General features: G+C 40.8%; 1 protein-coding gene across 1 annotated transcript; it reads left to right on the top strand.

The window, feature by feature from the left end:
• The first annotated feature begins 43,799 nt into the window (after window positions 1-43,799).
• prss23.S (serine protease 23 S homeolog) lies at window positions 43,800-64,355 on the top strand. The gene is made up of 2 exons (XM_018250371.2): window positions 43,800-44,038; window positions 62,704-64,355. The coding sequence occupies exon 2, from the start codon at window positions 62,714-62,716 to the stop codon at window positions 63,833-63,835; it is 1,122 nt and encodes a 373-aa protein (XP_018105860.1). The 5' UTR covers window positions 43,800-44,038; window positions 62,704-62,713; the 3' UTR covers window positions 63,836-64,355.
• Window positions 64,356-72,089: the final 7,734 nt, after the last annotated feature.

Below are 72,089 nucleotides of genomic sequence, written 5' to 3'. Positions count from 1 at the left end.
TCGAAATAATTTGTCTAAATAAATTCTCAGTTAGCATCTGCTTTTATTTATTCTATGCATGTTCTTTTCATATGGGTGTGTCCATGACAGCTGGTCGGTACCTATAGTTCAGAGCCAGGCAAGTTACATGACTCAACTCTCAATGATGGTGATCTCTGTTCAACAGAACTTTTGCCAGTCAGCGATATTCTTATGTTCTCCCCCTGCTGAAGGCAAGCTGGCTGGCTTTTTGGAACATTGAGAAGCCTTCAGACATTAAGGGCAATGACTAATGAGATTAGTTGCCGCTGGGGAAAAATACGAGATGCAAAGTTGCTGTACTTCCCTCGCAATGAAAAATAGATATTGGCATATAATCCCAAATGGCAATTCACATGTTATCCACTGGGGAAGCATTTGGAGGACATTCGCCACCTGCTCTAGAGGAGACTAGAGGAGAATTGCTGCTTATTATCATTTATCATTGCCCTTATATTGCTTTGGATAATTGCCCTTAAGCTTAAATATCTGTCAGGAGCACCCATGTGTATTAAGTCACCCAGCTGGCCTAACACTGTGCTCACGCTCTTCCCTGTCCCTTATAGGAAGAAACAGAACCATGTAGAACCAGAGATGACCTATACAAACCAAACATTTCTCAGTATGCTGACCTTTAACTGGGTTGTCTTGCCCCAAGGTAAGATACCAGAAACCTGGGGTAATGTAATGTCACCTACCAGTTACCAATAAATAACCCACCAGCACACCCTGGCCTGTTGTTAAAGGAGAAGGAAAGTTTCTTGCACTTGGTGGTGCCAAATTTTAGGCACCTTCAAATGAATGTATCTACTTACCTGAAACCCCGGGCCAGTGCTCCTATCAGCAGAAAAACGCACCGGCCCGTTGGTTAATCCAGCGAGCACCACGGAGCGATCCTCTTCTGGCTTTTTCTTTCTTTAAATTTCCCGGGGAAGATGCATGTGCAGTTAAACAAAATAACCGACTTTTTAGTTAAAGTTCGGTTTTTCGCTCTACTGAGCATGTGCAGCCACGCGAAGAAAGAGGAAAACGGAAGTGGATCGCTTCGTGGTGCTCACTGGTATAACACCGAGCCGGTGCAGTTTCAGGTAAGTCAATACAATCACTTGGGGCTGCCTAACATTTGGCACCCCCAAGTGCAATAAGACTTTCCTTCTTCTTTAAGGGACAGTCCAGTGCACAGTAGAAGGGAACGGCACCCTCCGGTATACTAGCAAAGCAAAATTACCGGCACACAGGGCACAATGCAAGCGGATAGACCCCTGCGTATTTATTAGAGATGCACAGAATCCACTATTTGGGAATCAACCTAATCTCCGAAATCCTTCATGAAAGATTCAGTCGAATACTGAACTGAATTGCAAATGCAAATTAGGGTTCCGTTTGGTTCGGGATTTGGACAGGATTCAGCCTTTTTCATTGCAAGGGCCTGGTAGGAAACATGTGTGGAGGATTGTACCAGGCCAACTGTACCACATGACATCCCCCCACCCATCCTGAGTACCATGAGTTTCTTTAGGCAAGTGGTTCCCAAACTGTGCAGCTGGCCCTGCAGTGGGGACTTGGAGCAGTGATAGGGGGGATTCAGCCTGAATATCAATAGGGATGATATAATGGGGAAAATGACAATTAGGTCCACTAATTAAAGGTCAATAATGGTGAGACATGTAGATATTTCTGGAACTATGGTTATGACAGTTTTTACCTTTGCTAGGAACTAAGGGAACCCTAACCAGTATAAAAATCAATGCAACAACTGCTTTCCAAGAATGTAACACGAGGACACCCTACAGAAGTCACTGCACAATGCACTAACACACGATAATCGTATGGGTTTGTGAGCAGGGCAGCCATCAGGGGGGGACTGGGGGGGAGAGCTGTAGGGGGCCCCGAGGGTAAGGGGGGCCTCGGCCACGCCACACTTACTTGATGAGCCAGGCCCCCCATCTTTCTGACAGCTGCTTACTTCGGGAAGGCATGGACGTTTAAGGGGCCCTGGCCACCAATTTTTGCCACCAATTTTTTTTCTCATGTGGGTTCCTAGCCACCAATATTTTTTAATGGGGGGGCCCTGGCGACAAATGTTTTTTATGGTGGGCCCTGACCACCAATATCTTTTTATTTTTGTGGGAGACTAAGGGGCATGTGAGAACCCTAGCCACCAATATTTTTTTTTGTTTTTTTACTGTGTGGTGGGGGGCGGACCTGTGGGGTGGGGAGGGCGGACCTGTAGGTGGGGCTTGCAGTGGGCACAGCTCAGGGGGCCCAGGAAATTTTGTCGTATGGGGCCCTGTGATTTCTGATGGCGGTCCTGTTTGTGATAACTAGGAGAGTTTTAGCTTTGATTTGATATGTTAAAGCAGTTTGAGAAGTAACACCCCACAGACATGGGTGTAGCCTTGTTTTAGTCAGCGATTTAATTTGCTTTCAAAAACCAGAATAATGTAACTATGGAAAAATGTATGTGCATATATATATATATATATATAGTCAAATACAAGAGTCCTCTGCACTCAACCCATTATCAATATATTTAAGACAGAGACATTTTGTGCATACTGCTACTGGAAAAATGCCTTACCCTTTAAACAAAACAGGGATTGTTTGTCCATATATTGCAATATATTTAAGCTGGCCAACTACGTCAAAGTCATCCCATATCTGGCCAGTCCTACGCTCAATTTTATCTGATTCATTAAGAATTCTATTGCTTCATTATACATTTTACAAAGGGACTAGGTTTTACCTGCAACTTACTTGCTGCTTTTGTGTGGTCACAGCCTCATTGCACCCCCGCCTAATGTTTTTAAAAAATAGTGGTGAGCACAACTTTCCCTTGTTTGTTATATATATATATATATATATATATATATATATATATATATATATATATATAATATACGTTGTAACTTGCTCTTGCGGGGAATCCAGTCCAGACTAAGACAAGCAATATGAAAGTAAAGTACAAACGCTTAGAGAACCTTCATTTTATGAATAAAGGGAGAGGCCTGACACCACACTAAAAAGAGCCTTCAACTTTTTATAACCTTCCCACAATTCCCATTCCCTCCATCTGCATTGGGTTTCATCTCACCATGAAAACTCGTATCCAACACTGCAACTGCCAGTTGTTCCATTAAATTATTACAAGCATTACTTTTTTTTATAAAGAAATCTAACTTCACCGCTATCTGGAGAAGATTCAGCTGGAATTGGAAATATTTTGGCTTTGAACATGTTTTTTTCTTTTCCTATTATCCGCACGTCCGGATTTGTGTGATTGTTCCCACAAGAGCAACTGGTGGTGGGTGTGGGATTCATTAGAGAAGTCAATTAGGCAGAGGAGAGATGGATTAGACACAAAAGCTAAATACAAGAGAACGTTAGAAGTCGTGTTTGTGCAATTACAGGGAATGTTTATGAGCACAATCAGATTATACCGGTGCCAAACATTGCTCTGCAGAACAGTTCCAGGCTGCAGTGGGAACTTTGGGGTAAGGGCAAGTAAAAGGACATTTCATGAGTCTTTAGAGATTGATATCTTGTAATGCTGGTAATGCATCCCTAATGGGTAAACAACTAGAACATGTCTCTTTCCACCTCTCTAAAATACTAGAAAATAAATAAAATGCAGGAAAATACACACTACTGGAATTTTTTGAAGGCCCTTGATAAACCTGCTCCAGGGTCAGCATAGGATCTGTTTATGAGAGATAGAGCTTCTATGCAGAAATAATTTGAGGGCCCCACTGTACCTTGACTTGACTTGACCAATTGAAAAAAAATTTGTAAATAAATGGCTGCCTTGGCTAGGATCCCTGTGTTCTGTGAGCCTTAGTGCAGCCATTTTTAAGGAGAACTCAAATGTAACTAAAGAAGTAGCAAGAGATATTGTACATTATGTTTTGTGCTTCATTCTGTGCAAGAATTTAACCAAGATTGTTAAAATGAATATGTTACTTTAATTTATAACTAATGATACATGGGATAGGAATGCCCCACAGCGGAATCTATGTGTTTCTATCAAGAGAACAGGGTTAATCCCCACTGAATGTTGATTGGTTTTAAGTAAAATGGGAGGGGTTAACAGGGTTTAAATACTGCTTGGAACATGCTGTCAATAGAGACACCTATGACTAAGTGCCGGAGGGTACAAAAACGCGTAAGGTGGGCCATGTGGGGTCAGTATGTATCGTAATTTTAATGTAACCTAAATAAATACTTTGTTTTAACTAATGAAAAGCCTTGTGACTTGGATAAAGGTCTCCATGAATGACTTCAAAGAGATGAAACAACTGCATAAGAGAAATGGTTCATGATGGTGAGACTAAGGGGCAAATTTACTTACCTTCGAAGTTGCGCCAGCGTTGGCTTCTCCGCACTTCGCCAGGCGTTGATTCACCAGGGCTGCACAAATTCACGAAGATCCGAAGTTGCACACAAGTTACCAATCGTTTGCGAAGTTGCGCTAGCGATATGCATTATGTTCAGCAGTTCAAAGTTACGCTAGTGATGGCAAATTTGCATACAGTGTGCAGTTAAAATACAATGGCGTATTTGCAGCAGCAAACACATTACACTACACAAGGCCAGGGAACTTTAATAAATGTATTCTAATGCCCTATACATGTGCCCACAGTATAGTTTAGGTGCCATATGTTATCAAATGTTCTAGTACCATCATTGTGTTACAACATCCCATCTGGGGGGGGGTATTCAATAGCAGATGCAAAGTTTATTCTAGTATTGTACCCTATAGCAACCAATCAGCAGGTAGCATTTATTCTTCATCTGATTGGTCACTACGGGTAACTAAACCTGGAGTTCTGCAGTTTTTGTGAAAAAAAAAAAATACATCTGTATCCCAGCATATGAAGCAACATTTAGGGGGTTAATAACCCAAATTCGAATTTATCTCACTTTTTTTGGAAAACCACTCCGATCAAATCCGCACGGACTTCCCCCCCTCATATTTATCATTAAATGTGCCCGGAAAATTCTTGTGCAGGAAAAGTCTCGATAAAATCATATAAAAATCTAAATCCGCAACTTTTTCGGATTTTGATGCCCGAATACCGCAACTTTTTTGGATACCCGGCGCAAATCAGGATATCTTCTTGACATCTGCAATTGACTTCTGCATGAACTCGGCAGAACTAAGTTGGAGTTGGTAATTTCTGACTTTTAACACCATCGGGGTTTAATAAATCATGAAAAATTCAAATTTTTTCTATGAAAGAAGGTCGGTTTTCCCCTTTAAAAGTCCAACCAGAAAAAATCAAACTTTGATAAATAACCCCCTTAAAGTGGTGGAATTTTCTGAAACAAATGTAGCCCTTGCAGTGCCTGGGCTTAACCATTTCCAATAAAGTTAGGAGGTGCATGGCTTTATATTTATTATGCTCTGCTTGTTATAACAATACAATGCCCTGTCGTTGCTAAGTATCAGCCTTTAAAGCCAACTTCTCAATAGACCCTCTATGATTTTGACTTGAAACCCTGTGAGAGTTACTGTAAATGTGCGCAGTCTCTTGTATTTTCCTCTCCCCTTCTGAGCTGCTGCCAAAGTATTTCGCTTTTACAGACTGCAAGAAAAAAAACCTTAGAAAAGAAGCTCGATAGATTACAGTAGGTCTTTGTAACAGTCTCAGAAATACAATTAGGGGTTGGCAAGACAAAACTCGGGATCAGCAAAGCTTCTAGTCTGCAGCAGGTCAGGCCAAGCAAAGGCATTTGTGTGTTCCCTGCCAGAGCCTGGCTCTGTGGAACTGGCACAGATGGAGCCGTATGTTGGGCAAACTCACACTTATTAACCAGGTCACCCTAGCAAAGGAGTTGTGCCATCAGACCTTTGGGGTGAGCATAAAAAGCCCCCATTATTTTGCTTGTTCAAATTTTTATTGTTACTGTTCATGCCTGTATTGTGTGTTCTAAAATTTTCACACTTGCCGGCCTGCTCTGCTGATTATTAGAAAAATGTTCTCCCGGCAGCAGCGCAGAAAAACAAAAAATAGCTGACAATTAAACTAACATTTAAATAAATTTGTCATTTTCATTTGAGACAAAGGTCAATTCCTAATTTACATGTAGGGGAAAGAGCTACAGATATAAAGGGTAATTTTAGTAAAAATTAAAAGTACACACAGCATAATACAGGTATGGGACCTATTATCCAGAATGCTGGGGTTTTCCAGATAATGGATATTTCCGTGTGTAGCGCTATAGTAAATTGTGTGTATTGTACACCACTATTGAGCTCCACTCCCAATAAATGTGCCCCGGATGAGACCTGTAATCTTAGGGAGTGAGCCCTCGCATGGTGTGGAGGCAGGGTGTAGTGCAACTGTAACTGGATTCAGGGTTTAATAATTGGGCGCCAGTGGTTCTTATAATTTAACCATGAACTGATTTATTGAACATACACAATCCTCAGTGGAGTATACAATAGAGCATGACAGGATTTAGCATCACATTGAATAGGCAATACTCACAGCACCATATGGTCAGTAATAGTCCCCACAGGCAAGAGGACGTGCTCAGCAGCAGTAAAGGTACACCAAGCTTTCAGTCTTTTCCCTAAGTGGAACCTGAGGGGAATCTATCTACCCTGTTCCTATACACTTAGTCCCTACTTCTGGGCTATTTGTACCCGGGATCTTAATCCCTCTGACTCTCCTCGTTGGAGCCTTGAGCTGCTCAGCTATATAACCTGTCTATCTGTCACTCCTAGAGTGACCTATAATGGTGAGTAGCCTATTCTTACTAGACCTGACCTGTCTAGGTTCCACAGAGCTCTGCCTGCCTGTTCAGGTCAGAGCTAACACAAAATGGATGACTGAAAGCATGGCTTCAGAGCCTTTTATATCCCAGCACAGTGCCATCTGCTGGTCACTGTTAGAAGTAGCAGGGGCCTAGCTTAGAGCAGAAAAGAGCAAACAGTACCCCTCCCAACTGTATTTTAGGACCCATTTAGGTGTCCATAACATTGAGGGACTGCCTGCACATAATACTAGGGGTGGCTATTTTACACATCCCTACACGTGATTGGGATCTTCATAGCTTAAAGGATAGGCAAACCCCCTTTGCCTGTTCCCCCCCCCCCGCACAGGTGTTAATGCCTGTAAATGCCCCTAAGTCTTTAATTACACCTCGATGCAGAGTCAGCGCAGCAGAGCTTACAGGGGCCATCTTCACTGCATCGGTAGTCTTCAGTAAGTAAGCGGTGTATCAGCACATGCGCAAAAATCTGCCCCTAGTGCAAGGTTTAGAATCAGGATAATCATATGTAGATGATGGTGGGCCATGGATAGAGGAACCACCAAGCATGGTAATTAAGGAAAGCCCAACAATTCTTGTTGTGTTAGAATCCACCAAAGTGGAAAATCCACATAACCCTAACCAAAAAAATGTTTTTTTGCTAAATTATGGGAACCATGTTTTTGCAGCAATACAGCAGTTTGGTTGTGATTCCATCATAATTCAACCTGTTAAAAGTGTCACATGATTTTGCAGCAGTGAGCTCTGGCCAATGGTAGGTTTAAAGTACAGGACTGTCGGCACACAGTGGTTCTAGCTGGATGCAGCAGGGTGCATTTATAATATCTCTCTGGCAACCCTATGCATTTGGTGCCAAACCCAGGCTCTTCCTGGATCATCCTCTTTTTTGCAGATGTCCTCTGTGGCTTCCAGCCGATCGGTCACTTCAACTGCCTGTAGAGATTTGGGAGTGAAAGAACATTTTGTGCTCTAGATAGTCTTGGAAACCCTCTCACGAGTGTGTGTATGTATGTACACTAGGGTTCAATTGGAGGGTTTGAACGTAATGTCCTTTTTTAACCCAACTTAACTATGTCACCAGTTGGGCTACAGTTGAGGTACTTGTTCCCAAGACAAGGCACTGGTTTCAGTAGTGACTAGATAAAACGAGGGGGCATCCAGAGCAAAATCCAAAGATCAGGGCAGGCAGCAGAAACAAAATGTAAGATAAAGGCCAGAGGTGAGAACCGGGCAATTCACAGGAATTGGGCAAGGAAAACATAAACCAATACGCAAGGCAGGAATTAGGCAGGGACAAGGCACGGTAGATTGTCCCCTGACTTGCGTCATTCAGATTCAGGCTGCAATTGAGCACTGTCTCCTATAAGCTGCACTCTGGATTCTTTAGTATATAAATTATACACATTCTTTATATGTATGAAGTAACATTTTGAGGAAAACATTTCCTGGCTTGCTTTGGTCCTTGCCCCAGTCAAGCTTACAATCTAATCTCCCTACAACATGTACCAAAATACACGTACAATAGGGACTATTTAATCAGCATGGGAGGATGGCAATGAACTGAGAGGACTTTGTGGAGAACCTACCAATTACTTGTAGATGATGCCTAAGCCTCAGCCAATATTTCCAACCTGTTGCCTAAAGGTTGGTTAACCACAATTTACATGATTTATCCAAAACATTGGGAACCTGGGCGACGGCGTCTTACATTTTTGTAGACCCTCATCTTCTTAACACCTGCCTTGCACGTCCCTGGTAGAGAACACGTGCACACATCTCTATTGCTTTCTTGAAGTTTATAGATGTGTAATATAAAGAGCAGATTATATTTATGTCACGGCATCTGACAAACATCTAAAGTATGCCCATGTTTCCTGGTATCTATACACAAACATTCTCTGTGAACTTCCATAATAAATGATTTTTCCTGAGTTGACATTATTTTCAATGGTTGAACAGTTGCTTCCCAAACTCTTCAGTTTATGATAGAACTTCCGAGGACGTTTGAAGGTATTTGGGCTGATTTGTTTGTGTTCGATGCTGTTATGCGGGTGAGTCAGAGAGATGGGGATTTTCACTGTGTCCATCACATTAACACTGGGTTGAGATTCCATGAAATCAGTCAGGGATGTGGTGAGGAAGGTGGTTTGACTCGCCTGTGCATGTTCTGAGGACGGGCTTTGTTGATTTAATCGTTAAAGGGATCCTGTCATCGGAAGTTTAAACATATCAGTTAATAGTGCTACTCCAGCAGAATTCTGCACTGAAATTCATTTCTCAAAAGAGCAAACAGATTTTTTTATATTCAATTTTGAAATCTGATATGGGGCTAGACATTTTGTCAATTTCCCAGCTGCCCCTGGTCATGTGACTTGTTCCTGCACTTTAGAAGAGAAATGCTTTCTGGCAGGCTGCTGTTTTTCCTTCTCAATGTAACTGAATGTTTTTACTATTGAGTGTTGTTCTTAGATCTACCAGGCAGCTGTTATCTTGTGTTAAGGTGGCCATACACGGGCCGATAAAAGCTGCCGACAGACCGTGTCGGCAGCTTATTGGCCCGTGTATGGGGCCGCCCGACGGGCTTCACCGATCAAGATCTGGCCAAAAGTCGGCCAGATCTCGATCGAATGTGACAAAAAATCCCGTCGGATCGCGGCCGCATCTATTCGTCGAAGGGACGTAACTACGCTAATTCACTAAGTTGTGGATTTTTGTGAACATTACCTCTATCGCCAGACTTTACTTCACCACCTCAGACCAGGCGAAGTGCAATAGAGTAGATAGGGATGGTACAAAAAAAGTTGCATTTTTTTCTAAGTCCCAAAAAAATGCTGGTGTCTTTTACTTTATATAGGGAAATAGGCTGAAAAAGAACAATTTTTTTTCCTTCCCCCCTACATTTGATAACATCCTATTTAGGTAAACGACTGTGGGAACCCTGGAGCTACTGCCACATCCAGAGTGGTAGTAACTCCAGAGAGCATTAACGCCAGGATTCCCCAGCATGAACAGATGCAGTTTTACACAATTAAGGAGTCTGCATGCTTGAACCCATGTGCAATTGTGCTCTCTGTTATGTCCATATTACAGCTCTTTTTGGCTCATGGTTTTACCTGCAGGAATAGTAGATGAGAACAATAGAGTCAGCCGATAACACATGGATGCTGACTTTAAGTATATATATATATATATTTTTTATTTTATTTTTCATGAATACAATAAAAATATACTTTTTACCATTATTTATTGGTGGCTTCATAACCATGAACAGGCTTTAATCGGATAGGTTTAATAGAGTGGGACACAAAAGACAAAGCTGGCACGAGCAGACACAGTAAAGAGTATTTTGTTTGTTCTTGATCATTCACAGTAAGCAGATTCAATTGCTATTATTAATTCATTTTTAAACTCAATGACTGCCGCTACTGTTGTCTCACGGAGCAACTTGGAAGATTCCGGAACATTCCAGCATCTCTTGGCACGGCCTCACTCTACCACACTGCTAAACTCCTCAATTCTCAGTAACATTAATCCTCTGCCATTTGCTGTTGGCAGGACACGTGAATCCTGCAGCTTTTGATTCCCATGGAGTTTCTATTTGGCCCGAGATACTCAGATCTATAAGATATAGGGCTTATTGGAGATCTCCTCTGAATTGAAGTATAAGAAACAACAGTAAAATATTCACAATGCAGTACAGAAGGTGTTCTCACCGTTATATTTAAAACCATTAAGTGGGGTTGCAATGAGGCTTTGACCACAAAAACCCATAGAAAGACAAGAGCTCCTCTGCACTCAACCCATTATCAATATATTAAAGGAGAACTAAAGCTTAACTAAAGAAGTAGCTACAAATGTTGTACATTATGTTTTGAGACCAAGGCAACCACAGCCCTTTAGCAGTAAAGATCCTAGTCTCCAAAGATGCCCCAGTAGCTCCCCATCTTCTTTTCTGCTGATTCACTGCACATGCTCTGTGCTGCTGTCACTTACTGAGCTTAGGGACCCACTCACAATACACAGTACACATAGAATAGAAATGATTAGTAATTAATACAGATAATTACTACATGGCAGCACAGAAACCGGCAAAGAAGCCGGGTGATGTTGTGATGCTAATTATGTTAATGCCTTTAATAGTGGTTTGGGTGATTTCTTGAACAAGGATACTATCTATCAAGGCTATTGTGATACTAAAATCTATAGTTAGTGTATGAGTATATATAGTTTATGTGAGTGTATGGAGGGGTCAGTGTCTGTATGTATGGATATGTAAAAGTACCTGGTTTGCTGCTCCTGGGTTTGTTCAGGTAAACTCGTGCCCTATTACCATTGCCCAATGTAAAGGTCCTTTCCTAAGTTCCAGGGTGCAATTTCTAGTTCTGCTATCCGGTTTTGATCCTTGCCTGGCCCCGATTTGTCTATCTGCTGCCTGAAACTGACCCCTGCCGGCTTTGACTATTCTTCGGAGCCTGATTTGGTGCTGCGCTAACACTCTGAGTTTTGACCTCCATCTGTGACCCCGATTTTGCTTCTGTTATATCATTTGGTACCGCATTGCCCATTGGTATTGACCCTGCCTGCTCACTCCTCTCTTACTGCTCCCCCATCCTTTCCACATACGTTCGGTTGCCCAGCCTGCTCAGAACTATCTCCTTGGTCTTCTCACTTTAAGTCCTGGTAGCGGAGAGCTCCTCCCAAAGCCAAAGGTGGCTGCTATAGGCAGAAGAGTGAGCCGTGAATGGGTTCTTGGAGTTAGTTCTGAGTTTGGGATACCGTATGTTACAGGATGCTGGGTTTCATTTGGATGGATTGAACTTGATCGACTTTGGTCTTTATTATGACTAGGAAGATTTTTATTCATCCAGGTCATGGTATATCTAGTATAAGTAAATCTAACATGTATACCTACTACAGAGGCAATTGAGACTGTAAGAAATCGGCTGCAACAAGATAACACCCTCAGCAGCAGAATGAAGCTCAGTCCCAACCAAGTATGTTTGTTGCTAGATTTGTGCCTTAACACCAAATACTTCAAGTACAAGAACCTTTTTTATAGACAGAAACATGGCTGTGCAATGGGTTCTCCAGTCTATCCTATTGTAGCAAACTTGTACATGGAGGAAGTGGAAAGGAGGGCCTTACTTACTTTCCAGGGAACTACATTGAATCGCTGGTTCAGGTATGTGGATGACACTTGGGTTAAAATCAGATCCAATGAAGTGGCGGCCTTTACAGAACATATTAACTCAGTGGACAATAACATCAAGTTCACAAGGGAAGATGTCCATGAGAACAAACTTGCCTTTTTGGACTGTTTGATATGTATCCAAGAGGGGGGTAACTTGAAGACGGAAGTATACAGGAAACCCACTCATACGGATCAATATCTGTTGTTTGATTCCCACCATCCGCTGGAACACAAACTGGGTGTCATTAGAACTCTGCACCACATGGAGGAATGTGTGACAACTGATACAGAGTCCAAAGACAAAGAGTAAAAACATCTCAGAGGAGCTTTGAAAGCGTGGGGCTCCCCAGACTGGGCCTTTGTCAAAACAGCAGCAACCAAGCCCAACAGGAACACCAATAGAAATAACCACCCGCAGCGCCGGATTTCACTTTTGGGCGCCCCTAGGCCGCGCGGTCCGACCAGGCGGCCGCGCGGTCCTAGCGCGCGCCTTCCCAGCGCGCCGGCGAAAAAACGCCGGCGCAGCTGGTGCAGTTGAACGGCGGCTGGGCGGCATGCCGCCCCTATTTCTTTGCCGCCCTAGGCCCGGGCCTATGCGGCCTTGCCGCAAATCCGGGCCTGACCACCCGGAGACACATAGTAGGCGAAACATAGTCATCCCATATGTAGCTGGAGTGTCAGAGAAACTCAGGAGGATTTTCAACAAACACCACGTCCCTGTGTTTTTCAAACCTAGCAACACACTGAGACAAAAACTGGTACACCCAAAGGATCCAACACCAAAAGAAAAACAAAGCAATGTGGTATATGTAGTCCAGTGTAGTGAGGAATGCACAGATCTATATATTGGGGAGACAAAACCAAGCGAATGGCTCAGCACAGGAGGGCGAACTCTACAAGGCAAGACTCAGCTGTCTTTCTACATCTAAAAGACAAGGGACACTCCTTTGAAGACAGCAAGGTCCAAATCTTGGATAAAGAAGACCGCTGGTTTCAACGAGGCGTGAAAAAGGCGATTCATGTCAAGGTGGAGAAACCATCCCTGAACAGAGTCTGCTACATACAATGCTGTTCTAACATCTGTACCCCGGCGGATTCAGAACACTTCACACGTCCATTCATGCAACTCTCACAAGTAACACCTGTATCTAGGAGTCACATGACACATTGAATAATCCTATCACAGTAACTACCGTATATACTCGCGTATAAGCCGAGTTTTTCAGCATCCAAAATGTGCTGAAAAAGTCTACCTCCGCTTATACTCGGGTCAGCGGGCAGTAGCAGAGATTGCAGTCACTTTTAATCATTCCTATACCAACAGTTCACTTGGGGAGAGACTGCAATATCCCACAATGCCCTCTGTTGGTTTTATGAAAGAATAACAGTGCGCCCTCTGTTGGTTGTATCAAAGAATAACAGTGACTGCAATATCACACAGCGCCATCTGTTGGTTGTATCAAAGAATAACAGTGACTGCAATATCACACAGCGCCATCTGTTGGTTATATCAAAGAATAACAGTAACTGCAATATCACACAGCGCCATCTGTTGGTTGTATCAAAGAATAACAGTAACTGCAATATCACATAGCGCCCTCTGTTGGTTGTATAAAGGATTAACAGTGATGGCAATATCACACAGCACCCTCTGTTGGTTATACGAAAGATTAACAGTGATGGCAATATCACACAGCACTCTCTGCACAATTCTCTGTCACCATCAACTTTGCAAAGAAGTCCGGTTGATCGCTGGGGGAGTCTCTTTGGTGGAAGGTCTGCTGGGAGACAGGGCTATAGTTGTGTCTAGGCTTATACTAGAGTCAATAAGTTTTCCCAGTTTTCGTAGGTAAAATTAGGTACCTCGGCTTATACTCGGATCGGTTTATACTCGAGTATATACGGTACACAGAATCAACACCTCTGTGAGTTTCTTCAGATGTCACCTCTTTGAAGAGTTACAATGTGCCATTGTGTTTGGATTAGTGGAAGAGTTTAATTTCCCATACCAGTCAGTTGAACTGAAGAAGCTGCTCGGATGAGTAGTGTAACGACTTCAATGATTTCTCAGCAAGTCCAGTTGATTTTAGATTTACCTATACTAAATATTTGGTCTTTATTCAACACGATTTAACTATGTAACTATGTAACTATGAATGATTTATTACCTGGGATCAACCACAAGGTACTGTTTTATTATTACAAAGAAAAGGGAAATAATTTTCAACAATATGAATTATTTGCTTAAAATGGAGTCTATGGGAGACGACCTTCCCATAATTTGGAGCTTCCCAGATAATGGGTTTCTTCATAACAGATACTATGTCTATATAAATGGGTTATACCACCCCATACACACTATAAGCCTTCTTTTTATCTTCCCATAGGATCATAAAACCCTCCAGGAAAATGTATGGCCAAGTGAGCAAGTGGGTGCAGATGCAGATGTCCAGTTATATAAGGAATACTTTTGTTTGCTCCTAGCCTGGTCACTCTGAGTTCTCTGCACAATTCTGCAATACAATTTTAGATTAATGAACTTTTTATGATTTACCATTAATGGCCCTGAATTAAATACACATTTAACAGAGTGGATTTTTCTGGAGAGCGTCCTTAGCACGTGAGCATGTATTGTGTTAATTCAGCGATGGAATAATGATAATATTATGCATGCATCCTATGAATGTATGTGTTTCGAAGAGGAAATTTGCTAAAATAAACCTTTCCGCGCTTGGTTTATTATTGATACGACAATAGTTTTGCCAGGCAGCCTGGCATTATTCTGATACTGCAAATCATTTTACCAATCGCCACATTTCACCGCCACGAGAAATGTTTTTTCTCTGCTTCATGCTATTGATGCAATGTTTATTTAGCTGTGAACTGGCTGTTTAGTAGGAAACACTGAGTCATATGAAAATATTGAGGCCTGCTAAATGTCATCATTAATATGACATTCTGGAGTCGGGCCATTGGCTGCAATTAACAAACCTTCTACTGTTGTAGCCTTGTGACCCCGGAGAAGCTCACCAGCCCAAGATGCTTCATGGTTTCCTATATTTTAGGAATCATTTATTGTATGTGTCAAATATTATCATCATTAATTTACTCTGGCTACTAAGCTATCCACATGGACTTAAATAGCAGTGTGTATTCTTCCATTTATTAAGGGTAATACAGTAGCACATAGTGATTTTCTGTGATGATGAATGAGAAAAAAGGTCACTCAGTAAATCAAAGTCTATTTATTCTACGGGTTAGCACATCTGAGGTCTTCAAATACTTAATTTAAGGCTCCTTTATTCTTTCAATAAATCAAAGTCTATTTATTCTACGCGTTAGTGCATCTGAGGTCTTCAAATACTTAAAGGGATACTGTCATGGGAAAAAAAAAGTTTTTTTCAAAATGAATCCGTTAATAGTGCTGCTCCGGCAGAATTCTGTTCTGAAATCCATTTCTCAAAAGAGCAAGCAGTTTTTTTTATATTCAATTTTGAAATCTGACATGGGGCTAGACATATTGTCAATTTCCCAGCTGCCCCAAGTCATGTGACTTGTGCTCTGATAAACTTCAATCACTCTTTACTGCTGTACTGCAAGTTGGAGTGATATCAGCCAAACAAAAGAACAATGGGAAGGTAACCAGATAGCAGTTCCCTAACACAAGATAACAGCTGCCTGGTAGATCTAAGAACAACACTCAATAGTAAAAACCCATGTCCCACTGAAACACATTCAGTTACATTGAGAAGGAAAAACAGCAGCCTGCCAGAAAGCATTTCTCTTCTAAAGTGCAGGCACAAGTCACATGACCAGGGGCAGCTGGGAAATTGACAAAATGTCTAGCCCCATGTCAGATTTCAAAATTGAATATAAAAAAAATCTGTTTGTTCTTTTGAAAAATGGATTTCAGTGCACAATTCTGCTGGATCAGCACTGTTAACTGATTCATTTTGAAACATTTTTTTTTCCCATGACAGTATCCCTTTAATTTAAGGCTCCTTTATTCTTCAAAAGAGCCCCTTCTCTTCATGACTTCATGTTCCACCCTGGAAATCCAATCTTCCGGACTCTGACCTGACCTCCTCTGTCATTAAAAGAGCTATCCTAAATACATTTCAGCAGGTGTGCCTCCCTACTCCTATTATGCAAAACTCATTATAGCACCTGTCCATTGCCTTCTAGATATCAGTTCCCTGTGTCCTTTATCTGATTCCAGAGCCTTTTATTCTACAAATTTCTACAAGAAAACATTCTTTGTTTTGTTTGCCTTTATTATCCAAGCTCAAATCCTCAAGATTCTTCATATTTAATGAGATTTATATTATTATATGGTTATTAGTTTTACTATGATTTCAGAAACAATGCCTCTAAGGACCTACTGCTGGGTAAGGTGCAAGGGAGTTTAATTCTCCTTGAGCAATTTGATATAGTGGACCAGTAGCTTGTCTGACATTTTGCTTTATCTCCTGGCATAATGGCCATAGATCTTTATTGGATCATCCTTAATATCTTCTTGAGCAAACTCAGCATGGTTAGACCATGACATCATATCCCTTTACCCATGAGCCACATTCAAATGTAAAATGAGTTGTGGAGCAACTCTGGCTCTGGGGTGCCAAATAAGGGCTGTGATTGGCTATTGGTAGCCCCTATGTGTACTGGCAGCCTACAGAAGGCTCTGTTTAGCAGGACACCTGGTTATATGCAACTAACACTTGCCTCCAAGTCTGGAATTAATACAAATAAGCACCTACTTTGAGGCCACTGGGGCAACATACAAGGGCTTAGTGAATAACATGTTGCTCGCTAGCCACTGGTTGTAGATCACTGAACTACACCAACACATTCCCCACTCTCTAAAAGAATTGTCTTTGATTCTATGTTTTCTTTCACACCCTGCATTTAATCACCCGCAAACTTTTGCTAAATCCATAATGATGCAATATTAAATGTTTCACTTAAAATACCAACAGAATACTTGCCAACTCAATTGTTACTTCACTATTAGACAATTGCAATCTCCTACTTACCTCTCCATAGTAGGATCAAAATGCTGTTTCTGGACTTATCTCTACTACTTTATCCATTGATCCTAAGCCAGAGGTCCCCAACCTTTTTACCCGTGAGCATAAGCATGTAAAAAGTTCCAGTGTTTGCCAAATAAGGGCTGTGATTGGCTATTTGGTAGCCCCTATGTGGACTGGCAGCCCACAGGAGACTTTGTTTGGCAGTACACCTGTTTTTTTATGCAAGCAAAACTCAACTCAAAAAATAAGCTGCTTTAAGGCCACTGGGAGCAACAGCCAGTAGATTGGAGAGCAACATATTGCTTGCAAGCCACTGGTTGGGGATCACTGTTGTGGCCCAAATTTTAGATGCATCCAAATAATTCTCTACTTGCTTGGAAATGATGTAGTAGCTGATAGACCCAGAAGAGACTAGATATCTAGATATAACTAGATATCAACAACAACAACATCAACAGCTTCTATAGTAAGGCTGGAAAGTGTTATAGGTTCTGGTGCTCACTTTGGGGAAGTGATATATCAAAACCTATCTTATTAACCCATAAACTTGAGATAATTTTTTTCCCATTGAAAAGAATCTGGCCCAAAGTTTTCTCAGGATCAGATTCAATATTGTGAGAAATATCTATGTCCTTATCCAGTATATTTCCCAAAAGGCAATTACATTAGAAAAAGGGTATCTCATGGCCCCATCTAGAATATGCCGTACAGTTTTGGTCTCCATCACTCAAACAGGACATTATTGTAGTAGAGAAGGGACAGAGAAGGGCAACTAAGCTGGTAAAGGGAAAATCTTAGCTATGAGGAAAGACTGGCCAAATAGGGGATGTTCACGCTGGAGAAGAGGCGCTTAAGGGGTGATATGATAACTATGTATAAATATATAAGGGGATCATATAACAATCTCTCTAATGCTTTATTTACCAGTAGGTCTTTCCAGCTGACACAAGGTCACCCATTCCGATTAAAAGAAAAGAGGTTCCGGCTAAATATTGGGAAGGGGTTTGTTACAGTGAGAGCCGTGAAGATGTGGAATTGTCTCCCTGAATCAGTGGTACAGGCTGATACATTAGATAGGTATAAGAAGGGGTTGGATGGTGTTTAGCAAGTGAGGGAATACAGGGATATGGGAGAAGCTCATAGTACAAGTTGATCCAGGGACTGGTCCCATTGCCATTTTGGAGTCAGGAAGGAATTTTTCCCCCTCTAAGGCAAATTGGAGAGGCTTCAGATGGGGTTTTGCCTTCCTCTCGGATCAACTGGCAGATAGGTAGTTAATATAAAAAAAAAAGGTTGAACTCGATGGACATGTGTCTTTTTTCAACCTTACTTACTATGTATTAATTGATAACTCAATTTAAGACAATGGAGAAACCCATTCTTGAATGAGGACATCATTTTTTTCCATTGAATTGAATCCAGCACAGAGTTGCCAACAATGCCACAAGGCTGACTTATTTAAAGGCCACAAAATACTTTATATATGTGTACACTCCTTTCCCACTCTCCCCTCTACACAACCAAGTTCATAGAGCTGTGCCCATCCACCCTGTTGGTGATGTCATAAAAGGGGCGGGGCAGGCACGTTCCTATAAAACCAGAAGCCGGCATTGTATTGGGCTGGCCGCACATCATTAGTGGGCGAGTCCTAATAATCCTTGCTGGATGCACAGCAGGAGGTGGGTAGCCAATAACAGTAAATATAGTATAGTGGTATAGTATTCACATGACCACAGGAATATAAATCTTGATTGAAATTCTTTTTGCTGTATTTTTCACAATTTTGTGGTAAAACGAGATTGTGATTCATGTTAAATCTGCCCCTTAATGTTGAACCAGGAGAATTACATAACTCTGAAAAGCCACTTCCACAATGAAGCCACACTCTTACAACTAGGCCATGCCTCAAAGTTTTGCAACTAGGCCACGCTGTTACCTTCTTGTAAGGAGAAGGCAATGCATTTTCTACTTCAGGATGCCAAAAGTTAGGCTCCCCCAAATGATTCCATTGCTCCTATCAGGAAAAAACTGCACCGGCCCAGGGTTAGGGTTGCCACCAGGCTGGTATTTAAAAATGATGGTTGATCCCAATGTTATTAATAAGGAAAAAAGATAAATATACTGGAAGGCCGGTATTTTTTTCCAAAGAGGTGGCAACCCTAACCAGGGTTATTGCAGCCAGCACCACTGATCTATTTCTTCTTTCTTCTCACGACTGCGTAGTAGTGTGAAAAGCCAAACATTAACGAAAAAGGCCAGTATTTCGTTCTACTGCGCATGACCCGGGAAATTTGAAGAAAGAAGAAGCAGGAAGGCGATCGCTCCATGGTGCTCACTGGAATAACCCTAGACCGGTGCAGCTTTAGGAGCACCAGCCCGGGGTGTCAGGTACGTAGATACAATCACTTAGGGGTGCCTAACTTTGGCACCCTCAAGTTAAAACACCTTTCCTTCTCCTTTAAGGGAGGTGATACGAAAAGGCTGTGACCCGGCCATCCAGTGCTTAGGGAGGGCCGGATTTGTGGCCTTGCCACAAATCCACAGAAAAAAATGAAGCCGGCCTAGGGGCACCGGAAATACAAATCCGGCCCTGTGCTTAGGCAAAACTAAAACTGCAAGCTGAGCGAGTAACCCCCTTAGGGACTACAGATTTCTAGTTGGCTGTTTGAACAATGCCACTGTTTAGATGGCAACACACAACGTGGCAGATCAGAGACCCCCTCGGCCGTAAAACAGACTTAAACCAGTGTCACAAATAAAATGTCTCTTTCTCTTTCCTTCCAGACATAGGAAATAAAGTGAAAATATAACACAGATGTGAAAACACAGGCATGAACTAAAAATCTGTACCAGGAAATTATTTCTCCTGACAGCCAAAAAAACAAGAGGTTCATTAAGCCCAAACAAATCTGAATACAGATTTAAAGGGATACGTTCCTATGGTTTATTGATAATTGCCAGTAAAGGACTTCCTTGGAGGCTGTAGGTTCTGGTAGATCCTGCATTCCAGTCCTCATGTTGGTCCAATATCTGTGTGTGCAGCCTCCATGTAAGGTTGGGGGTAATGTGAGGCATTTGAAAGGATGGATTGCAAATGGAACAGTATATGGGAGACTATGGGAGCCTGGAGCACAATGCATAAAAGGAGGACCGGATTCAAGAGGTTCTGAGTTATATACAGTAAAATAGTATCATTTTTAATGTAAAAAGTGGCACAAATAGTAAACCATGAACTTATTTCAAACAGCAATTTTCCGATGCAAGTTGCAGCTATTTAACTACAATGGACGGCGGGGTTCAAAGTGCACAAAAATGGCAGATTGCACCCTGTCTTTCACTTAGCAAATGATTCCTCTTATGTCTGTGTGTCAAATTAAAAACTATTCCATTTTTCCATTCAAGTCTTTAAATGAGAAGGAGACGCCTACTAAACCAAAGAAAAATAATGGCGTGTACCCAACAAGACTTTATTCCAGCATTATACCGAATATCCAATTTGTAAATATAATTTGAGATAATATTGTTCTCCGTCAGCCAATTGGCAACGGTGCATACACAAAGCCTAACATAAAATACACTGTGATTGTTTATCTTCTGCAGGCAATATGTTGAGATATCTGCAATACAGGACACTATAGAACAAACCAAGCTGTTTAATGATCACAGTGTATTTTATCAAGGATTAACATGGCTAATTAGACTTAAAAGTAAATCCTGGAACCCACAAGGGAAATAAGGCCTAATTTATCTCTCATCAACATTTTATTTTGTTTGTTGGAAGTTTACAAAGATATATAATAAAGGAATAAAGACATAGTGTTATGCTTTGTAACTAGAGCCAAAATAAAGAGATGGATACAGGCACATCATGACAAATACAGTTTATTGACTTTATGCGACAGGACTCTGCAGGCTGTTGACTGATGGAGACATCCATGCGATATTCATGAGATATCTGTCCAAAGAGCCCTGAGAGATCTTTATAGAGAGGCCTGATATTGGGTTTGACAATACTCAAAAGTTGAATTTCTTTGCAACAATTTTAAGAAAACTAAACTCTTGCTGACCCTCCGTATCTCATACACATCCTAGAAGAAGGGTATAAAGGCCCCCATACATGGGCTGATAAAAGCTACCGATATACCTAGTCAGCAGCTTATTGGCCCATGTGGGGCCCTCCGGCAGGCTTCCCTGATCGATATCTGGCGAAAGTCGCCAAATGTCGATAGGGCAGGGTAAAAAATCCCGTTGGATCGTGACCGCATCTGTTCGTTTATGTGGTCCCGCGATCCGACCGCCCGTATGGCCACCATTCTGATCCAATCATTAGACCCTAGGGCCCACGTTCGAATCAGCCCGATATCGCCCACCTCAATGTGGGCATATCGGGGAGAGATCCCTCGTTTAGCGACATCGCCAAATGAGCGGATCACCCTGTGTATGGCCACCTTAAAAGATCATGGTTTTCTTATTGTACCAGGTTGATTTGGAGATTGATTGGAGTTAAGATGGCCATTCATGGGCAGATCTAAGCTGTTGATTTGGGTCCTATAGACCAAGTTGGCATCTTATCTGTTTGTGTATGGGCCCTCGCAAACAGATATCTGTCTAAAAATCCAAACTCGCCAAGGACCACATCAGCTCATAGATTCTTTTCTAGATGGCCTGCATTGGCTCCATTATGAACTGATTGGTGGCCCAAGGTCCAAGCCATTAGGCAGATATAACCCAGCACATTATATTGATCATATAGGGCAAAGATCATGTGTATGGTCACTTCTGCCCGAGTCACTTAAACGCCCAGTTGTTGTTTTGGTGACTGTTATCTTAATATATAATCTATACAGTATGTGTTTTGTGTGTGTTCCTAACGCCTGTTTGCTATTTGTTTTTACCACTGGATGAAATATGTTCCTTCTATGTGAGCTTATGACCTCATTTACCATCGGCATTCTTTATGTAAATGCACATTTTTTCTGCATTTGAAAAAGCGAAAACATATTTTCTCTGTAGTATGGGGAATAGCTGTGAGATCATTTTATAGTATCGCTCTGTACAGGCTGTGGCTATACCTGTGACAATAACCCTCCTTTTTTTATTCTGGCCAACTGCACAGAAGCATTTAAGCTTTCTTATAATGAAAACTCAGTTCTCATGTCTGCTTTTACTCATCATTATCATCATTATGATCATTTATACACCAGCAAGCTGCAAAGAGCTTTACAATAACAAACAAGGGTTACAGAATCTCACAAGAGCTCACAATCTAAATTGGTAACCTGTATATTGGTATAAACCACAATCATTACTATATATGTTTATAGTCCATAGAGCTGCTAGCACTCTTGAAAAAATGTAGTTACTTGCCTGGATGCAGAGCCACAGCAGCGTTATTCAATTCAAAAAGAAGTCTACAAACTCGGGTCCTAAAAGAACATAAAATATATTTAAGCTTATTACTGGGAGACGTTTCGGCCAGCAATCGTGTGCACTTCTTTTCGAATTATATATATATATATATATATATATATATATATATATATATATATATATATATATATATATATATATAACAAGGGAAAGTTGTGCTCACCACTAATTTTTAAAACCATTAGGCGGGGGTGCAATGAGGCTGTGACCACAAAATACATATAGTCAAACACAAGAGTCCTCTGCACTCAACCCATTATCAATATATTTAAGACAGAGACATTTTGTGCATACTGCTACTGAGAAATGCCTTACCCTTTAAACAACACAGGGATTGTTTGTCCATATATTGCAATATATTTAAGCTGAACAACTACGTCAATGTCATCCCATATCTGGCCAGTCCTATGCTCAATTTTCATCTGATTCATTATGAATTCTATGGTTTAATTATACATTTTACAAAGGGACTAAGTTTTACCTGCAAATTACTTGCTGCTTTCGAAGTAAAACTCCCAAACTTGGCTGCCCTTTTATTAGACACCAGTGGGATCACCTGACTATAGCTGGGAAGGGTGGGAGCTACAACATGGAGCTGGTCACTGCTCCTGTATAACTATAACAAACAAGGGAAAGTTGTGCTCACCACTAGTTTTTAAAAACATTAGTCGGGGGTGCAATGAGGCTGTGACCATAAAATACATATAGACAAATACAAGAGTCCTCTGCACTCAATCCATTATATTATATTTAAGACAGAGACATTTTGTGCACACTGCTACTAAAAAATGCCTTACCCTTTAAACAAAACAGGGATTGTTTGTCCATATATTGCAATATATTTGAGCTGGCCAACTACATCAAAGTCATCCCATATCTGGCCAGTCCTACGCTCAATTTTCATCTGATTCATTAAGAATTCAATTGCTTAATTGTACATTTTACAAAGGGACTAAGGACTTCTCTATTCTATTAGGGTCTAAACCTGCCCCAACACTCGCCCTGTGCCTGCTCATTCTTTCTTTCAACTGGTGTTTGGTTTTGCTACAATACATCAAGCCACATGGGCATTTAATCATATACACCACCATGTCAGTCTCTGTTCTATATTGTATCTCTTGCCTGTATGTGAATGGAAAGAACGAGACCCCAGAATTAAACTATTGCAGTTCACACAGCCTATACATCTACCCCCGATCGTTGAGTAAGAAAATGTTCTGCCTGTCTCCTTTTGTATTTGTCCATGGGGTCAGTACTTGAGTCTGAAGGGATCAAGTACAGAAGTTTTTACCTCTCTTGTAGGTGAAACTGGGCTTTTTTGTAACTTTTATAGACAAGACTTCATCACTCCAAGTTCTGCTTTGAAAAATGAGACACATATAAGTCACGTGCAGGTGCTTTCTCAATAAAGACTACTTACAAAAATGTATCAGTTTAATATCATATGGCCATCTAAATGATGTGGCTCAGTGGGAAGCATAGAGACTGTAAGCTCCACTGGGACAGGGACTGATTGTGAGCACTGTATAAATGTATTGGCGCAATATCAATAACAGATACATCGAAATCCTCTTTCCCCTTTCCTCCATTTACTGTATTTTAAAAATATGCTAATTCAAGCAAAAAACAGAAAGAATTCATTCCAATCTGCTTTATAATTCTCACCGGGGAGTAGATATTTGATGTATAAAAACAAACAGAGATTACAGTTCCAAATAATAGTAATCTGAACCTTATTTCTCTCACTGCCAGAAAAGAGATACTAGAAGAATATTATCTGTTCCCAGAAGATCTATCCGACAATTCCAGATAAGAAAAAGGCTCCTTTATATTTATGTTCAAATGACAAATAAATATTCAAATTTAACCCATTACATGTCTGTGTAATATACATGTAAATGGTTCATGCATCACACCAGGGGTAGAACAACATCACTGCATGCTGGCTCATACCAGAATACATGTAATTGAAAACAAGGACCCAAAATGTTAACGTTTATTTCCCATAGTTAAAACAAAAAGCCTAACGCGTTTGTGTCGCAAGGAGACACTTAGGGGGTTATTTATCAAAATCCAAATTTTTCTGGTAATTTTATAAAAAAAAAGTCAGACAAAACTAAAATCCACCATTTGACCTTATTTATTACAAAAGCACAATTTAAAACTCAATAAAATGTAACGAATTTCGGATTTTTTCCTGAATAGCTTTGCCCAAAAAAGTCGGATTTTCGGGCTAATTCCAGCACAGACTGCAGAAACTTCCAAATAGGATAGGGACCTCTCCCATTGACTTATATACAAGCTCAGCTGGTTTGAGATGGACTATTTGCGGATTCAGACTTTTTCCATCCTCAGGGTATAATAAATCTAGACAAATTTGATCAAATCGAACAAACAATTTTTTCAGATTTTTTTCCCCAAATCATTTGATTTTTTGGGCCTTTTTCCTGAAAAGTCATAATTTTGGGGATTTTTGCCAAAAAATCCCGAAATAGTCGGATTTCACACCGCAGAAACTTGCAAATAGGAGAGGGACCTCTCCCATTGACTTATATACAACCTTGACAGGTCTGAGCTGGAGAATTTTCAGATTCTGACTTTTCCCATCCTCGGGGTATAATAAATAATAATAATAATATTATTATTTAAAAATAAATCTTTTTGCATTCGGACTTTAATAAATAACCCGCTTAGTCATGGGCTAAACCCCTGGTGACACAAAATGCGTCAGGCCTTGAAATCTCACAACATTGTTATCTTGTATACAGGTATAGGATCCCTTACCTGGAAACCCGATATCCAGAAAGCTCCGAATTACAGAATGGCTGTCTCCCATAGACTCCATTTTATCCAAATAATCCAAATTTTTAAAAATGATTTCCTTTTTCTCTGTAATAATAAAACAGTACCTTGTACTTTATCCCAACTAAGATATAATTAATCCTTATTGGAAGCAAAACCAGCCTATTGGGTTTATTTAATGTTTAAATGAATTTCTAGTAGACTTAAGGCATGAAGACCCAAATTACGGAAAGATCCGTTATCCGGAAAATCCCAGGTCCCGATCATTCTGGATAACAGGTCCCATACCTGTATCACATTAGGGATGCTTTGCCCTATTTATAACCACTGTGATGATTCTCTTCAGTTGATAATCCAATAAACATACAAAAAGGTCATTGGATTCAATAAACCCCTATCTAATTATGGTCACAAGATGGCACTGTTTTGGAGGTAAGTATGTTTTATATGGCAAATAATTATCTCCAGATAAGGGATTCTTCTATAAATTGGATCCCTATACCTTAAATCTGCTAAAAAATCATTTAAACTTTAAAGAAGCCTCATAAGATTGCCTTGTCTCCAATACGGATCAAGTATGATTTACTGTTTTATTATTACAGAGAAGAAATTTTGGCTGGCATTTTCAGAGTGCAGTAAGTTTCTGTTGGCTGTTGGTGAATAAACTCCTAGAAAGAAGAAACCAAGGGAGGAGGAGTTCGCCAGTTTAATTAACGGGTAAGAGGTTGAGATAGAGGTGACTGACCAAGACCGAAAGAGAAAAACATATCTCGTTTGCAAATTTTTGGGCTAAATATTGTTTCGCTCACCACTAATAAGAACTTATTAAATTCAAACTTTTTTCTTATGGACTTCAGTGGAATTTTCAAATGATAAACCACAAAATAATTTTATTTCTCATCGAGCTGATACTCCCCCATTGGTTTAAGCTGTAGAAGGCTTCCTGTAATGACTTCTCAGAGCCAAACCTTACAGTGGGGATCCTTACACAACGAAACAAATGGAATTTGCTGAATATAGTGGTGCAGCGTAGGTGTCAATTGTATGTGCCAGAAACTATTTAATAAGATACATTTACAGTATATCCTAATTTAGTTCCAAATTTCTATTGAGTTTTCAAGAGATACATTTTCTCATTGGATTTAATCTGGCACTATGTTACAATTAGCAGTGTTCTGATTCACTGATTGAAATATCAGAGGTACCTGGTTTAAAATTCATACCCACTGTACTGGTATGGGACTTATTATTCGGAAACCCATTATCCAGAACGGGACATTTGTTGACATGGCCCATAACCATTTAACTCTCTATACCAAGGGTCCCCAACTTTTTTTTTTTTTTACCCGTGAGCAACATTCAATTGTAAAAAGAGTTGGGGAGCAACACAAGCATGAAAAAAAATTCCCTATTTATACCAAAATAGCAGAGCTGGGCCAGGCGCCCTAGACAACATGGCCAGTCATTGCGCCGGCTGGTTGGTCACAAATCCACGCCCGAATAGAAGAAGAGTCTGAGAGACGGGACCGGACATGGGGTAGGCGACAGAGGAGGTACGTCCCTGGCACCCCGAGCTGTTGAGCCCTTTGAACCTGCCTACTCTGCCTACCCCTAGTTCTGGCTCTGCAAATTAGGGCTGTGATTGGCTATTTGGTAGCCCCTATTTGGACTGGCAGCCTAAAGGAGTCTCTGTTTAGCAGTATATATGATTTTTAAGCAATTAAAACTTGCCTCCAAGGCAGGAATTCAAAAATAAGCACCTGCTTTAAGGCCACTATGAGCTACATCCAAGGAATTGGTAAGCAGCATGTTGCTCATGAGCCACCGATTGGGGATCACTTCTCTCTACTGAATCTGGACATGTGGTATGAAGTTGTTTTAGGATTGGATGACATGACAAAAGTGGTACTCTTGTATTCATGAAGGCATTGGTGGTCCAGATGATGAATTAGCATGGTCCTATTGTAGTTACCACCACCATCAGAAATTGTGCCGGCAATTCTACGTCTTTTTTTGTTTTTGTCGGGTTATTGTGGCAGCGATTCAGTTAAACAAAAAGCATGTAGTTTAAGGCAAAAATCATTCCACACTTTAGAGAATGATTTCAGTTTATCCATGTCCATTTTAATCCACAGAGGAAGGCAACCTGTCCAGAGCTCGGCTGTAAATCCCTGTAGCTCGCTGCTGGCCAATATATTGCTGTGTTAATCCCTGTGATATTACCTTCCCCAGAAACATTGCTCATGTAGTAACAGCAGGGGTGTGGAAATGCACGAACACAGGACGACAGATTTATCAGCTGTGAGCACCGTCCGATTATTAATGCTTTTTTATAAACGTCTGTATAGGTTTCTAGGTGACTCAGAGCGAGGAAACAACGTCTGTTCTTTTTTCCATTGGCGTTTTCCTATTTTTGTTTTGGAATTTGATGAGGTTGAGTCAGAGGTTGTTTTTTTTTTGTTCTTCAGCTCTTTATTTTTTCCCTCAGATACGTGGGAACTGAAATACTGGGCCTTTGGCTTTGGTGCATGTCCATCTAGGGATGTTGGAACCTGAGATGAAGGTCACACATCTTCAAGCATTGCAAACATTTTCCGAATGTTTCCTTGTGTTTCCTTCTGATTGATAGCTGTTATTGATATCATGGTGGTGAGGTTGTTTTAATTCAGAGTCCAAAGGAGGGGCAGGAGAAATGCTATGGGAAAATGTATTGAAATCCACCTAAAGCTCATCTACTTGTAGTAGGGTCTAGACGTTTGATCTCCCTGTTGTGATTACCAAAGATAATGATAACACCAAGTCATTATTCCTACTTTATAGCCAATATGTGCCTTTGAAACTTGGGGGTAGATTTACATAGGGTCGAAGATCGAGCGTTAATTATCGAATATCGAAGTCCATCGATCGAACGATTTTTCTTTGACAAAAGCGAAGAAAGCCTATGGGGACCTTCCCCATAGGCTAACATTGCACCTCGGTAGGTTTTAGATGGCTAACTAGGGGGTCGAAGTTTTTTTTTAAGAGACAGCACTTCGACTATCGAATGGTAGACTAGTCGAACGATTTTTAGTTCGAATCGTTCGTTTCAAGGTCGAAGTCGAAGGTCGAAGTAGCCAATTCGATGGTCGAAGTAGCCAAAAAAAACATTTGAAATTTGAAGTTTTTTTTATTCTATTTCATCACTCGAGCTAAGTAAATGTGCCCCTTGGAGTTTCAAAATAAAGTCCATTTTTGCCAATGGAGACCTAGGGCATTTTTATTGTCTCATTTGATAATAAAGATATTATATTCCCTCATCTGACCTGCTCAAACACAATTTTGGACAGCCATGTTCTTGATTCACATCCAAAATTCTTTATGGCGGATTTGGTGCCAAATTAGCAGGCAGCAGTTTTGCAAAAAAATTTGCAGGTGGCAAATTCACTGTGAATCCTGCCGAATAAATTCGCCCATCACTAGTCATTTGGAATAAAGTCTGAATTTTAATAATCCCATCTAACTAACATCCTGTATATCCAGGGACAAAGAGTACTTTTCAAGACAGTAATGAGGTTTAAAGTTCGCAGTAGAGATGAGTGAACAGGATCTAAAAAGATTAAAAAAGAAAAAGCAATCCAACTGCTCATCCCAAGCCAACCAGGATGCACATTTGTAGGTCAATATGTAGGAATGATAAAAAAATATTGCACGGGGGGCCTTATTTATCAAAATTCTAATTTTGCTGATTATTTTAATAAAACTAGACCTTATTTATTATTATAAAAGCACAATTTAATCGAATCGGGGACAAACATGACACTCAATATTTTTGGGCTTTTTCCCGAAAGGCTTGAATTTTTGGGATTTTTGCCTGAAAAGTCCGAAATAGTCAGATATTCATGCTAATTCCAGCGCAGACCACAGACACTTTCAAATTGGATAGGGACCTCTCCCATTGACTTATATACAACCTCGGTAGGTCTGAGATGCCGGATTTTTGGATTCTGACTTTTTCCATCCTCAGGGTATAATAAATCTCAAAAATTTGAGGGTTTTTTTTTCCAATAAAAATTCAGATTTTATGGAAAAAAAAACTCATTCGGACTTTAATAAATAACCCCCACTGTGTTTATAAGGAACATGGTTTGTACAAACACAATGGTGACATGGGGATCATGGCTTGCTGGTCCTTCTGGGTCAATAATTTAGTTGCCTTTGTTATAAGGTCCCCATAGATGTAAAGATTTTTCTTGCCGAACGACCGATTTTAGCGAAGTCCAACCAATCCTTAGGAATTATTGTGCGGTTAGTGGGATTCGAACGAATATGCATTTTAGGATTTTTCAGCCGACATCTGTAATGATACCCTATCCGACACAGAAATGATACACCTATGGGAATACAATTAGGTATACAAAGTGTACCAAGAGCAGCTACTTCCATACAGAAGAGATGTCTTAGTTATTAATGAAGTAACATTCCAACACGCTGAGGGAACATGTATATAAAACATCAAGCAGGCCCATCTACCAGCATTTTAGCTACTGTACCATGGTTAGAGGAGGAGAGCTTAGTGATAATGGGAGAAGGGGCTATTGGGTCGGGTTTGGCTGTTGCTACAATAGGGAGAGTGGCTATAGCTGGATATACATATAGTGATCTGATGTTAATAAAAGAACTTGATCATGATGGTGAATAGACCATAAATCATGCTGTTCACCTGGAGGCCCATGGCCCGGTATATCCCTCTAAGAGACTTGCAATTCCAGATACAACCACTCATCCATTACACAGCTTTTACACTATCTCTGTTTATGAGGGCGATTGCTGGATGAGTAGTTTAAAGCTTGTCTTTCCTAATTTGTCTGACCTGGACACTGGAATTCTGAGGGAAATCAGCTAAGGGCAACTGTGAAGGAAAGCTCTTGAAGACATTTAAAGCCAATGAGGAGCTTTCAGTCATCTTGACAACAAATATCAATAAAGAGCTGTAACAGGAGCTATAGTCCAATGAGAACACAGGGGGAGGATACAATGACCAGGTTCCAGTGGATTTAGGCAATATTTTACTTAAATTTGTCTCTCTCTGCCTAAACATGCTGATGACCTAGGCAACCTGAGATTGATCCTACAAACCTAAATTTCTACTACAGCCCAGCACTCCAAATTCTTTAGCCTTAGTAACTAGTACTTAGGTGTAATTGAGGTCCACTGAGGACACCCTCCTCACATGAACCGCTACTAAATTTATCTGCAGTAAACAGAATAACAACCAGATGTTCCAAATATTATATTTGCCAAAATGCTTTCTTGGGCCAGGTAAGAAACGGCTTATGTGTATCTATTAATATTCCTGTTTGAAGCCATGATTATCACAGGACACTTTTTGGTATTAGAGGGCATTAAAGAGAACAACACTCATACTGGTTGATAGTCAGTCTGGAGAGTGTAGAGAAACTGGGGTCAGTGAGTGGTAGAATAACTTGTCTTGAGAATAACATGAGCTAGACAACTTGAAGAATCTTATCAGTGATTCTGAGACAGAACGCAGATTCAGTTGGCATGCTAAGGGGCTTGGAAGGAGTAAAACTAAATTGCGATATCAGTGAGGGTCGGTGAGTATCTACTTAAAAAGAGGCACGCCCATTATTCAACTTATGACACAGATATCAGGGTTCAGCTGTAGGGATGGGGGAATCAGTTACAGTCCAAATAGAGAATCAGCAGTTAACAGAACAACCCGAGCACATGCACAGCTGATCATTTTGGAATGTGGTCGTGGCCTTGTGATGCAATAAACATGGGATTATAAAGGTGATTGGTGCTTTTTATACCTGTGAATGATGAGTAAAACCAGATGTATTCCTATAAAATGATTTTCTTTATGCCAGTGACTACAATTTGCATGATCAGGGACTCACCTGTATGGACGGCTCTGCCAACAAAGTATAAACCCTCTAAAAAATTCTCAGTTAAACTCATGGCTGCCTGCCTACTTAGAACTTTCTGACCAAATCAATCTTGGATTTTGCTTTCCTAATCCTATCCCAATGTAGGCTTCTGCTACTGTCTACCTACCCCAGTTTTGGAAAAAAAAATGCACCCATCTCCACCCTAAGAGGGATCCCAAGAATAGTCAAGATCACTGTCTTTACTTATATAGGAAGGGGTCCTCTTATATACGGAATATTCAATATTACCAGATAGTGGGGTTACTTTAAATTAAGAGTATTCTCATGTGACCTAATGCTTGAGTTAAAGTCTCACAATCTAATCCTTGCCATCAGAGTGTTCTAACCTGGTCCAAACACTCTAGTTGTTCCTCCTTTAGCTTTCATCCATAAAAGTGTTATAGGTGAACTCATTTCCTAATCTTGTAAATTGGACTAAACTCTGATGACCTGTAAATTGTGATCAGAGTAGTCAGGTTCATTCCACCACTTGGGTTACAGATTCTGTTGTCCTCAGCCTTTTAAACTGGAATGTGAGTCTTTTAGGCTACTCTCTTACTTGAGTTAGCAGCTCACTGACCCTTTCTGAATAAAACTTTGAATTTTATTCAAGTCCACTGCGTGATCAAGAATACTTCTCTCTTCCCTATAAAATATACTCTTCAATGTTTAAAAACTAGGGCAATGTAAGCCATACTGATTTAAACCCAGATGTCCCAATCCACCAGAAACTTCACTCACTTCCAGTGACCCTTGTCTTGATTTGGAGCCCAAAATAGGGGTCATTACATTGTTGTAGAAAGGTAGGAGATATATCTCCATAGGGAGTGATGGTGTGCCCATATTTATGAGTTTTATTTACTCTCCTAAACTATAATTCATTTGTTGGACCTACATTGTATCTGAATAAATGATATTCTTTTATAACATTGTCATTTAGAAAATAAAAACCAGGTATCCCGTTGGTTTCTATGCAATTTAGTGCCTTAGTTAGCAATTTAACCCTACTTCTAACTAAGCACTATGGGCTTCACTGGCCCCACGCCCCACAGGCTGGTTTATAAATTTAACTAGAGTATATTCATAGATTATGTAACTATGTAACTCCTTCTAGGCCTCTTGTCTGTGTAACCAAATCTTGTTGGAAGTTTATGTGGAATATACATATTATGCCTAGACTTTTTTCCCCTTAAACATTTTCTTGCTGTTGGTCTGTTTCTTTTCTCCATTCTATTTTCTTTGGCCATATCTGATGGTGACAGCATGTCATCATGTCCAACTGGTGAATAGCCGTTAAAGGATCACAGGCGTGAGCAGATTCGACCTGAAGGTTAGATACTTGATGGCATAGATGGACAAACAAAACAGAAGATCCAAGAAGAACTGAGAAGTACCTGCGGTTCCTCTCACTTCATCCTTTGCTGATGCCCCATGCACCTGCCAAGACCATACATGTCCCAGATGAAAAAGCTACACCTAAATCTAAGGGGCATATTTATCAAGAGTCGAATTTCAAAAACTTCGAAATTCAAAAAGACCAACCGAAATTAAGTCAAAGTTTTTTTGGCTGAATAGGTCTGTAAAGACCAACCAAAATTAAGTTGAAAGTTTTTTTTGGCCAAATTCGAATCGTACAAATCGAAGTTATATCGCTTTCGAACGAATTTGAATCAAAGTTTTTCCCAAAGAAAACTTAAATTTTTCAAAGTCCTCCAATTGACTCCAAATAGTTTCTAGGAGGTCCCCCATAGGCTAAAACACCAATTCAGCAAGTTTTAGATGGCAAATGGTCGAAGTCAAATTTTTAAAGAGACAGTACATGATATATTTCGAAATTAGAATTTTTTTCAAATTCGAATCGAATTTCGACTATTTCTAATTTTTTGGAATTCGAAAATTCACCTCGACCTTAAATCTGCCCCAAATTGCGTGAGTCATTAGTAAACGTAGAAATGGTCAGATGTAGTTGGTTTCTTTATATTTTAAGTATTTAGTTCTCCTAAACACTTTTTAAACTTTTGAAACTCATCCATCATAATATCTGTGTATAGAAACTTACAGGACCCTACTACAATACTTACACAACACATTTCTTTATTAATATTCAAACTACAGTACAGTGAGCACTTGCCATGAAGCTCTTGATTACTCATCAATTACTCATTTATGTCCTTGATCACCGCTCTTAGGAAAAACAGATTTCGCCACTTCAATACTATTTCTTTTCCTGTTGTTTCAGTACTTATTGTTCCTTTTGTACATTTTGCTATTTTGTCCGCCTACTTGTCAAAATGCCAAGAAGCTGTTGATATTGGGAAAGGTTTGGGATTCATTTTACCTGTATGTGTGCATGACACGATATAATGTACACTGTGGCAATTATATAAGAACCAAAAGAGCATAGCTCTTTACCAAGAAGTTTATCATTTATTCAGGTTATGATATACAGGCCTCCATTGTTGGTGCAGCCTTTGACCGGAGCCTCCTTAAAGGTCCAGCCTTGGCTAAGGTTTCCTTTAGTTTATGAGATGGGTAAAGATAAAGGAAAATATTGGTAACAGTCATTCAGTTATAGCTTTAATACAGATATTGGACCTGTTATCCAGAATGCTTGGGACCTGGGGTTTTCCGGATAATGAAACTTTCCATAATTTGGATCTTCATACCTTAAGTCTACTACAAAATCAATCTCGATATTCTTGGAACTATGTCAGAATGACTTATTTACAAATGTTTTCCTATGTTGTGTGTCTGTAACAATATTATGGGCTAAAGGGAGCCCTTATCAAACACTGGACTTCCAAAAGTCTGACAGCCACTGTTGTAGGCACATCCATGTATGATGGATATTAGTACAGGTATGGGATCCGCTATCCAGAAACCTGTTATGCAGAAAGCTCAGAATTATGGAAATACTGTCCACCATAGACTCCATTTTAGCCAAATAAAAATCCACATTTTTAAAAATGATTTCCTTTTTCTCCATCATAATAAAACAGAACCTTGTATGTCATCCAAACTAAAATATAATAAAAAGAAAATAAATAATGAATGTAAATAGCAAAAGGTCTAAGAATAGCCCCTTCGTCAATTTTACATTCACTTATTTTAAAAGTTTACTTATCCTTTAAGCTTTTTCTTTTGAGGTTCAGGGTCCACTTTCCTAGATATCTGATTGCTATATAAGCACCAACCATAAATATCTCGCTGTCACAAATAGTTTAGTATTAACTCTTATATTCTATATATTTATTGACATAGCTCAGTTCCCAACTTAAGAGCCCTCATAAAATGTAAGTTCTCATCCTCATTTGCCTCAAATGATTAACAAATTAACCTTCATTGACCTCGGCCACAAAATGGGATTGTCCAACTATGATATTAGGGGCAAAAAACGTATTACTCAACGTGGTTCTAATTATTTTATTTTAACTGAACTTTTTAAAACTCCTCCCGTTTCTATGTTTTATTACGTCCTCTCAATGCTACAGAAGTCCATGGTCATTAGTCTTGTGAGAGAATAACTGCAAGATCAATTAAATAATTAGAAGTCTACTGGACTGTTACAAAGATGTCTACTCCCAATCTCAAGTCATGATACTGCTGACAAATGGTACCAGATCATACTGATCTCCATGCACGGGGCAAAGGTTACTAAAACATTTTACAAATTTATCATACTTTCACTCTTTTGTTTCTAAATAAACAGAGATCTATAGTGCACATGGACAAGTGAAACCTAAAGATGTGTAGCTCTACCTATAGTATTTTGCATCATCCACCATTTGGCACTTAAATCAGCCAATAATGTACACTTTAATCACCTGCGAAAAGTTCTATTTCCAAGTCATAGAATCATCCAGGCATAAATTTTAGGATCATTGAGGCTCATTTATCAACACTGGGCAAATTTGCCCATGGGCAGTAACCCATGGCAACCAATCAAATTGCTGCATTCATTGTTCTACTTGCAGCTGGCTTTAAAAAGCTAATCACTGATTGGTTGCTATGGGTAACTGCCCTTGGGCAAATTTGCCCAGTGTTGATAAATGAGCCCCACTCAGTCATGGATACCCAAGAATTATCCATAAAGTGATCCATCTATTGAAATATATTGCTATCATCCAAGTAGGAACCCTATCCAAGTAAATGAAGCATGTAATAAGTACTACAGGTATAGGACCTGTGATCCAGAATGCCCGGGACCTGGGGTTTTCCAGGGGACGGATCTTTCTGTAATTTGGATCTTTATACCTTAAGTCTACTAGAAAATCATGTAAACATTAAATAAACCCAATAGGCTGGTTTTGCCAATTTAGTAATTGGCAAAACTGACCCGAACATTTGCCAAAATGCATCGAAGTCTATGGGCATAAAATTTTTGCGGGGAAACTCGGCAAAAAATTTAGCTCATGACAATTATATTTTAGTTTGGATCACATACAAGGTTCTGTTTTATTATGACGGAGAAAAAGGAAATCATTTTTAAAAATGTGGATTTTTATTTGGCTAAAATGGAGTCTATGGGGGACAGTATTTCCATAATTCTGAGCTTTCTGTATTACAGGTTTCTGGATAGCGGATCCCATACCTGTACTAATATCCATCAAACATGGACTTGCCTACAACAGTGGATGTCAGACTTTTGGAAGTCTAGTGTTTGATAAGGGCTCCCTTTAGCCTATAATATTGTTACAGACACACAACATAGGAAAACATTTGTAAATAAGTCATTCTGACATAGTTCCAGGAATATCGAGAACAGCAAAGAGATGTTTACCCCAAATCTCACCCAAATCAATCTTCAATCTGGGCTTTCAAGTGTATCTAGCAAAATGAAAAACGTTCCCCCTTGCTAACCTTCAGACTGGGCCCCCATTCCACTGCTCCAGGCCCCCCAGGGAGTGACTGGCTCCACAGTTGGGAAACCACTGGCTCACTGCTTGCTAGTCAATGATCTAACCTCGGATACTAGCATTACTCCAATATGGGCACTTTATTCAAGTCATGGATTTTTACAGCAACAAATACAGTAAAATCACCCAAAGGCAGATTGACTTGTAGTAGTACCGTCAGCATGGAGTATATGAAAATCTTAATCACCGAAACATAGATCTACAGAGGGCTAATCACATAAACATCCATCTACAGACACTCGAATCATCCACAATGGATCCTTTTAATATTTAAATATCCAGTTATTGATTGAGTGACCCAAACATGGACCCACCATCATTATGAAGTTATCTCGCTATAGATATCAGAATGATTATTTATATTATAACCATAGATTAATCCAGGCATGGACCTACTATGGATAATGAATGTGTATAGAAACCAGAATGTTACAAATGGAGTTCCAAACCCAGAACTAGCGCAATGGTCCCGGTCGCGGCTCACTCTTCCGCCTATAACAACCACCTTTTCGCTTTGGGAGGAGCCCTCCACCACTTGGGTGCCGCGAGGTCTTAATGTAAGAGGACCAGGGTGAGAGTTCTGGGCAGGCAAGGGAATCAAATGTTGTAACTGGAACGGAGAACAAGGAGTGTTGGTCAAGGGACAGGCCGGGTTGATACCAATCAGGAAAATCAGTACAGATTTAAGAGACGAGAGAGTAGTAGAGGTCATAAGCCGAGTCAAACATACCAAAATCACAGTACAAAGCAGGAGCCAAGAGAGTAGTCAGTACACGGCAAGGGTCAGGACAGGCAATGGACTATACAAGGTCAGGGACGGACAAGGAAGAGTCAGGAACAGATCAGGAACACTCAGGATAGCACCCAGGAATATAATAGATCTACGTTGGGCAGCGTGTTAGAAAGCACAAGCCCTTTAAATATTTGCATTTCATGTCAACGCATGATGACATCACACAACGCGCAGAATAAGGATGAAGATACCTGAGCGCCATGCAACCTGGAAGCAGCAGAATCAGGCACGGCACATGGAAGAAGAAAGGTGTCGGGTATCCCTGCTGACCCATTAATCCACCAGTTACTCTTACACAGAATCCAACAGACCTTTCTATTATAATCCCATATAATTTCAAAGATGGACTTACATAAAATCTATTTATTAGTGATGTGTCGGTCAGGAAAAACTCAACCAGAACCCAACCCTAACACACAAAATGCTGCCATTGTCGGACCAGTGCCCAACCTGTACCCGCATCTTTTTGCTCTTTATGATACTTTTGTGTACGACTCTGGTTTCAAGACACAAAATCTTTAGAAGCAGCTAAAACCTGCAATGGTTGGCCAAATTTCAACACAAACCCACCCAACCAGGGGTTAACCTGGGAGTTTCTGCGGTTTTGGGGTCACCCTGCACATTATTAGTACCTATAGATTTGTCTGAGCTTACTCTACAACTAATAACCATTCCCTAGAAATTACCAGCAGTAACTTGGAGAATGGAAAACGTATTATGTAATGAATTTCTTCCACAATCAGTGCTGTTAGATTCAACACATCCGCCATGGGATTAGCTGACTTCTTAGCAATAAATATCACACATTTCCACAATATTCTTCATGATTAAATCAGAACATTACAATATTTATATATAAAATATATATATTCTAATCACCCCAGGGTATTAGTGTTTGCTGATTTAATAACAAATTATAATAAATAAGGGCTGATGTTATTAATCCCTAACAATGACCTCAGAGTAAATCATCTTCATTATGTGCTATAAACCAAGTCACCCAGAAACAAGGGCAAATTTAACACCTTGTGCTGTAACCCATAGCAACAAGGATTCGGTAGCACGAGTTACTAGACTGCGTATAATTGTGATGGAGATGGGGAGAAGATTATGCTCCTAGTACCAGAGTTGGACTGAGGGGCCCAGGGGGCTGCTGTTTTAGGGCCCCCCTCCGGACCCCTTGCCACAACTCTAGTTCCTCCTGTGCTGTAAGATGGTTAGCTGATTCTTATAAGGCTAAACTAATAACTCCTAACTAAGATTTAATAGAAAATTTATGGTTATGGACCTGGGGTTTTCCAGATACGGGGTCTTTCTGTTATTTGGCTCTCTAGACCTTGAGTCTACAAAAAAAATTTAAACATTAAAAAATTAAACTCAGTAGGGTTGCTTTGCCTCCAATAAGTATGAATTATATCTTAGTTGGGCTCAAGTACAAGGCACTGCTTTATTATTATAGTTAAAATGTGGATTTTTTTGGAGTCTATGGGAGCCATTCTATAACTTGGGGCTTTCTGGATAACGGGTTTCTGGATAACGCATCCTATAGCAATACAATTTTACACACAATTACTAGGTTGCTATTGCTGCCCATCCAAATTAACTATAAAAGCAACTGCAACCACTTGCTACACTTCTTGTATTTCTGTTTTGCTGACATGTTTTTGTTCAGAGTTGAACACAGTGGGAAAATGCCTAAAATCAATATGTGCCACAGACTCACAGTATTTGTTAAAAGGTGTTGGATCATTATTATCATCATTGTCATCATTACATAACTGGGCCCCGCATACGCGACGAAAGCTTCTTAATGATAATGAAAATATTGTGCGCATTCGTGGAGCGCCGGTGCATGCGCAAAAAACAGGGCGCGCTGGCGAAGCAGGGTGTTGGAGGGAAGCCCTGGCCCCCCAGTCCGACCCTGCATAGTAACATAGTAAGTTAGGTTGAAAAAAGACGCACGTCCGTCAAGTTCAACCTTTTAAGTCTATATATAACCTGCCTAACTGCCAGTTGATCCAGAGGAAGGCAAAAAACCCATCTGAAGCCTCTAAAATTTGCCTCAGAGGGGAAAAAATTCCTTCTTGACTCCAAAATGGCAATGGGACCAGTCCCTGGATCAACTTGTACTATGAGCTATCTCCCATATCCCTGTATTCCCTCACTTGCTAAACACTATCCAACCCCTTCTTATACCTATCTAATGTATCAGCCTGTACCACTGATTCAGGGAGACAATTCCACATCTTTACAGCTCTCATTGTAACAAACCCCTTCCCAATATTTAGCTGGAACCTCTTTTCTTCTAATTGGAATGGGTGACCTTGTGTCAGCTGGAAAGACCAACTGGTAAATAAATCATTAGAGAGATTATTATATGATCCCCTTATATATTTATACATAGTTATCATATCACCCCAATTTGGCCAGTCTTTCCTCATAGCTAAGATTTTCCCTTTACCAGCTTAGTTGCCCTTCTCTGTACCCTCTCTAATACAATAATGTCCTGTTTGAGTGATGGAGACCAAAACTGTACGGCATATTCTAGATGGGGCCTTACCAGTGCTCTATACAGTGGAAGAATGACCCCCTCCTCCCGTGACTCTCTGCCCCATTTAATACAGCTCAAGACCTTATTTGCCCTTGATGCTGCTGACTGGCATTGCTTGCTACAGACAAGTTTATCATCTACAAGGACTCCAAGGTCCTTTTCCATAATGGATTTGCCTAGTGCAGTCCCATTAAGGGTATAAGTGGATATTGTTACATCCCAGGTGCAGGACTTTACATTTATCAACATTGAATCTCATTTGCCACTTAGCTGCCCAGATTGCCAGTTTGTCAAGATCCTGTTGCAAGTGCCACATCCTGGATGGAATTAATTGGGCTGGATAATTTTGTGTCATCTGCAAACTCTGATACATTACTTACAATCCCCTCCCCTAAGTCATTAATAAATAAGTTAAATAAAAGTGGACAAAAACTCGAAAGGCAGACGGCACTTCTGAAAATAGGGTTTATTGGAATTCCTGCTGGAAAAACCTAACGCGTTTCGGGAGTTATCCCTTAGTCATGGCTAACCTATGACTAAGGGATAACTCCCGAAACGCGTTAGGTTTATAAACCCTATTTTCAGAAGTGCCGTCTGCCTTTCGAGTTTTTGTCGTGTTTACAGTGGGGACACTGTTGACGGAGCACCTGACCTGAGGGGAGAGCGGTGAGCAAGTGCGGTCCTTTTTTGCCTTTAAATAAAAGTGGACCCAATACTGAGCCCTGAGGGACCCCACTAAGAACCTTACTCCAAATAGAGAATGTCCCATTAACAACCACCCTCTGTACCCGGTCCTGTAGCCAGTTTCCTATCCATGTGCAAACGACTTCATTAAGCCCATAATTATTATTATATAATAATATAATCCAAAGCCTGTTTACAAAATCTGAGATAATAATGATAATAATAATGTAATTAATATAGTGTAATTAATAACACTTAAAACCTCCTGGAAGGCTGAGGGGATGTTGTTTGCTTTCTGTAAATCAAAGAGGAGACCTGGCAAATCATAATCTTATGATTGGGAGCAGCTTCAATTCAGTGTGTCGCTGCAAGGCAGAGAGTGCGCCCCCTGGGGGCTGGAATTCTTAATGATACATAAACAGCTTCAATGTTTCACAATGTGCCCTCATCTACTGTGGCTAAAAAATATTTATACTGCTTGCAGTTTCATCTAATAATAAATAGCTACAGCTATAATCAGAAAAAACACCCCATAAAGAATAAATAAAGCAATGCAGAATTCAATATACTCCACAGGAGTATTAGTATGTCGCTGATATACAGAACCCAATTAGTAGAATAGCAGGTATTCCTTGTGCTGTTCTGTGTGCCTTGTGCAGTGTATATTCACTATATATATATATATACTTGCACTATTACACATTCACATGTATAGTTTTTGTGTCTGGCATTAGCAGCAGAGTCCCTTTGGATGGTTATAATATTAGCAGTACCGGCATGGGACCTGTTATCCAGAATGCTTGGGACCTTGAGTTTTTTCGGATAATAGATCTTTCTGTAATTTGAATCTTCATGCCTTAAGTCTACTAGAAAATCATATAAACATTAAATAAACCCAATAGGCTGGTTTTGCTTCCAATAAGGATTAATTATATCTTAGTTGGGATCAAGTACAAGCTACGGTTGTATTATTACAGAGAAAAGGGAGTTATTTTTAACAATTTGGATTATTTAGCTAAAACGGAGTCTATGGGAGAGGGCCTTTCCGGAATTCAGAGCTTTCTGGATAATGAGATCCCATACCTTTATATTGGAGTTGGTACAGCAGTGTTATTATGCAATCAGGGCATTCACAGTCACAGTTTATTCACATTTTAAAAATATGTAAAGTCATTTCCCTATCCGTGTCCTCCTAATAGGAACACATCTTAAAGAAATTTAAAGGATGTGTATGATACAAGTCAGTCCTAACAATCTAATCTGGAAATCAGAAAATCCGACAAGCTCAAACAGGTGAGTAGGTTAGATAACAGTGTGCAGTATAATGTATAATGGAACTCTGTTATTTTCTAAAATACATGGTAATGCTTCTGTATGTCTATTGAAAAACCTGGTTTGACCCAAACTGTCAGCATTGTCTTGTTATTGGCTAAATCTCTGCTCTTACCTGAGGGTGGCGCCATTCAGCTCTGAATTCCTGCCCATATTGAAAAAGTCCAGTCACTGAAAGGCAAGTGACCAACGGCAAAACTAGAAGTCAATGGGCCCCAGGCAAATTAACGTTTTGTAACCAACAATTTGGCCATAACTCAGCCTGCAGCCTTGTGCCTTTATATGGTCACAGAACCCCTCAGTGACTTCTAATATCCTTATCATTTACAGTAGGGGGTACATTATCCCTTATAATACATGAGTGATACTCAGAGTTCAAAGGAAAAAAGGCAATGGCACACCAGGCACGATCAAGCAGGGAAAACCCTTGCAGAAGTTTATTTGCACACGATGCAACGTTTCGGGGTGGTCCCCTTTGACCACCCCGAAACGTTGCATCGTGTGCAAATAAACTTCTGCAAGGGTTTTCCCTGCTTGATCGTGCCTGGTGTGCCATTGCCTTTTTTCCTTTGATCATTGCTCTAGGGGGGTGCCGATCCCCCCAGGTATTTGAGCACCCGGCAGAGTTCCTGAAGGCCAGGGTGTGCGAGGTGAACCCCCCTTTTTTCTGATACTCAGAGTTCCCTGTATAACTCAGCCTGCAGCCTTGTGCCTTTATATGGTCACAGAACCCCTCAGTGACTTCTAATATCCTTATCATTTACAGTAGGGGGTACATTATCCCTTATAATACATGAGTGATACTCAGAGTTCCCTGTATAACTCAGCCTGCAGCCTTGTGCCTTTATATGGTCACAGAACCCCTCAGTGACTTCTAATATCCTTATCATTTACAGTAGGGGGTACATTATCCCTTATAATACATGAGTGATACTCAGAGTTCCCTGTATAACTCAGCCTGCAGCCTTGTGCCTTTATATGGTCACAGAACCCCTCATTGACTTCTAATATCCTTATCATTTACAGTAGGGGGTACATTATCCCTTATAATACGCGAGTGATACTCAGAGTTCCCTGTATAACTCAGCCTGCAGCTTTGTGTCTTTACATGGTCACAGAACAACCCCTCAGTGACTTCTAATATCCTTATCATTTACAGTAGGGGGTACATTATGCCTTATAATACATGAGTGATACTCAGAGTTCCCTGTAGAACTCAGCCTGCAGCCTTGTGCCTTTATATGGTCACAGAACAACCCCTCAGTGACTTCTTATATCCTTATCATTTACAGTAGGGGGTACATTATCCCTTTTAATACATGAGTGATACTCAGAGTTCCCTGTATAACTCAGCCTGCAGCCTTGTGCCTTTATATGGTCACATAACCCCTCAGTGACTTCTAATATCCTTATCATTTACAGTAGGGGGTACATTATCCCTTATAATACATGAGTGATACTCAGAGTTCCCTGTATAACTCAGCCTGTAGCCTTGTGCCTTTATATGGTCACAGAACAACCCCTCAGTGACTTCTAATATCCTTATCATTTACAGTAGGGGGTACATTATCCCTTATAATACATGAGTGATACTCAGAGTTCCCTGTATAACTCAGCCTGCAGCCTTGTGTCTTTATATGGTCACAGAACAACCCCTCAGTGACTTCTAATATCCTTATCATTTACAGTAGGGGGTACATTATTCCTTATAATACATGAGTGATACTCAGAGTTCCCTGTATAACTCAGCCTGCAGCCTTGTGTATTTATATGGTCACAGAACAACCCCTCAGTGACTTCTAATATCCTTATCATTTACAGTAGGGGGTACATTATTCCTTATAATACATGAGTGATACTAGAGTTACCTGTATAACTCAGCCTGCAGCCTTGTGCCTTTATATGGTCACAGAACAACACCTCAGTGACTTCTAATATCCTTATCATTTACAGTAGGGGGTACATTATCCCTTATAATGGAACTCCTCTTTCACTATGTATGTAGTAAGTATGGAGGTTGCAAGAGAAGGTGAGACGGTATGTGGCGCAATTCCAGGGCTATTTCTCAGCACTGTGGTATAATAACAATAAATGTAGCGCAGAGGCAACTTTACTGCTGAGATGCTTTATGTTTAGCTGTGAGTCCCAGCATTCTCTAACAAGCAGCAGGCAAAGGCTTCTGGGACTTGTAGTTAATGAGATGAAGAATGGTTGGCAGCAGCAGCAGATCCCATTTCCCCAGTGAAAGGCTACTGAGTCGCGGATCAGTTAGTTCCTGGGCAGCAGCAGCAGCAGCATCAGGACAGTCGGTGGGAGGGAGGAGTCACGTGACGCGGCGGCTGGAGACTTTCTCTAATAGCGAGTGGAGCCGCTGGCGCTGAGAAAGTTCCCAGCAGAGTCCGGCAGAGAGAGGGTCAGGGAGAGGAACCTGCACTTACTCCTCTGGGAATGATTGAGACTGACGAGTCCATCGCTCTTACCTGACACACTTTGCCCGTGGAAATATGAGCCTGTGGCCCCTGCGCGACTTTTCCTAAGGAACCAGCTGCTGACACTTAGCGACAAACTTACTGAGCGCCACCTGGTAAGTCGCACATTGTCGCAATGCGATCTCCGCCGGAGACTTTACTGTCCTGCCACTGGGGTGCGGGTTTCATAGTCTGCCAGTAGTGTGATGTGAGAAGGGCACTGTGTGGCGACAATTACCTGCCAGTGAGCTCGGGGGTTTCCACTGTGTATGCCCAATGCCAGTCTGTTAGTGAGAAGTACTGTGTATGCCCAATGCCAGTCTGTTAGTGAGAAGTACTGTGTATGCCCAATGCCAGTGTGTTGGTCAGAAGTACTGTGTATGCCCAATGCCAGTGAGGAAGAGTAAATTCCTATTTTCATTACTATATGTCCAGTGTTTGGTACAGGTCTTGATTAATGTCAGTGTATATGCCCAGTGCCATGCTGAATGCTGTGTATGCCCAATGCCAGCGTGATGCTGAGAAGTACTGAATATGCCCAATGCCAGTGAGTTGGTCAGAAATTCTGTGTATGCCCAATGCCAGTGAGTTGGTCAGAAGTTCTGTGTATGCCCAATGCCAGTGTGTTAGTCAGAAGTTCTGTGTATGCCCAATGCCAGTGAGTTGGTCAGAAATTCTGTGTATGCCCAATGCCAGTCTGTTGGTGAGAAGTACTGTGTATGCCCAATGCCAGTGTGTTAGTCAGAAGTTCTGTGTATGCCCAATGCCAGTGAGTTGGTCAGAAGTTCTGTGTATGCCCAATGCCAGTGTGTTGGTCAGAAGTTCTGTGTATGCCCAATGCCAGTGTGTTAGTCAGAAGTTCTGTGTATGCCCAATGCCAGTGTGTTAGTCAGAAGTTCTGTGTATGCCCAATGCCAGTGAGTTGGTCAGAAGTTCTGTGTATGCCCAATGCCAGTGTGTTGGTCAGAAGTTCTGTGTATGCCCAATGCCAGTGTGCTGGGGGAGGAAGCGTAAATGCCTATTTTCATTACTATATGTCCAGTGTTTAGTACAGGTTGTGATAAATGTCATTGTATATGCCCAGTGCCATGCTGAGTACTGTATATGCCCAATGCCATTGCGCTGGTCAGAAATACTTTCTATGCCCAATTCAAGTGTGTTAGTCAGAAGTACTGTCTATGCCCAATGCCATTGTCTGGTCAGAGGTACTGTGTATGCCCAATGCCAGTGTGCTGGGGAAGTAAGACCAAATGTCTTTTTTCATTACTATATGTCCAGTGTGTAGTACAGGTTGTGATAAATTTCAGTGTATATGCCCAGTGCCATGCCGAGGAGCAGAATATGCCCACTGTCAGTGTATATTCCCATTGCTTGAATGCTGAGGTGTAGTATATGCCCAGTGTAAGTGTATATGCCCAGTGTAAGTGTATATGCCTAGTTCCAGTATGTTGAGGTGCTGTATATACCCACAACCAATGTATTTTCCAAGGCGTAGTGAGGCGCATCAGATGCCAAATATTAGTGAGACAGAAGAGGGGTGGTATATGCCCAGTAAAAATATATACAGTCATATGAAAAAGTTTGGGAACCCCTTTCAGCCTGCAAAATAATTTAATCCACTTTCAACAAAAAATATAACAGTGGTATGTCTTTCATTCCCAGGAACAATGATCTGAGTACTGTGGTGTTTTCTGAACAAAGATTTTCAGTGAAGCGGTATTCAGTTGTATGAAATTAAATCAAATTGGAAAAATTGGCTGTGCACAAATTTTGGTACCCTTGTAATTTTGCTAATTTGAATGTATGTAACTGCTCAATACTGATAACTGGGAACACCAAATTGGTTGGATTAGCTTGTTAAGCCTTGAACTTCATAGGCAGGTGTGTCCAATCATGGGAAAAGGTATTTAAGGTGACCAATTGCAAGTTGTGCTTCTGTTTGACTCTCCTCTGAAGAGTGACAGTATGGGATCCTCAAAGCAACTCTCAAAAGATCTGAAAACAAAGATTGTTCAGTATCATGGTTTAGGGGAAGGCTACAAAAAGCTCTCTCAGAGGTCTAAACTGTCAGTTTCAACTGTAAGGAATGTAATCAGCAGATGGAAGGCCACAGGCACAGTTGTTGTAAAACCTCAGGCCAAGAAAAATACAGGAGCAGCATATGCGGAGGATTGTGAGAATGGTTACAGACAACCCAAAGATCACCTCCAAAGACCTGCAAGAACATCTTGCTGCAGATGGTGTATCTGTACATCGTTCTACAATTCAGCACAATTTGCACAAAGAACATGTGTATGGCAGGGGGATGAGAAAGAAGCCCTTTCTGCACTCACACAAACACAGTCGCTTGTTGTATGCAAAAGCTCATTTAGACAAGTCACTGTCATTTTGGAACAAAGTGCTTTGGACTGATGAGACAAAAAAATTGTTATTTGGTAATAACAAAAAGCGCTTTGTATGGTGGAAGAAGAACACGGCATTCCAAGAAAAACACCCGCTACCTACTGTCACATTTGGTGGAGGTTCCATAATGCTGTGGGGCTGTGTGGCTAGTTCAGGGACTACTGGGGCCGGATGAATTCAACCCAATATCAACAAATTCTTCAGGATAATGTTCAAGCATCGTCACAAAGTTAAAGTTACGCTGGGGTTGGATATTCCAACAAGACAAAGACCCTAAACACACTTGGAAACCTACAAAGACATTTATGCAGAGGGAGAAGTACAATTGACTTGAATATCATGGAAAATCTATGGGATGATTTGAAGCAGACTGTCCATGCTCGGCAGCCATCACATTTAACTGAACTGGAGAGATTTTGTATGGACGAATGGTCAAAAATAGCCACATCCAGAATCCAGACACTCATCAAAGGCTATAGGAGGAGTCTAGAGGCTGCTACATTTGCAAAAGGCTCAACTAAGTATTGATGTAATATCTCTGTTGGGGTGCCCAAATTTATGCACCTGTCTAATTTTGTTATGATGCATATTGCATATTTTCTGTTAATTCAATAAACTTTATGTCACTACTGAAATTCTACTGTTTCCATAAGGCATGTTATATATTAAAAGGAAGTTGCTACTTTGAAAGCTCAGCCAATGATAAACAAAACTCCAAAGAATTAAGAGGGGTTCCCAAACTTTTTCATATGACTGTAGATTGACAGTGAGATTGGGGAGGTGCAGTATATGCCCAGTATCAAGGCATTTGCCTAGTAGCAGGGGCATATAGGTGCCATACAGACCCAGAATCAGAGAGAGATATGAGAGGTGCAATATATCAGTGGGATAGGAGATTCCCAATATCTTTAAGATGGGAAGTCCTCCATTCTGTATAACCAAATGCGTGTGCCATAATAGGAGTAAATGGAAATGAAGACTCTTAATGCGCAGTGTCTGTGTGCCCATGTGCCAGTTCTGAGAACTTGTACTTCTATTAGTATGTAGCGCTATAGTAAACTGCTTTGTGCGAGGGCAGTTCTAGCTACTTTCCTTTGTGGGCTGATACCACAGATGAGCTCTCTTTCTCAGGGGTAAGCCTTCGCAACGCGGTGGAGGCAGGGTGTAGTGTAACTGTAACTATGTGCGATAGCACAATGATGAGCACCAGTAGTTCTTTAACGGTTGAACATAGAACTGTATTTATTGAACAATAGCACATAGATCACTTAGCACATTGATCCACAATGGAGTATAGAACATACACAGCAGCATAAAGGAAGCATATACTCACAGCACTTATAGGCTGAATCCCCACAGGCTAGGGAATATACAGCAGAGAGTAAGTTGACAGCATGTGATGGGTATTGCCCAGTTTTCAGGATATCTTCCAGTGGCAGACTAGGGGAACTCCTGACATCCCTATCTTAACACTTGGTTCCTTACTCCGGGTCAGTAATACCCTGGGATCTTAATCCCTCTAATCTCCTCGGCGGAGCCTTGAGCTGCTCAACTAAATAGCCTCTCTATCACTCCTAGAGTGATCTATAATTGAGTATAGCTGTCTAATTACTAGGGCCAAGGCGCCTAGGGTCAGCACTACCCATTCCCTTCCAGCCTGCTTGGTTGGGCTAAAGCAATGGACCCAGACCTCATGGTTCCTAAACCTTTTATACTCTGGCACAGTGCCATCTGGTGTACACTGTGTGAACTGCAGGGGTTACATAAGCACAAGGTCCCCATAACGACCCACTTAGCTGTCCATATTACTAGGGATGTGCCTGTCTGTAATGTGTAAGGGTGTCTAAGATTTTCACATCCCTACAAGTAGTTTACCCTGCACTGCCCTCTTGCTTTCCAGCTGATTTTCTGGCCTGCCAGCAGCCTGGCCAGTGTGTAAGTTGTACTGGATCAGGTGTCCGTTCCCTTGGCCGCTGTCCATTAGTAACAGAGCTGGACTGTCTGCAGCCTGGCACTGAGGTTTACTACCCACCGTCATCACTGTGACCCCCCTGTGGGGTTATTTATTCCATGTTCCTCAAACCCTCCTCAAACCCACCTGGCACTCAGGACCAGGGATAGGATACCTTTGTTGCCCCGGATGTTGTTGAATTACAGCTCACACAAAAGCCAGTGGAGTTATAGCATTTAGGATTTGTGGCTCTCAAGAGGCTCACTTACAATGCCTTGTACCTTATTGTTGAAGGATTTAGGAATGTGCATATATACATTTATTGTGTAAGCTCACATCTCTATAAGTGATTGCCTGCTGCTTGGCTTTAATGTAATGTAAGTGGGAGTAACCATACTGCTGAGGTTATATTAAATCTTATATAGACTCCACTGAAGCAGCGCCCCTGGTGGATAAATATCATACAAATTATTTCACTGTGCAGTATAGCTGATCTGTCAGGCATGAGACTGTGACCTTATTTTAACTCAAAAGCCAGACAGAACCAATGTTATTTTTAAGTAGGATATATCTGGCTTTTCGAGGATGAAGTTACCCAGGGTCCTTCCCAGCACCAAATACATGCTGAGAGAAGGTGCCCAAATTGTGGAAGTGATTCAGCAATGCATCTAAATAGATCTTCCACTGGAGCCATTGTGGCTGTGCTCAGTGGTGGGTCACGTATCCCACTAAGAAGGAATGTGCATGTGCGGGGGTTTCTTTGTCCCTCAGAACCCTTATATCTGTGGGTGAGTGGACTTTATAAATATGGGTTCTCCCACCTCAAGTGTTAAACAGTCATGGAACATAGGTTTATCTAAAGGAGATTTTGGTGGACACAGCTCTTCTGCTGTCATCTACTGGTCACCAGTACATCCCTTCCTAATATCCAACCAATACATAGGGGGAAATTTACCTAACTCCGAAGTTGCGCCAGCAAGGGCTTCACTCACTTCGCCAGGCGTAGATTCGCCAGGGCAGCGCAAATTCACTAAAATCCGAAGTTGTGTCCAGGGAGCTGAAAGGTAGCGAAGTTGCGCTAGCGTTAATTCGTCAAGCAAAGCGAAGTTATGCTACCGATGCTTAATTTGCATACAGCGCCAAGTTAAAGTACAATGTATATGCTGCAGCAACTACATTACACTACACAAGCCCGGGAAACCTTAATAAAATAAAATAGAGATGTTATATTGCCCTACACATGAGCCCAGTGTATAGTTTAGGTGCCATATGTTAGGAAATGTAGGGGGGAAGGAGGGTACCCCAAAAAAAAATTATGATATTTTTCAGCCTATCACCCTGAAAAAAGTAAAAGACGCCAATGTTTTTTTGGGACTTAGAAAAATGTCAACTATTTTTAGAGAAACTCCTATCTACTCTATTGCACTTCGCCTGGTCTGAGCTGGCGAAGTAAAGTCTGGCGCAAGAGGTAACGTTCAGTAAAATCCGCAACTTAGTGAATTAGCCTAGTTACGTCCCTTCGCCAGAGCGCAACTTCGCCTGGCGTAAGGGTGCGAAGTACCGCTAGAGTCTGTCTACTTTGCAAGCGAATTTACGCCAGGGACCGTTAGTATATCGGCGAAGGGCCAAAATGACGTCACGCCGGCGAATTTTTGCTACCGTTAGCTGGGGGTTGGGGGTGGTCAGAGTTTTTGTTCCCCCACCTGTTGATGAACCAAGTGCCCAAATCACAGCATTTTGATTCCACTGTCAGTGAATTCCATGTATATCAAGTCAACTCCAGGGGCAATGGTGCAGGTTTTGGTGCTACAATCACTTTAAAGGCACAGAGATCCTCTCATGCAGAAGTACTGGTATGGAGGTAGAGTCTGTTTCCCACAATGGGAAACAGACTCTACCTCCATACCAGTATGTAAACTGCAATGGAAATTCCAAGACCCTGTCTACTTGAAAGGGACTTCATATCTGTCCCAAGCCCATCAGCCCATCTTTGTCTGAGAACCTTACTAAGTTCAAGTGCAAGGCTCTTTTTGGTGGGACTGATCCTTCAAGAGTCACAGAGGCAGTAGCTCTTTTTTATAGGTTTTGTTTTCCTCCAGTTAATTACCCATGGCATCATATTCCACCAGGAATGCAATACCACTGACTGCAGCCCTTTGTAAGTAACCCAACCTTTGTAAGTGATACCGCTCTAAGGAATGTGCTATAGTTAATAATGTACCTGAAGTCACAGCGAGGTTAGTTCACCTTCTCAGAGGAGAATTACCCTTGAACTCTGAGGGTAAACATTGCCTTTCTTCAGTTCTAGGGAACTACAGCTCCCAGCATGTCCAACCTGAAGGACGATATTCATGTTCATGGGGCTGCTGGACCTTATACTGAGTTTCATATCTCTCAGTACTTTCTAGCGATTGCTTCAGAAGTAGGAAAGTTGCCTTTAGTTAAAGGAGGTGTATGTGTTATTGTGTGACCATGGTGGATCTAATGCTTCTTGTGTTGATTGTGTAGTAGAGCTCATAACATGAATTGTGATACAGCCCTTAAGGTATTAGCCTAATATAGGGCTGCTACAGTTTGCAAGCACCTCTCATTGGCCTCATTCTTTCGAAACAGAGAAATTCCAGATGCCAAGACTATCATTATAATAACAAGTGATAACATTCCTGATTGGGCTTTCACCTTGCTGGTCGTGATAGTGCAGGCACTGACACGTTCTGCTCCAGGTAGACTATAACAATTAGCAGATGGTGAGGTGACTGTAGAGTCAGGTGGAGCCAACAGTCGCTCTGTTCAACCTCCCCCGTTGCCTCCAGTCTCCAGCTATTGATTACATTATAGGGAAAGTAAGGAAGCACTGCCGAGAAATGAACCCTTATTTTAATCAACAGACAAGCTCTACATCTAAGGGTCTACATCAAGGGTTTGTGTCTGTTGGTCTGCTTTACATTCCCCAGAAGATGGTACTTAACTAAAGAAGAGCATTGTCTGGTTATCTAGAGATGGTGGAACTTCCACATTTGTGGTCATTACTGAAACAAATGTAAGGCCTTATATATCTCTTGGTGTATCAGCCATCAGGATTTACCTAGTATGTTCCACTGTGGAGGTGCTTTGCTTAGAGACATACCAAAGTACCAGGGACTGTGGCTAGGGGAGATGAGGATGTGGGTTTCTAAAGAAGGTTTTACAACATCACCACTAGGTGTCAGAGTGCCAAACCAGCAGTGTTGGCTGGTTCTTGGAGATTGCATACTTTTATGGGGGAGCATCTTAAACATAATCACTGCTAAATGGGCTTTCAAGAAAGAAGATCGGGTCTGGGCATATCAGTGGTACGCCTGTGCCTCATTAGGTGTGGTTGTGGTTGGAGTCTTCCACAGTAAATGATTCCAGAAGCCTACTCAGATAGCATGGAAGTTGGCCATGTTTTTCAACTAGAGTGACCTCCTAAAGAAGATGTGTCTAACAACCATCATCACCCTGATTTGGCTCCATTTGTTGAAACCTAGTGATTCTCAAGAAATCAGATGAGTGACTAAATCAGATTTGGGACTTGAATATTAGAGGTGGTGGCACATGGGTAGATTAGTCGGCCAGCAACAAATCTTCTCTACTACGTGCAAATTGGTGGGCAAATTTATTTGGCAGGCATGGATTTGCGGCGAATTTCTGGATTCCGTAGACGACAAATGTTTTCACGAAACTGCCGCGAAAATTCTGGTGGGAAAATTTGCAGAGACAAAAAAATTTAGCTTGTCAAAATTATTGCACGTCAAAATTATTTGGACGCCCATTGACTATAATGTCTTTGAACAAAAGACACACGCGTGTAAAAAATTTTGCACACATAATAATTGTTGCATGTCCAAATTATTTGGATGCCCATTGACTTCAATGCATTTGGACAAAAGAGTTGAGCGTATAAAAGTTGTCGCTTGTGTCAAAATTGTTGCGCGTCAAAATAATTTTGAGGTCAATTGACTTAAATGAATTTCGCACATTTTTTGCTGTTTCGTGAATTTTTCCAGAGTTTTTCCGGAATTTCTCGGCGAAGCAAAACGGAACAGATTCACCCATCACTATAGGCGACTTATCTCCCCGAAATGCCTTCCTGCCGTCAAGAATGCAAATTGCCGGCGGGATGGCATACGAATCGATTCGGATTTCTGAAGTTTCCTGGTGAGGCAACTTCAGATGTCTTCGAAAAACTGAAGCTCTGTTGCATTCTTTATAAGATGGTGTTATCTCCGTAGATACAGGAGGGATTATAACTTTTTTTCTTTACGACTAAGCTTTTCACCATCTTTCAGAGTTTGCTTTGTTCGTGTCTGAAAGAGATTTCATATCTGGTTTTCTCAGATATTTCAATTACGGCCATGTGCTCAAGTGCCTTATCTTGGGATTTTGTCCTTCAGATGTTGTTGGACTTCAGATCCAATCCTGCAGCCCTACATGCGCCATCTGTGAATTGAGAATTGCAACTCTCCAATCCCATACGATTCATAAGATGATTGGAGTGGGGCGCTGACTGCAAGAGTCGGTTTGCAATCCACCAAACTCTGCTTTCGAGACTGTGCAACCTGTAGCAATAATTAATAAACCCAAAATTAAAATAACATACTATAAGGCTAACAAATTTGTATGCAGAAGCTAAATTAGATTTTTGGTCAGAGCCGACATAAGGGAGAGTGGCTGGGGTCCAGTCTAGGGTCTTCTGAAAGGACACAACGATCCCAAACTGCAGGTCACAAAAGGGACAGGGCTTAGCCAATGATGGGCAAGGTTTGAGTGGGCCACGGGTGTGTTTAGGTAGAATGGAGCGTTGCCTGTGTGGCCTCTAGCCAATGGGTTGAAGGAAAACCTTCTTACTCAGTGTCACCTAGAGGACATGGCCACCAAAGGCCATGGAAGTGGAATGTACTACATTGTAATAGGGTGACTCAGCCACCAATATTGCTCATCACTGATCACCAGATGGAAAGTGGAGGAGAGGCTGGCCTTCTCAGTGGGACACAGTCACAAAACTGGCCAAAGACAGACTGAAGTGGAAATACTTTTACACACCTGTGGGCTAAATAAGCAATGATGATGATGACACAAGGGGCCCAGTCAAGCAGCAAAATACTCCAGTTAATAGTGCTACTCCAGCAGAATTCTGCACGGAAATCCATTTCTCAAAAGAGCAAACAGATTTTTTTATATTCAATTTTGAAATCTGACATGGGGCTAGACATTTTGTCAATTTCCCAGCTGCCCCTGGTCATGTGACTTGTGCCTGCACTTTAGGAGAGAAATGCTTTCTGGCAGGCTGCTGTTTTTCCTTCTCAATGTAACTGAATGTATCTCAGTGGGACATGGGTTTTTACTATTGAGCGTTGTTCTTAGATCTACCAGGCAGCTGTTATCTTGTGTTAGGGAGCTGTTATCTGGTTACCTTCCGATTGTTCTTTTGTTTGGCTGCTGGGGGGGGAAAAGGGGGGAGGTGATATTACTCCAACTTGCAGTACAGCAGTAAAGAGTGATTGAAGTTTATCAGAACACAAGTCACATGACTTGGGGCAGCTGGGAAATTGACAATATGTCTAGCCCCATGTCGGATTTCAAAATCAGGGCCGCCATTAGAAATCACGGGGCCCCGTACAACAAAATTTTTGGGGCCCCCTGGGCCCCGCCCACACTGACGACCAAGCTCCGCCCCATATCCCACCCACATCGCAGTTAAAAGACCACACAGACATCAGCGCTAAAAAAGTAACCCCCCCCCCACACAAGTTGTAAAAAGCTATTGATGGTCAGGGCCCCCTTATAAAAAAAATTGGGGCCCCAAAAAAAAAAAAATTAAAATTTTTTTTTTTTTAAAAACATTGGTGGCAGGGGCCCCCTGTTAAAAAAAACTTGGGCCCCAACAAAAAAAATGTAAAAAAAACTAAAAAATAAACAAACATTGGTGGCAGGGGCCCCCTTCTAAGTTAAAAACAAATTGGGGCCCCAAAAAAAAATTTGAAAAAAAATTAATTTTTTTTTGAAAAAAAAAAAAACATTGGCGGCAGGGGCCCCCTTATAAGTTAAAAACAAATTGGGGCCCCAAAAAAAAAATTTGGAGAAAAAAAAATTTGGAGAAAAAAAAAAATGGTGGCAGGGGCCCCCTTACAAGTTAAAAACAAATTGGGGCCCCAAAAAAAATTTAAAAAAAAAAATAATTTTTTTTGAAAAAAAAAAAAAACTGGTGGCAGGGGCCCCCTTACAAGTTAAAAAAATTTGGGGCCACCAAAAAGAAAATTAATTTTTTTTTAAAAAAAAACCCCAAAAAAAAAACAATGGTGGCAAGGGGCCCCTTACGAGTTAAAAAAAAAATTGGGGCCCCAAAAACAAAAGTTTTAAAAAAAAGATTGGTGGCAGGGGCCTATAGAATATTAAAATAATACATTGGTGGCCAGGGGATTAAAAAAAAAAAAACACAAACTGGTGTTCAGTAGAATTGAACTCATGGCTTCAGTACTTCAACTTCGCCTCCTTTCGTGACTTCGGGTCTTTTCACCGCTTCAGGACTTCGGCTTCGGCTGTTTTCGTGACTTCGGGTCTTTGCGCTGCTTCAGGACTTCGGCTTCGGCTGTTTTCGTGACTTCGGGTCTTTTCGGCGCTTCGTGACTTCGGGACTTCGGCTTTTTCCGTGACTTCGGGTCTTTTCGTCGCATCGGCTTCGGCTTTTCGGCACTTCCGCATTCGGCACTGAAGAGGCAAGACGTACGGCTCGGGCGCTCGTAAGGGGGGCCCGGATCTTCAAAAAAATGCAGCGCTGCCGGGCCCCCCTTCATGCCCGGGCCCGGTACGCTTGTCCCCCCTGTCCCCCCCTGATGGCGGCCCTGTTCAAAATTGAATATAAAAAAATCTGTTTGCTCTTTTGAGAAACGGATTTCAGTGCAGAATTCTGCTGGATCAGCACTATTAACTGATTCATTGTAAAAAAAAAATTTCCCCATGACAGTATCCCTTTAAATAACTGTACTGCCCTTGTCACATCCAATAATAATAATGATAATAATAATAATAATAGTAGCCATACATGGTTAGGTTGCACAGTATGGGGCAGAAGGGATATGTTCCAACTCATCTGAAAAGCATTACTGGTAAATGCCCAAGACCTCAGATCTCACCAGAAAATTGTGCAAATAAAACAGTTCAGGACCAGCTGAATCCTGCATAATCTACTGCAATTTATTGAGTCAGTCAGATATACCCCAATATGGAAATGTATACTAATATATAGCAGCTGGGGGCTGAACCACTTACGTGAATGTATCTGTTGCAGTTGCCTGATAAATGCCTTCAGTTGTGATGTCACTGGGACAGCTCTGCCCGTTTATTTACATCGTTTTTTTATGTCTAATGTGATGTGTTTACACCTAATGCATCTCAATGGAATCTAACAGAATGGGGAAACCTCAGCCAAGAATATTGGGAAAGTGTTTTTTTATTTAATGGAATTTTGCTTAGTGGAGAAGGAATGTGATCCTTCTTTGGTTGTGGCACGTCATTTTTACCACACTGCCACCATTTACCTCTGGATTTTGGATTTATGAGACTCAATGTCAAGCTGAAATATGCCTAATGCCTCAACTAGTGGTTTCTCTAGACTCTAGTAGTATTGTGCTGCTTTGTCAACAGCTAAATTCACTCCAGGGGGTTTCTCCCATATGAAGCCTACACTGAGCCACTTATAAAGGGATCACATTTAACTGGAGTTGTCATCAAACCTCTGATTCACCTTCAAATAATTTGTCTAGATCATCTTCTTAGCCCCATTACATAGCTGTGTGGCAAAGCTGTCCAGTCCTGGTTGTTCTTCAGATATAGCAATCCAGTGTATAACACAGCACCACTCATGTAGAAATTTGGATTAAAAAGCCTTTATTGGAACATATGGCTTCTGATCTGGAACATATAACGTTTAATAAACTTGATAAAGGGCCGAGATTAGGCCTGAAACGTTGTATGTTCCGGATCAGAAGCCATATGCTCTAATAAAGGCTTTTTAATCTAAATTTCCATGTAAGTGGTGCTCTGTCATACACTGGATTGCTATTATCAGAGTGGAAATTGGACCACGAGACACGGGCACCTGCAAACATTAAAGACATACGTTGGTGAGTGTTGACTGAACTTTAACTTGTTCTTCAGATATACCCAGTCACATACACACAGTCTCTCCCTACTATACCTGCTATCCCACAGTCACACTCCCTTCCCAGAGACTATTATCCACTGTTACTATAGGCACCATCTCTCCCTACTATACCTGCTATCCCACAGTCACACTCCCTTCCCAGAGACTATTATCCGCTGTTACTATAGACACCATCTCTCCCTACTATACCTGCTATCCCACAGTCACACTCCCTTCCCAGAGACTATTATCCACTGTTACTATAGGCACCATCTCTCCCTACTATACCTGCTATCCCACAGTCACACTCCCTTCCCAGAGACTATTATCCCACTGTTACTATAGGCACCATCTCTCCCTACTATACCTGCTATCCCACAGTCACACTCCCTTCCCAGAGACTATTATCCCACTGTTACTATAGGCACCATCTCTCCCTACTATACCTGCTATCCACAGTCACACTCCCTTCCCAGAGACTATTATCCACTGTTACTATAGACACCATCTCTCCCTACTATACCTGCTATCCCACAGTCACACTCCCTTCCCAGAGACTATTATCCACTGTTACTATAGGCACCATCTCTCCCTACTATACCTGCTATCCCACAGTCACACTCCCTTCCCAGAGACTATTATCCACTGTTACTATAGACACCATCACTCCCTACTATACCTACTATCCCACAGTCACACTCCCTTCCCAGAGACTATTATCCACTGTTACTATAGACACCATCTCTCCCTACTATACCTGCTATCCCACAGTCACACTCCCTTCCCAGAGACTATTATCCACTGTTACTATAGGCACCATCTCTCCCTACTATACCTGCTATCCCACAGTCACACTCCCTTCCCAGAGACTATTATCCCACTGTTACTATAGGCACCATCTCTCCCTACTATACCTGCTATCCCACAGTCACACTCCCTTCCCAGAGACTATTATCCACTGTTACTATAGGCACCATCTCTCCCTACTATATCTGCTATCCCACAGTCACACTCCCTTCCCAGAGACTATTATCCCACTGTTACTATAGGCACCATTTCTCCCTACTATACCTGCTATCCCACAGTCACACTCCCTTCCCAGAGACTATTATCCACTGTTACTATAGGCACCATCTCTCCCTACTATACCTGCTATCCCACAGTCACACTCCCTTCCCAGAGACTATTATCCACTGTTACTATAGGCACCATCTCTCCCTACTATACCTGCTATCCCACAGTCACACTCCCTTCCCAGAGACTATTATCCACTGTTACTATAGGCACCATCTCTCCCTACTATACCTGCTATCCCACAGTCACACTCCCTTCCCAGAGACTATTATCCCACTGTTACTATAGGCACCATCTCTCCCTACTATACCTGCTATCCCACAGTCACACTCCCTTCCCAGAGACTATTATCCACTGTTACTATAGGCACCATCTCTCCCTACTATACCTGCTATCCCACAGTCACACTCCCTTCCCAGAGACTATTATCCACTGTTACTATAGGCACCATCTCTCCCTACTATACCTGCTATCCCACAGTCACACTCCCTTCCCAGAGACTATTATCCCACTGTTACTATTGGCACCATCTCTCCCTACTATACCTGCTATCCCACAGATGTCACACGGAAAGCACAGTCAGCACTGGATGGTTTGCCTGGACCTGCAACTAATTTAAATCATAATACAGGTATGGGACCTGTTATCCAGAATGCTCGGTACCTGGGGCTTTCCGGATAACAGATCTTTCCATAATTTGGATCTTCATACCTTAAGTCTACTAGAAAACAATTGAAATATTAAATAAACCCAATAAGCTGTTTTTTGCCTCCAATAAGGATTGATTATATCTTAGTTGGGATCAAGCACAAGCAGAGCATGTAGGAAACAGTGACCCCTAGTGGAAAGACTTTTTAAACATTGATCCAGTTGTTATATAATAGGAATACATACGGTAGGTACCTACACCTTGTGACTTGGTAGCTTGTGCCAAGGTAGTTTATTCATAGGCAACAAACAGATTTAAGAACCATAACATATTACATGACATATTGATTAAAACCCCCACATCATGTAGAGGTCCCCAACTAATCTGAGAGCAGCCAATCATATCGATCAATAATGCACTTATACTTGTCCCTGTCACTGATTGACTAAAGAGAAGGAAGTTCTAAAGGAGATAAAAGAGGGGGTTACATTGGTTCTTCTGTTTCTGTGGTCCCTTCTGCCCTTATTTCCGTGTCGTTGTTCCTTTATGTGTGACCAGTTATTTGGGAAATGGATCTTATCAGGCTTTTCTCTCCCTCAGAACTTCCCAATTAAACATCTTCCCGTCCCTCTTCTGTTTGCAGAGATGCAACCGTGAATCATCCCAACAGCCAGAAATAGAACATTCCTGGATTTAGAGAGCGATTATTTCTAATATCAAAGTAAAAAGTTTTGTCATGCGTCTGCCTGACTGCTGCATTTTGTACCTCGTGTAACTCTGATATTTGCTATCGAATGCTGTATTTGTGTATCCCTTTCTGTTCTCTGGTTATGATAGAGGAGAAGTCGGCTCTCTTCCAGGTCAGTTGGCTCCTGCTACATTGTTTCAGGAGTCAGAACCAGCTGTGCAGAGCATATAAACAGCCATACAGAGACTGAAACAATTCCCCTTGGAACTGATGTTCCTTTTCCCTTTAAACATAACAGGGGGATTTCCACTGCATTTGGCCAGAGCTCAGCCTTTTATTCCCGTGAGAGTCTGTTATGGGAGTCTGACTCACACAGACTAGTGGGGGGCATAGGGCAAAGGGTCTGCCAATGATCTCTTCTGTATATCATGTACATTTATATCTCCTGACACAGCAGAGCATTGTCTTGTTTTATTGATTTCCCATCCGCTGACCCCCCCAAATGTTCCCGTGGGAAGGGAGGGCAGGTATGGGGCTGGATTCCCAGTAAGGTGAGATCATAGCGTTATAGGTAGGAATCCATATACAGAGTAGCATTCGAGCTGTACTTTGTATGGGGAAATGTCTATACTAGTTTAATGTTATGGGATCTCTCTGTACAGACTATGAGCAAATTTTGGGACTGTTCCTGCTGAATTGTGCTTTTTATGGGGAATACCTGTACTGTCATAGTTTTATGGGATCTCTCTGTAAAGACTACGAGCAAACTTAGGGGACTGTTCCTGCTGAATTGTGCTTAGTAAAGGGGAATACCTATGCTGTCATAGTTTTATGGGATCTCTCTGTACAGACTATGAGCAAACTTAGGGGGCTGTTCCTGCTGAATTGTGCTTAGTACAGGGGAATACCTATGCTGCCATAGTTTTATGCGATCTCTCTGTACAGACTATGAGCAAACTTAGGGGACTGTTCCTGCTGAATTGTGCTTAGTAAAGGGGAATACCTATGCTGTCATAGTTTTATGGGATCTCTCTGTACAGACTATGAGCAAACTTAGGGGACTGTTCCTGCTGAATTGTGCTTAGTACAGGGGAATACCTATGCTGTCATAGTTTTATGGGATCTCTCTGTACAGACTATGAGCAAACTTAGGGGGACTGTTCCTGCTGAATTCTGCTTAGTACAGAGGAATACCTATGCTGCCATAGTTTTATGGGATCTCTCTGTACAGACTATGAGCAAACTTAGGGGGACTGTTCCTGCTGAATTGTGCTTAGTACAGGGGAATACCTATGCTGCCATAGTTTTATGGGATCTCTCTGTACAGACTATGAGCAAACTTAGGGACTGTTCCTGCTGAATTGTGCTTAGTACAGGGAATACCTATGCTGTCATAGTTTTATCGGATCTCTCTGTACAGACTATGAGCAAACTTAATACAAGGGAATACCTACCCATGTTTTATGATATTTTGTTGTAGAGGTTCCTATAGAAATGTTAGTGCATGTATTTGCATTGGTACTAAATGTGGGGGTCTGTTTCTGTTAAATTGTACTTCGGTTAAGGGGATATCTATTCTGGCTTAATTTTAAAATACTCCGTACTTCTGTAAGTGTTGGTGATTAATATGTGGTGCCATCAGTTCCATGTTCATTGAGTATTAAAGACCATTTTTTTTTTTTACTGGTGTGTTACGGGGGGAATTACTGTATAACAGGAGGGCTATGGGAAGCTGTGGCCTGTGAACAATAGAGATGATACATGTTTATTCTGTTTTTAATTTGTCGCAGAAGAAGAGAAAATTAGTCCTGGGTTTGGAATTCGCATGCGGCTGAACTATTCCTCTCGTTTTGGAAATGAGCCCCAGCCCAGGAAATTGGCATCTGTATGGGATGTCATTCAATTGTGAGAATTCACAGCTTGTATTAAACCTCCCCATATTATCCTTCTAATACTCAGCCCCCCCAGGGATTGCCTAGTGATGAAACAGATGTGAAATATGAACGAGTAACCGGAGTAGGGAAATAGACGGCTCTGGATGCTAAAAGAGGTCACAGTATTTGCTGCAATTTACATTTTGCCTCCCTCCAGTATCTTGGGTTTCATGGCGATAATGTCAGAAGAATGTATCAGTTACTTCATGGAACGCTGCCCTCTGCTGGCTAAACTTGTAACTAAACACTGGTCTAACTGGAAGCGCTGGTGCCATTTCATTTAATCATTTACAGTAAAGACACAGAAAGCTCAGACTCTGTTTCACGCCGATATAAACAACTATTCGTATTATTGAACGGAGATGAGAGCAGGGGGTCTGGCCATGGGCCAATAGAAGATTTGATTTAAAGTTAAATGTTCAGTTCAAAGTTAACCTTGGATAGCAACTTACTACTTAGGTCGTGTAGCCTGGGACTAATTTACAATAGCACTGAATGCAAGTGCTAGAGAACGGAGGGAGGTCTAAGGGAGCAACATTGCACCCCTTTATACTCACTGACTAAGTACACGTCTCTGAAGCAATGGCAGCCATTGACTTACCACCTGACGCTTGTCCGGAAACTTGTTATCCAGAAAGCTCTAAATTACAAGAAGGCCGTCTTCCATAGACTGCATTTTAATCAGATACATTTTTTAAAATGATTTCCTCTTTCTCTGTAATAATAAAACAGTACAGGTATGGGATCCTTTATCCGTAAATCCGTTATCCAGAAAGCACCAAGTTACGGAAAGGCCGTATCCCATTTTTAAAAATAAAATTTCTCTGTAATAATAAAACAGTAGCTTGTACTTGATCCCAACTAAGATATAATTAATTAGGGATGCACCGAATCCAGGATTCGGTTCGGGATTCGGCCACAATTCGGCCTTTTTCAGCATGATTCGAATTTGACTGAATCCTTATGCCAAACAGAATCCGAATCCTAATTTGCATATGCAAATTAGGGGCGGGGAGGGAAATCAAGTGACTTTTTGTCACAAAACAAGGAAGTATTTTTCCCTTCCCACCCCTAATTTGTATATGCAAATTAGGATTCTGTTCGGTATTCAGCCAAATCTTTCGCAAAGGATTCAGGGGTTCGGCCGAATCGAAAATAGTGGATTCAGTGCATCCCTATAATTAATCCTTATTGGAAACAAAACCAGCCTATTGGGTTTGTTGAATGTTTCCATGATTTTCAAATTACAGAAAGATTCGTTATCCCGAAACCCCCAGGTCCCAAGTATTCTGGATAACAGGTCCCTTACCTGTACCTTATACTAGATCTCAACTAAGATACAATTCATCCTTATTGGAAGCAAAACAATCCTACTGGGTTTAATGTTTTTTTTGTTTTTAGTAGACTTGATGCTTAAAGGATTTCCTAGTAGACTAGAAGACTAAGATATGGAGATCCAAATTACTGAAAAACCTCAGGTCCCGTGCATTCTGGATAACAGGTCCCTTACCTGTACCTTATACTAGATCTCAACTAAGATCCAATTCATCCTTATTGGAAACAAAACAATCCTAGTGGGTTTAATGTTTTTTTTTGTTTTTAGTAGACTTGATGTTTAAAGGATTTCCTAGTAAACTTAATACGGAGATCCAAATTACAGAAAAACCTCAGATCCCAAGGATTCTGAATAACAGGTCCCATACCGTTTTTATACTTTACACACTGCCCAGCTGTTGTCCAACGACCCCATAGCAATTAAATGTTTCCTTTATGGCTGCATGCTGATTGGTTGCCATTGGTTACAAGACCAGCTTCATCCTACAAACTTTACATCTTTGCTCTTCACTCTACAGTTTTATGTTATTTCAACACTCCCTTTAATACAGTAGATTTTTATGTATTTCTATTTATATTACAGAGAAATCGACATGATGTTGGAGGAGAGACTTCCCGTGCTTTGCGTTCTCCTGTCATTATTCACGTTTGTGGAACCCTACAATCCTCACCTGAAACCAACGTGGCCTAATTACAAAGTTCCGGTTATTCTCCCACAGTCCATATCTAATCTAGACAAAGCACAATTTGATGCAGATCCCAGGCTGAACGTGACGTCTGTGTGTGGCGCAGAATGCCATAAATACGCCTCCATGCCAACCTATGAGGAGCTGAGAGATTATATGTCATATGAGACCCTCTATTCCAACGGGAGCCGTACCATGACCAACGTGGGCATTTATGTTCTTAGCCGCAGTGGGGACGAGGGCAGGTCTCGCACAAAGAGGCAGATATACGGCTATGACAGTCGCTTTAGCATATACGGCAAAGGATTTTTGCTGAATTATCCCTTTTCAACATCTGTTAAATTGTCCACCGGTTGCACCGGCACTTTGGTGGCAGAAAAACATGTTCTAACCGCAGCTCATTGCATCCACGATGGGAAAAATTACGTTAAAGGTGCCCAAAAGCTGAAGGTCGGCTTCCTAAAACCAAGGTATAAAGATGGAGGGAAAAGCCTAAATCGGACTAATCCCAGAATTCCAGAAAAGATGAAGTTCCAGTGGATCCGAGTAAAGAGGACCCACGTTCCCAAAGGCTGGATCAAAGGAAACGCCAACGATATTGGAATGGATTATGACTACGCTTTGCTCGAGCTTAAGAAACCCCACAAAAGAAAATTCATGATGATTGGCGTCAGCCCTTCTGGGCGCCAGTTACCCGGTGGAAGGATCCATTTCTCCGGCTACGACAACGATAGGCCCGGCCAACTGGTCTACAGGTTTTGTGACGTCACCGAGGAAACCTACGACCTTCTCTACCAACAATGTGACGCTCAACCAGGCGCCAGCGGCTCCGGAGTCTACGTGCGAATGTGGAAGAGGCAGAAGCAAAAATGGGAAAGGAAGATCATCGGAATATTTTCCGGCCACCAGTGGGTCGACAAAGATGGCGACAAACAAGATTTCAACGTAGCCGTGCGCATAACGCCTCTGAAATACGCCCAGATCTGTTTCTGGATTAAAGGAAACTACGTTGATTGTCGGGATGGATAACCCCGTCTCCTACCCAGAGATGCACTTGAACGTCTTACGAGTTTTACAAAGCGAAACGAAAAATGTTGAGATAAACGCTTGTATTTAAAAGTCCGAAAGCTGAACACGCATTCACTAAAGAGCATGATGAATCAAGGGGAAGTGAGACAAGGAAAGAAGATACTTGGTTATTTGTCTCGAGCTACTGTTCTGTACTGATAATTAAAAGAGTCTATTGATGGAATGTATTATCTAGCACACATATTTTTATTTATCAAAATCCGAAAATTTCTCAGTATTTTTTGAAATCTACTCCGACCAAATCCGCATGGGTTATTTGCCCTTATTTATCAATACATTTTCCAGAAAATTTCATGTGCAGGAAAAAAAAAATCGAAAAATTAGAATCGTACGAATTTTTTGGATTTTCCGCCCGAAAACTCCGAGTTTTGGGGATTTTTCAGCAAAAACCACAAAATCTTCAGATTATTGCACGAAACTCAGCGCAGATCAGGATATCTAAGGGACTTCTCCCATTGACTTATATACAACCTGAGATGCCGGATTTTCTGACCTTTTCCATCCTCGGAGTATAATAAATCCTGAATAATTCGAATTTTTCATGTTTTTGACATTTGGACTTTTTAAATTATATCTATTTTTTTGGTCCTCGGTTTTATGGATTTCAAGGCTGAAATGAAAATATCCATACCATGGCTGACACCTCCAGCCTTCCTTGTCATGCAAATCACACCACGTTCAAGATTTAAAAATGTCACAGCATGGACTCGAATTCTATAGAGGTTTCATTTCTTTTCCATTTTCCTGCTGAGCTCAGATTAGCACTGAAGCGTTAAGGATCCTTCGGCAAAACATTTCCACTCGCCCGTATCGCTTCATCTCAGGAAGTAAAAAGAACCACTTATTGCCTTATATATTCTGCATTTAATGAGAGCGTATCACATTTCATTTGCACCTGTTAGTATGTATTCTGCATTTCACTGAGATTATATCATGTCGGATGTTATTATTTGCACTGTCTAGCCTGGAGGATACTTGGTTTAGTCTAATAAAACTGGTTTCCCATTCTTTATCATATATATATATGTTCACTCTAAATCAAGCAGAGCTTTAAAGGAACAGTAACACCAACAAATTAAAGTGACAATATAATTTAGTGTTGCCCTGCACTGGTAAGACAGATGTGTCTGCTTAAGAAACAAAATATATAGATTATATAAACAAGCGGCTGTGTAGCCATGGGGGCAGCCATTTAAGCACAGGATACACAGTAGATAACAGATGAGTCCTGAAGTATCCCATTGTATACTACAGAGCTTATCTGTTATCTGCTGTGTATCTTGTGCCTTTTCAACTTTGAATGACTGCCCCCATGGCTTGTTTATATAAATAGTACTTATCTGTTATCTACTGTGTATCCTGTGCTTGAATGGCTGCCCCCATGGCTACACAGCAGCTTGTTTATATAAACTATAGTAGTACTTATCTGTTATCTACTGTTTATCCTGTGCTTGAATGGCTGCCCCCATGGCTACACAGCAGCTTGTTTATATAAACTATAATAGTACTTATCTGTTATCTACTGTGTATCCTGTGCATGAATGTCTGCCCTCATGGCTTCACAGCAGCTTGTTTATATAAACTATAGTAGTACTTATCTGTTATCTACTGTGTATCCTGTGCTTGAATGGCTGCCCCCATTGCTACACAGCAGCTTGTTTATATAAACTATAGTAGTAATTATCTGTTATCTACTGTGTATCCTGTGCTTGAATGGCTGTCGCCATGGCTACACAGCAGCTTGTTTATATAAACTATAGTAGTACTTATCTGTTATCTACTGTGTATCCTGTGCTTGAATGGCTGCCCCCATGGCTACACAGCAGCTTGTTTATATAAACTATAGTAGTAATTATCTGTTATCTACTGTGTATCCTGTGCTTGAATGGCTGTCGCCATGGCTACACAGCAGCTTGTTTATATAAACTATAGTAGTACTTATCTGTTATCTACTGTGTATCCTGTGCTTGAATGGCTGCCCCCATGGCTACACAGCAGCTTGTTTATATAAACTATAGTTGTGCATCTGAAGCAAACATACCAGTTTTACCAGTGCAACACAACAGTACATTATATTTTCATTAGTTTAAGATACTTAGATTTTTTGGTGTTACTGTTACTTTAAGATGTATCTCCTAAATCTTACCCATAATAGACTTAAAGCTGAGCACTCAGTAGGACAGGTGATAGCTACTGGTCACTTTATCTTAATGACTTGCCCTAATGGCTTAATATTGGGGAAACTCTGAAATTCCCATATTTAATGCTAGCTATAAGGTTTGGTATAGACTTGCCGATCAGCCAATATTCCGAGAAGTTAGATCATTGGATATTTTATCTACACACATAGGAGCCATATTGACCAGTTTGGGCCTAGATGATGAGCCTTATGTACACAGACATCAGCTGATTTCCAGGTCTTCAGTTGACTTTCAGTCAAACATTTCTCAGTACCTTTCTGTTCTTTTTGGACAAATGTCATGGTGAGCTGTTACGATGAACCAAACTTGCTTGACCATGACCATATATCAGATATTCTCTGACTAATGAATTTAAACCTGATTTCTTCCAGTATTTGTTTGGGCCCCACTTAGATTGTAAGGTTAGAATAATATAAAACAGTGAGAGTCATTTTACCCTAATGTTTACCCTGCACCCCCATCATTCACTGCCCTGCACTACCCCCTGGGAGCCTATTCTTCAGTTTGGGAACTAGATGCACTAGATGGCGACATTTGGTAACATCACAACTAAAGAACTAGAGAAGCAGCAAATCCAAGATTCTCTTCTTCATTTGCAAATTTTTTTTTCTACCAAAAATTCAAGGGACCCCTAATCAAAACTTTGCCCAAGACCATTCTATCATCGATCTATCTATCTATCTATCTATCTATCTATCATCGATCTATCTATCTATCTATCTATCTATCTATCTATCTATCTATCTATCTATCTATCATCTATCTATTATCTATCTATCTATCTATCTATCTATCTATTATCTATCTATCTATCTATCTATCTATATATCATCTATCTATCTATCTATCATCTATCTATCTATCATCTATCTATCATCTATCTATCTATCCATCTATCTATCTATCTATCTATCTATCTATCTATCTATCTATCTATATATCATCTATCTATCTATCTATCTATCTATCTATCTATCTATCTATCTATATATCATCTATCTATCTATCTATCTATCATCTATCTATCATCTATCTATCTATCTATCTATCATCTATCATCTATCTATCATCTATCTATCATCTATCTATCATCTATCATCTATCTATCATCTATCTATCATCTATCTATCATCTATCTATCTATCCATCTATCTATCTATCTATCTATCTATCTATATATCATCTATCTATCTATCTATCTATCTATCTATCTATCTATCTATCTATATATCATCTATCTATCTATCTATCTATCATCTATCTATCATCTATCTATCTATCTATCTATCTATCTATCTATCTATCTATCATCTATCATCTATCTATCATCTATCTATCATCTATCTATCATCTATCATCTATCTATCATCTATCTATCATCTATCTATCATCAATCTATCTATCCATCTATCTATCTATCTATCTATCTATCTATCATCTATCTATCTATCTATCTATCATCTATCTATCATCTATCTATCTATCATCTATCTATCTATCATCTATCTATCATCTATCTATCTATCTATCTATCTATCTATCATCTATCTATCTATCATCTATCTATCTATTATCTATCTATCATCTATCTATCTATCTATCTATCTATCTATCTATCTATCTATCTATCTATCTATCTATCTATCTATCTATCATCTATCTATCTATCTATTATCTATCTATCTATCATCTATCTATCTATCTATCTATCTATCTATCTATCTATCTATCTATCTATTATTTAGCAAAATAGGGTCTACTTTTAGTGAAGTTATTACGCGGTCAACCACTTCCATGTTACATTGCCATGGAAACTGTAACTTGAATGCATGAAGTTTTGTTAAAGGGATACTGTCATGGGGAAATTATTTTTTTTAAATGCATCAGTTAATAGTGCTGCTCCAGCAGAATTCTGCACTGAAATCCGTTTCTCAAAAGAGCAAACAGATTTTTTTATATTTAATTTTGAAATCTGACATGGGGCTAGACATATTGTTTCCCAGCTGCCCCCAGTCATGTGACTTGTGCTCTGATAAACTTCAGTCACTCTTTACTGCTGTACTGCAATTTAGAGTGATATCACCCCCTCCCCCAGCAGCCTAACAACAGAACAACGGGAAGGTAACCAGATAACAGCTCCCTAACACAAGATAACAGCTGCCTGGTAGATCTAAGAACAGCACTCAATAGTAAAATCCAGGTCCCACTGAGACACATTCAGTTACATTGAGTAGGAGAAACAACAGCCTGCTAGAAAGCAGTTCCATCCTAAAGTGCTGGCTCTTTCTGAAAGCACATGACCAGGCAAAATGACCTGAGATGCCCCTACACACCAATATTACAACTAAATACACTTGCTGGTTCGGGAATGAAATTTTATATTGTAGAGTGAATTATTTGCAGAGTAAACAGTGTCATTTAGAAATAAAAACTGCATCATAAAAATCATGTCAGAATCCCTTTAAATTTACAACAATAACTTCCCAAGCTATTTTATTTAAAGGGAAACATCCGTAAATGGGGAGGTTAATTGGCTCCTGAGGAAATTTATAGCATGTGTCACTGTGACTTTAGATTGTAAGCTCCACTGGATAAAAGTGTCAGTGTTGTTAAGGAAATCATAGGTGAGAATTGATGGTTACATATTTTTTCAGGTTGGCTTTTGGAAAATAATGGCATAAATGTGTTTTCTATAGCATAAAACCAGATGTTTTGGGGAATGGAATATGGGTCCATAATGGAAAACATGGGGTATTCCTCCTTTTATTTCTGCTTGTGTGGGCCAATAAATGGAGAATAAACTGAGGATGTTTAAGCTTAGATGGCATGTTCTGTATGATTTAAGAGATTTGACATTACATAAGTGGGGTAGGAAATTCTAGTAATTAAGGGCTGAGAACACGGGATTTAAGGATATCTCTAAGCAAAGGTGAACCAATAAATCTTGGCAATTAGCTGCATTTCTCAGAAGGAAAACTCCTTAAATCCTGGCCAACAGCCCTTGAGGATTTCAGTCAGGGATGGAAATTATATCTCATTCTTGGATGGCTAACCTTCTGTGAAATTACCCTGCTATCAGCTAAAATGTTTTCCATTAAAGGAGAACTAAACCCCCAAACTAATGAAAACCCCTACCCTCCATAGTCCCCCCTCCCTGCACAGGTGTTAATACCTGTAAATGCCCCTAGGTCTTTAATTACCCCTCTATGCAGAGTCAGCGCAGCGGATCTTATGGGAATCTTCTGGTCCCTTTGGCAATCTCTGTGTCGGCGCATGTGCAGTTGTCCAGGACCGAAGAATTGATACAACTGTGCATGCACCGATATGCCGCTTACTTACTGAAGTCTCCCGAAGCGGTGAAGATGGTGAGCTCCACTGCGCTGATTCTGCATAGAGGTGCAATTAAAGACTTAGGGGCATTTACAGGTATTAACACCTTTGCGGGGGAGGGGCGACTATGGAGGGTAGGGGTTTTCATTATTTTGTGGGTTTATTTCTCCTTTAAACATCTGACTTAAAATACTAATTGTCTTTACATCAAATCTTGTAGTTGGAGGAAGAAGAACACGGTTTCCATGTGACACCTGGGGGGTGACATTCAACTAGTCCCTATAATCATGGCCCACGTTGCCTCCATCTATTTCCAAAATAAATAACCAGATGATCCTTTAAAAACTATTGAACTGCTGAACCTTGAGTATCAATACCAGTTAGAATTCCCTCAAAGCAATGTATGATGTGGGAAGTGGCTACAGAACCTCTTGAAGGCCTCAAAGCATCATGAAAAAAAGACAATGTTTGTATACGTTTCCTTAGATCAGCCCAGTTACTGGGAGTGATGTTTCTTCAACTGGAGCCAAGAATGGGTTTTAGCGATAATGTCGTAATTTTCAGTGCAGGGTGAGGAATTGGTTCATTGGTGATCTCACTATGACCTGGTATGTTCGACTTTCTGTAGAGTAGGTATGTCCTACACCCTCCAGACTAAAAAGGAGAACAGTGAATTAAATGAATCCTGGGTTGTGTTGAGCTGTGGAAATGATGTATGGGATCCATTATCTGGAAACCCCTTATCCAGAAAACTCCAAATTACGGGAAAGGCTTCTCCTATAGACAGGGCCCATACTTGAAATGAGTTCCACTTTGTATAAGTAACATGCTCCTGGACTATGATGCAGCCTTTAAAATACAATAGGTGACTTTTGAAGCCTGGCATGGACCTGTCTCTAGTTCTCTCGCCCTGGTAATGAGTAAACATCCTCACATAGATGAGCGTCCATGGATATCCACTTCAGTTTGGAGGGGTCTCTTAAAAGACTCACCGCGTGGTCCTGTCCTGAGGCTGAAGTCTTAAACAGCACTTAATATATTTAGTCTGTATTAATTTCAAGTAGAATGCACTAAGGCTCTTTAGCTTTTGTTTAATATGTCGCTGTGCAGGGTATTCCCATGCTCTATAGATTACACACATCCCTAAATTGTAATGTTGCTTTAATCAGTGTTGTGGAAGCTCTTGCAAGCGGTGCAATGTGTCGTTTGTAAATAGTTCTAATGAGAATTTGCCATTTTGCTTGTCTTGTTTGTGTTGTTTTTTTCTCCTTTTGAATGAACGCAACCCAAAAAAAAAAAAAAAAAAAATAAATGAAACAAAGAAAATGGTCTTGTGTTTATTTCCGCTTGCAAAAAAGGGGGAGTTTCAATCTGCCAGAATAAATCGGGTTTTTGTTATGGGACTGCATTTGACCTAAAATGAATTGAGCAAAAAAAGGAATGTCTTGTAATGTTGCTCTGCGTAGAACTGACCCATCTCTGCTCAACAACTTCATTTGTATGAGCAGAACATCATCACAAAAAGTTCATTTTCTTGCTGAGAAATGATCAGCGGGTGGTGCTGTTTCAAATTCATTATATTCTGCAGTTTATAAACTGGTGCTATCTTGAAAACTAGAGAAAAAAAACGATTCATGTAAATTGCAATCTGAGCATTTTTACATTCATTTGTTTTGAGGGCTGCCCAATAAACTCTTCTAGCGCTTATTGGTTTTATGTACAGCACTGGTTATTTGACTTAGCAGTTGAGGGAGATTTGCCTCTAATGTTTTTCTGAATGCAAAACAGCATCAGGAAGCCTGGACCTGTAATCCAGAATGCTCAGGACCTGGGGTATTCCGGATAATGGATCTTTCCATAATTTGGATCTTCATACCTTAAGTCTACTAGAAAATCATGTAAACATTAAATAAACCCAATAGGCTGGTTTTGCCTCCAATAAGGATTAATTGTATCTTAGTTGGGATCAAGTACAAGCTACTGTTTTATTATTACACAGAAAAAGGAAATCATTTTTAAAAATGTGGATTATTTGGATAAATTGGAGTCTATGGGAGACAGCTTTTCTTTAATTCAGAGCTTTCTGGATAACAGGTTTTCGGATAACAGATCTCTCACATGTAGTGGTACTGAAATAAATATAGAATGTGTCTTTTATAGTAGAGAAACCTGCTCTGCACCCAACCCACAAAATGGTACAGGTATGGGATCCGTTGTCTGGAAACCTGTTATCCAGAAAGCTCCACATTACCATCACCCATAGACTCTTTTTATCCAAATAATCCCAATATTTTAAAAAATATTTCTGTTTTCTCTGTAATAATAAAACAGTAGCTTTTACTTGATCCCAACTAAGATATAATTAATCCTTATTGGAGGCAAAGCCAGCCTATTGGGTTTATTTCATGTTTATATGATTTTCTAGTAGACTAAAGGTGCTCATACACATACACAAATCGACAAACAAGCAGATCTCTCCCCGATATGCCCACCTTGAAGGTGGGCGATATAGGGCTTATCTAATTGTGGACCCTAGGGCCAAACGATCGGATCATAACGCAAACAATACGGGCGGTTGGATCGCAGGTTCACATCAATGAACAAATGCAACGGGATTTTTACCCCTACCCGATCTACATCTGGTCAACTCTCAGATATCGATC

The sequence above is a fragment of the Xenopus laevis genome, chromosome 2S (assembly GCF_017654675.1).
Source record: "Xenopus laevis strain J_2021 chromosome 2S, Xenopus_laevis_v10.1, whole genome shotgun sequence".
Taxonomy (NCBI): Eukaryota; Metazoa; Chordata; class Amphibia; order Anura; family Pipidae; genus Xenopus; species Xenopus laevis.
The sequence above is the reverse complement of the archived record's forward strand: the minus strand, read 5'-3'. Positions and strand labels throughout refer to the sequence as shown.

Coding starts and splice junctions, on each gene's coding strand:
- prss23.S (XM_018250371.2), top strand. CDS start 62,714: ATGATGTTGGAGGAGAGACTTCCCGTGCTTTGCGTTCTCCTGTCATTA.